General features: G+C 42.1%; 2 protein-coding genes across 2 annotated transcripts in view; both read left to right on the forward strand.

The window, feature by feature from the left end:
* Nucleotides 1–12,536: 12,536 nt before the first annotated feature.
* On the forward strand, nt 12,537–54,901 carry gria1b (glutamate receptor, ionotropic, AMPA 1b; the record flags this gene model as incomplete). Its single annotated transcript, XM_080851510.1, has 16 exons — nt 12,537–12,618; nt 12,808–12,942; nt 19,168–19,407; nt 23,934–24,118; nt 24,845–24,898; nt 30,900–31,058; nt 31,312–31,479; nt 31,775–31,879; nt 32,589–32,687; nt 34,615–34,821; nt 36,067–36,515; nt 44,907–45,105; nt 47,988–48,235; nt 51,398–51,512; nt 53,596–53,730; nt 54,734–54,901. 16 exons carry the CDS (start codon nt 12,537–12,539, stop codon nt 54,899–54,901), a joined length of 2,748 nt encoding a protein of 915 aa, XP_080707636.1.
* A 14,943-nt stretch (nt 54,902–69,844) lies between these two features.
* nipal4 (NIPA like domain containing 4) overlaps nt 69,845–72,089 on the forward strand; it is a gene marked incomplete at both ends in the record, with an annotated part of 3,526 nt that continues 1,281 nt past the window's right edge. The window contains 4 exons of the mRNA XM_080851937.1: nt 69,845–69,887; nt 70,785–71,036; nt 71,504–71,560; nt 71,986–72,076. Of these exons, the coding sequence (XP_080708063.1) occupies nt 69,845–69,887; nt 70,785–71,036; nt 71,504–71,560; nt 71,986–72,076 (443 nt within the window). The remainder of the gene's footprint in view (nt 69,888–70,784; nt 71,037–71,503; nt 71,561–71,985; nt 72,077–72,089) is intronic.

The raw sequence follows: 72,089 nt of genomic DNA on the forward strand, positions 1-72,089 counted from the left end.
CATGGAAACCATACAGAGTGAACAAGAGGAGAACAACATAAACTCCATGGAAACCATACAGAGTGAACAAGAGGAGAACAACACAAACTTTATGGAAAAAAAAAACTCCCCTACTAGCTGAAACATAGGAGGAATGCCCAGCCACCTCCGCTGGAGTGACTCGAAGCTATGACAACTAGGACACTGCTCGAGTGACACATAGCCAAACTCCCTAAGATCTCAGCAGTCAAATGGAGATTGTGAGTACAGGCGTCATTTATGCTCGAGACATGTCCCCAAAACTTTTTTAATTGCCCAATTTCGTCCCTACCGCTTCTGATAACTGAAAATAAAAAATCTCACTACAATGTATAGAAAGCTTTTTAAACAAAGCGCTTCATCACCAGTGGGTGGTCTTGTGTGGAACGTTAGTCTAATGGTAGGTATTCTTTGTAGTCAGATTCCCTCACATTTGTTACATTACATTTGCATTTCTTGATGCGTTAATGTTACTACAGTTCACTACAGAAATGTGAATTACTATTGTACAACAGCAGAGTCCATTGTTAGCTTCACAAATCCAGCTGCCACAGGCCTCTGTCTAGCTAGCTCCTGTTCATGACGGCTCCTCCTCAATGTGGGAGTTTCCCTGCAGTTATAGCCAGGAATGACCAGCTCTCAGCCCACCACCTGCTGTGCGCGACTACAGAATATAGCAATCACTTTTCAATAATGTCTGGTCAAACGACTAGTTAGTGAAATCAAAGTCCTATGTTGCAAAACAGAATGGCCCACCGATATCAATTGATTTGAAGAAACATAATGGCTGACAATAATAATTTATTTTACGAATAATAACGAGCAACCTAAGATTAAAGAAATTTCTGTTTCCATGGCGTTATTTGTGCTTTCTCAAATAACTAGGTCGGATTTGGGTACATTCCTAATTTCAAGTCGCATTTAGATAATCAAGAAAACAATTATTCTTATTAAGTCAATGCACTACTTGATACCTTCAGCCTATCACAGCATGCACAGGGCTCTGGACTTCGTCATCACAAAGGGTCTCATTGGCTCTACAACTGTTAGAAAAATCTGCGTCCACACAGAGACGCGGTAGCAGAGTGGTTGAAGCCGATGTAAAGACATCAAAGAGCATGCGCATAAGACAGAGGTCGAGAGGTCGAGATCCAGCTAGCTATCTTCCATTTGCTGAACGAGTTCTCTACCACCTGAAATCACTGTTACCACAGCATTCAAACAGGACTACTTAGAATCATGCACGTCGCAATCCCTTGTTTGTTATAAGTTACCGGTTTGAAACATCTGTCGATAATACAAATCTTTTTACGTCAGATTTGCTCATATAGGCTACTGCTGACACAAAAGTTTTTGAACAATAGTCTGATGCAAATAGATTAAACAGTGATAGATTAAAGTGTGGCTTGTTAAAGTTATCCGTGTCCTAACCAACTTCTTATCAACATCGATTTAGTTTATGTTGTTGCTGTTATGAAGTGAAGCAACAGGGTTAATAAGGGTTCAGGCTGAGGTTGAATGCGATCTCAGTTTTAACAACTATGTCAAAGCAATAACTAAATCAGCAGGATTTACTACTGCAACAGTTTTTCACTGGCCATCCTAAAGATACCATCAAACAGCTTCAGCTTGTAAAAAATGCAGCTGCTAGAGTTCTTATAAAAATAAAAAGAACTGACCACAATACTCCAATACTTAAGTCCCTACACTGGCTTCCAGTAAGCCACAGAAGCAAGCACTGCTGCTTGTTTCTAAAGCACTAAATGCCTAAAGGTTAGAGATGCAAGCTTGAGCCTGAAAGGTCGCTAGTTCGATCCCCTGGACACGCATGGAAAAACGGGGGCGGGGGGAGTGAATGAACATTCACTCAACATCCATGGCAGAAGTGCCCTTGAGCACCTAACCTCAACTCCTGCTCCTGGGTACCGCAGCTGAAGCTGCTGCCCACTGGTCCGTGTGTGTGCTCACTGCACACAGAAACAGATGGGTTAAATGCAGAGCCCTAATTTCCCTTAGAGGATCAATTGATAAGTTATCTAATATTAAAAATTAAAAATTACCTCAGGTATATTTCAGTAGTACACACCTCCTAGACCTCTCAGATCACTGCAGAGAAATCTGTGGGGAGTACTTTATGTCAGAACTAAACATGGTGAAGCCGCTGTGCTGATATGCAATTTCCCAATGACATCAAAGGTGCTCTAACTGCAGCCAGTTTCAATTTTAGACTGTAAACCCAACTTTAATCCATTTTCCTATATTCTTTTATCTGCTCATTTGTAAAGCACTTTCATTGAGCAATGTGTATGAATTGTTCTCCATAAATACACTTGCCTTACCTCTGCTGTGTAGGAGCCATTGAAGATTTACATATTTCTGTTGGACAGAAAGGTTTGTTTTATTGTTTTCTTCATGTAGATCATAGCAGTTCGTGAAAGAAAAGTGACTGCAACTTACTGCAACTATGATTATAGTCTAATGCATCACAGCTGGCATTCAGGTCCTTCTGATGATGGAAGATCTCAGCAATTTAGCTTCTGAGCCCTATATCGAAGGCCACATTTCACGCATGTATCAGTTCATACACCCAGTCAGTCTGGCAAGTGGTACACCTCTGTTGTTATTAGATCAAAAGCCTGTATACATTCCCCTGTGGGAATTTTAGGTTGCAGTCCTTCTTTGATCCCCTACTTCAGTCTACAGTATCAGCTGCCTTCCTCTCTTACACGGAAGCTTAGCTGCACTGAGACAAATACATTGTGAATAGCCATGGAAAAGAGGATAGAATCAAGCTGCTGTGAAATTGTCTAGAGAAAGCAGCCATCTCTGAAAGAGAATGTATTGATATGCCCCTCTGAGCATTCAAAAGCAAACAGCCTGGCACGTAACACATACGGGTCTTAACTTCATGTTTAGGTTTGACTCTGAGACTCCATTTATCTGTTTCATTATTTTCTCTGTGAATAGGAAACTTTTAGTTTTCAAAGATTCTGTGGGCTTGTGTTGCTATCATATATCTATGTCGTCATGAAAAAACATAACATAACATCATCACCACAGATCATCATGACACAATGAACGGTCGTATTGCTGTATAAAAGCTAAGTACCATTATAATTTGAATATTTATGGCTGGTAATGTGCACATTCAGATAAAAAAGACTGCAAGGAATGTATCTGTGGCACATTCAATGGTTTTATAATCTCCTCTTTGAACTTGAAAAAATACAGCAATACCACAAGGGTTGATATTGATTGTAATACATAGACCCCTGAAAGTCAGTTCAATAGAGAAACTATTAGGCATTTTTGTAAGAGACTTTCCACACAAACACAAACCTTCCAGCAATGACTCTGGGTGAAATCTGAAGGACAAATCTATTTTATAGCACTTTCTCTATTTACTTTTTTTTTTTTTGCTCTGTGTTCAAGCCCAGCACAGGTGATATCAGGGAGCAGGTGATAATGGCCTGGATTGCTGGCATTTTAACTTGATTGTCTGAAAAGATGAGTGAACGCTTCCTCTCCCTCCAGTGCGCCGCCTTATTACCCAGACCAGGGTGAGCTCATGCGAGCGGTTATTCCAACCGGTCTCATGGGGCCTTTTGCGGGGCAGCCGTTTCCAACGGCACAGACTGCAGTTGAGAGAGCAGATCCTGTCTGCCATATGCGGGCCGTGCAAGCTCAGCAGACTGGAAAAAGAGAAGGTTTCTGGCAGAGAAAACAGTCGTGCTCTCCAGCTCCGTATAAACATTGCAATTAGTTACCTTTCGAGTTCCATGTCACCGTTGCGAGGGGCGGTGAAAAAAGAAGAAAAACAGCACTGTTTTATCCCAAGGAAGATCAAACAGCTGCATTTTTTTTCTCCTCCTACCTCTCGATCACGTTCAGGGTTGTTTTGCTGTGAAATCAGACATTTACAAGTGACAGATGTGATATGTGATCCAATTGGGTTCTGATGGGGCGTTAATGTCAGTCTTTTGTAAGGCAGGGGAGTCTCTTCGAGTGCCTGGTTCTCCCCTAACAGGTGACTCAGTATTCCTCTGAGAAACTGTCCTCCTGTGATTTGTGATCGGATGTTTTGTGCAAGATCTGTTGGGCGAGTTTGTTATCATTTCTTATTCAGCATTGTCACTGATGCCTGATGTGCTATGATTTAAGTATTCAAATTAAGCCATGGCTCCTGAATACTTTCTCTTAATAGGGAAAAGTATGACTATTTTTTTTGTAAGCTCAGGTCTCAAATCATGACTAAAATGGCAGAATAAAAAGAAAAAATCAGCCGCTCAAGCAGAACCGCTCCCAAATCCGTACAGGAGGAAAATCAGACAATGGATAAGTGAAGGAAGAAGGCTGATTTTCAGGACATTTTGAATTAGGTGCTCAGCAAACGTTCTTTATCATATCCTTTTCATTGGTTACAAATGTCCTGTAATTAAGTTATTATCACTAATGCATCTCACCGTAAGTTCTGCCTGCCTCGTAATTACAGTGTTCAATAGTGCAAAGGTTTCGAAAGGATATGATATTTTGCTGAATTATTCAGCAGTCGGAGGAGTAGGTTTGAAAAGAAATATCCATTCAGTCCTTCATTCATGCCAAAGCTTTTGATCTTACAACCTTAGCTGATGCAAAGTGATAGTGTCAGTCTCAGATTGAAATAACTATCACCTGTGGTTTTTGGCACTTCCACCACCAGGATGAAAAGACGGTGTCTGAGTTATTAATCTGGTACCAAGTAATTGGAGACAGTGTGTTCTGTAGTGCATTAGGCAATCGAATGAAATCCATCCCTAAAGCAAACCACAACTGTAATGTTGTCAATCCATCATTTCCATTTAGAGATAAAACCATAAATCAACCTGAGATATTGTGACAAGACTTATTCTCAGAAAAAAAACAGGAAATAAGCTTGTTAAAAAACTTATGTTTTACATTATATATGGCTACAAAATGACATTTATAATGCATCACCTGATTCCTAAAACCCATTTAAATAGGATGGAGGGTAGCTTGTGTGTGCAGCTAAAATATTTCCTTAGAAGAGCTTATTTGTCAACATAGCACTTTCACAACATATACAAAATTTGTCTTCAAACCCAAAGAACGTTTATTTGCAATGGCCAAAAGCTCAGCATGAGCAAAGAACTGAGGAAAACAACTTTTCATACGTTTCCTTTCTTCTCTGCCTTTGTCCTCTACCTTCCAGCACTTTCAGGACATCTGCCATTTGTCAGTACGGAAAACAGCAAACAATTTTGGAGCAATTTAAAACAATCTTGTGTCCTCTTTCTCTCAAAAATGTATCTATGTTATAAAACCCTATTTAAATTCCAGTTTACATTTACAACAGTGTTCTCTGACGTCCCCTCTTAAGAGGGTTTGCTCTCTAAATGCTCACGTGATTCTGTTAAATGTTAATGAATGGTCCGTCGGTAGAGTCCACTTGCAAGTCCCCGTTCAAGGTCTTACCTGAAACATTAATGCCCCTTGGCTGTAATGTGGAACGGCACACAAACAAAGAACACACTTTAAATATTCATCTAACAATCTAGTTTAACGCCCGTGCTGACCACTCAAGCCACCAGCCCTAATGGAGCGTCCATAAATACGTTTTGAATTAATGTGCAAGAGCTCGTTTTAAATAGATGACGCTAGGAAGCCCAAACCAGTCTGAGCTACGATGTGAACAAAATGATCATGCTTCTGAGTACATACGCCAAGATAAGACATGAATAACATGTTTTTTATGATTTAGAAAACATATTAATGTTGATGTACGTATGTGTTTTACGTATGTATTTTTTCTGTTATCGTCAGTTTCACTTTTTGCAGTGAGCTTGGCTTGCCCCAAACAGCGACATTGTGTATGTCATACTACCTTCTACCTATTTACCAAGCAAATGGAAACCCATTGAAATATCCTGCCCGTGTTGCCGTTTTTAGACTCTAGGTAGGTTAGGAGGAACATCCTAGGCTGCAGCCATTAACAGGCCCCCAACCCTCTCTCTCTCTCACTGGTATTTGACAGTTGTTTGCCTGTAGTTTCCCTCCACCTATAAAACTTTCTCGCTGATTTAATGTTATTTTATTTTATTTTGTGTCAAGGTATGCTTTTTAAGCTGCTGAATGAAACACCATTAAAAAAACATCTGCGTAACACAGCGTTCTTCCCTCCGGTTTCAGCAGGGAACCACCAACACATTACTAATTGTCATATTACAAATAATTCATTGCATTATTTCATGAATTATGCATCAGTGTGCAACCACAGCAGAAGCCTACGGTGTGAGGGGAGAATGTGGCAGCATCTGTGGGTCTGTCTCTCCAATACGGCCAGATTTCTGACAGCTCAAGCAAAGACCAGTCCTCCATTTGTCTTTTTTGGATATGGAAAATGGTCATAAACAACTCATAAACAACTCAGATTCATCCACTATGACTACACCCTCTCCTCATTCTGCTTATCTTGATATATTCGTGTAAGTTGATGATAACTTTCTGAAACTGCAGCCCTAAGCAACATTTTTTCCTAAGGATTTATAACACACTCAATGACTTGTGGGAGGGGATCAAAGTGATGATGCCTTGTCATTTTTTCGAAGACTTTTCACCATCTTTTGCAAGAAACATTGTTTAGGGACGTCTTCTTTTGGTTAATTAGGTAAACTGACAAGATGGCTTGTGTAGAAAAGTGCTGACTTGATTATTGCATTAATTGGACACTAGTGTGCTGTGGACAACACTCGTTTGGCTCTGTTCAGGTTGCCAGATTTGCTTTTTGCTGGTTTTGCTGGTTTCTCCTACTGTCAAAGCACACAATTTCCCTAACAGCGCTTTGCAGAGCTCTGCCGTACCGTACAAAGCTTTAAAAACATTCCAAAACTGTGCGTCTCCATCCTTTCATCGCCATGGTAAATGAGTCCTCCCACAAGGTGTCTATCAGACACTCTGTCTAATTTTCATCTCTCTTTCATTCCTTTTGTTTACCCCCTCCTGCACTTCCACGCGCCGCAGCTCTTTGTGGTGTCTCCGTGCCCTAGGTGTGTGGTGTTTTCGGTCTGATGCAGCACAGTCTGTTTGAGGAGCTCTAAAGCTGAGAGTCATTACCCCCCTGGAGAAACCATAAAATGGCTTCAAAGAGTTCCACAGTTGCTATGACAACTGAAATAAAAGCAATTAAGCATGATTTAAGGGGGTAGGGTAGTGGGGGGGAGCTGATGAGCCATAATTTTCATCTGGCCTGATAGAGTCCTCAGAAAACCAGCAGCTATGCTTTCCTCCCCTTATCTGTCTGCATATTGTTTTGAAGAAGTTAACATGCTGGCAAATTGAGCGTACGTTGTCGTCTATCCAGCCGATAAGGCGGGAAAGCAGGTCGACTCAGAATAATGTCATCTTGTCAAACTCACAGTTTCGACTGCACTGCATCAGCAGAAAACTTGGAAGAGAGGAAATCTGTTCAGATGACACCGTGCTGAACCAATACTGTAATGATACGTCCAAACCGTCTGAGAGGAAAGCATGAGTAAAAAAAGAAAATAAAAAAAAATAATCAGCAGGCAAGCCGATGGCACCCTGTCAGTCACTGCAGCGATTCAGCTACATTTGCTTGGCCTGTGCAAAATGTCCTGTGGACATACGTGTCTGTGCATGTGAGCCAGACTCCACCTTCGGAGCAGATTCACTGTTGTCTGCACTCATGATGACTGGTGTGCTCATTTCCAATCTCCCCTGTAATGCTGACGTCGCCGCGTGAGTCGGCCTCAATCGAACGGATGGCTTGACATCCTCACTGTGACACTGTAGACACACACACTCATCCTTTGCAGTCTGTCACACGGGGGCGAGGGTCTGTGTGCGCAGTGAGATGTCTGTCTCTCTCTCTATCTGTGTGTGTGTGTGTGTGTGTGTGTGTGTGTGTGTGTGGTATTTGCTCAATGATAGAGATGCACCTTTGACGTTGGTTCCATCATGTCATTTTCATGAGGCCGAGAGCTAACATTCACAGAGTCTTTGATGCCATTCCGTTGACCTTTAGAGCCCCACCGTTAGGTTTTGAAGGTGATTTGATGTGTGTGAGTAAATCATGCCCCCCCCCCCCAAAAAATTTTTTTAAATAAAATAAAAATAAAACAAGCCCTTTAATCTTCATGCACGTGCACAGGGCAACACGTGATATAGTGATAAAGTATTTAAAAAAAAGAATAGTGTCTTAGCTTAAGCTGGCCGCACACTGATATAGCATAATATAGCCTGTGAACACTTTAACCTCAACTATCTAAGTATCTAAGTGTGTGTAGTGTAGTGTAAAACAAAGATGTCTTGCTATGCAGAGAAATACAATATGTTCATATCTGTTGAAAACAAATATGAAATGAACATTGACTCACATATGGAACATCTGCGTCAAATAACTTGAATGTTTATGTCACTGAATCAGTACTTGGGCAGAACGCTTTCCTCCATTTCAGTGTTGCGTCTATACATCCTGACTATCAAGCCCATGCACAATCTCTCAGAAAGCGTTACAAGATTAGCCCAGCCAGCCGTTTTCCATCCATAGATTAGTTTTGTAAATTAGAATTACAATAATTGCCTCTTTACACATTACTCTCTGTCACAACGAAGGATAAGGAAGCTGATGCACACAGTCGTTTACAGTCCAATTTGACAGTCTGATTCTTAACCTTATCATCCCTGTCTCAGCCAGAGAGGAGAGAAAACCTGCTTGCTTCATTTTGAAACAAACACTTGCCTCTCCTCTTGCCTCCAGCAATAACAAGATATGACAGTTGAGATGCAGTGGCAAAATTAATATGAAAGGAGGGTGAAGTTTTTTTTAATCACATGCTGGCCTGTGTAATAATGATGGTAATGGCCCTCCCTCTTCCAGAAACTGTTCAGACCTCCTGTCTCAATGTCTGCCAGTCAAAAGGTAGAAAGCTTTTACAAATCTTTGTAGGTGAAAGTGGTACCTTGAAAAGGCAATGAATCAGCCGTGCGCCATTACCCTTCACCAAAAACCCCAAAAGACAGCATTGTTTTGGTTAAAGGAAGGAAGGGAGAAATCACGTCCTCTGTGACTGCATTTCATAACAACAAAAAACAAATAATCTCCGCTTCAGTACCAGCACTTATAAAATAATGGATGTCGGCCAGTTGGGGGGGGCGGTGGGAGAAAATTCCATTATTTATCTTTTTAATATTTAATCTATCAGCCTTTTTACATAAATGTGAGTGGCATGAAACATGTCGCTCCCCAGCATTTGACAAATGACTGCACATGATGTACCAGGTGGGAGCGCATACCCGGGACTATCTGTCCTTGTAGCTGGCACCTTGATTCTGTCCTCTTTGCAGATGTGATCAATTGGGTCCCAGGAAATGATGAATTTCTCCGGAGAGTTTATAAGGATATTCTCAGCAGAGATTTAAGCTTACTACTGTGTCAAGTCACAAAAAAAAAGGAATTGCGGCTTGATGATGTCCATAATCAATCTTGACTCTGTGGCAAACAATCACCTTGCATTATTTCATTTGTAAATAGTGATGTTTTTTTTTTTTTTAGTTCCTTTGACCTATAAACATTTTTGGATAATAGGAGTCCAAGCTGGAGATGAAGATTAAACACAGGTCATATGTCTTAGTCATTTTCCCACCCAATCACAGTATATCATCCTCAATCTACGCCTTTTATTCCCTTTTGTCATCCTGTCACAGCCTTGCTTTGTTCCTTTTGTGTGTGTGAGTGTGTGTGTGTGTGTGTGTGTGTGTGTGTGTGTGTGTGTGTGTGTGTGTGTGTGTGTGTGTGTCTCTGTGTGTGAGTGTGTCTGTGTGTGCGAGGGTGTGTGTGTACGTGCGGTGCGTGAGTGTGTGTGTGCGCGCGAGCGTGTGTGTGTGTGTTTGTGTGTGCTTTATTACTGTTCTGGTGCACTGACATCCATTTAAAAATCTCCCTCTATTATCAGGCCGTCCTCAGTCTCAGTCCTGTGCTTCCACATGGGCGAAGGCTCTTCATCGCTCACCCTTAGTCCTGTGGCATAGGCTCTTCATCGCTCAGTCTCAGTCCTGTGCTTCCACCTGGGCTTAGGCTCTTCATCTCCCAGTCCTGTGCTTCCACCTGGGCGTAGGCTCTTCATCGCTCAGTCCTGTGCTTCCACCTGGGTGTAGGCTCTTCATCGCTCAGTCCTGGGCTTCCACCTGGGCGTAGGCTCTTCATCTCCCACGATGTACTCACAGTGCTTTGGCTATTTCACCAAAGGCTGGGGTACTATGGGCTTTGCTGTTGTGTTGGAATAAATTAGTTAAAGTAAAAAAAATATTTTTGGCCTTTTTTTTGCAGAACTACTTAACACACAAATGTAAAAACATAGGTCTTTTAGTGCAGTTAAAGGTGTTGCAGCATAATAAATGGTATTTCAGGAACAGGTCTTACGCCCTGCTGAGTTCTCAGTCCAGTCCCCTTAAATGAATAGCAATATGAATTCAGAGACCACCATACACACAAGTACAATTGGATTGCTTACCCTGAGGCGAAGCTCAATTATTTAATTTAGAGTATTAATGATTTATTTATGGCCGTTTCATAATTCATTCATTTTGTGTTTCAACTAACTTGCAGCAACTCCTGAAGTCACGTCGCATAAGGCTTAATCTTGGCACTTGTAAGTGTAACCTATATACCAAGAGAGAATTGGTGTATTCTGTCCTAAACATCGCAATGCAGGCAAGATTCTGAAGCTAGCACAGGCTTATCTCCCATATGAGGTGTGCATTCATCTCATCGTGTGGCAACACACTCAAGAGTGCAACCTGATAAGGCTTCATTTATGACCAACCAAACACAGCAACAACAAAGCAAGAATTTCCCTTACACTTGGCAAAACCCCAGTGGACGAAGCTCGCGCACAGCCTATCTTAATTGCTTTTAGCAATGGAGTGTTTATCATTTGATCCATTGAATTAACATGAAAGCCAGTTGTTTGCATTCCAGGAACTTTCTTCAGGAAAATTACAAGATAGCATAAATGGCTGAGAGTACTTTTATGGATAGGCATTCACCAGCACCTCGCCTGTTTCATCGCTATTTGAGACCCAAATATGAGGACATTGATGAAAACATTTCCCCTGGGTGGTGTTCTGCTGACTGTGCTCATGCTAACCTCTTGGCACTTTGAAAATGGTGGAGTCAGATGTGTTCTACATTAAATATGCATGTGTTCTATAGGTGCACCATGAGGTACTCATATATTACAGTGATCTGAAAAAGTAAAAAAAAAAAAAAAAAGACATTTTACTGTAAAGTAAAGTCAAAGTTACAGTAAAGCGTTTATTGTCGCATGCACCTAATTGCTTCAGCGCAGCAAAATTCTTAAGACTTGGCAGCTAAAGCTAGTAGACGGCACACAGATAACAAAATAACATTTACCAAAAATAACACTATAACATATAGCATTTACTGTAACATATAACAAGTAACAACAGTTTGAAATACTATGTGTAATACTGTGTGTGTGTTTGTGTGTATGTGTGTGTGTGTGTGTGTGTGTATGTGTGTGTGTGTGTGTGTGTGTGTGTGTGTGTGTGTGTGTAGTGTGTAGTGTGAACATGGCATAACAGTATGACATTAGATGTATTCTGTATTTTACATTATAGCCTTAACTATAATTTCCAGACACAACTTGAGTCTGCCTCCAAAATGATTCTGTCTGCCCTTCCATGTGTCATCTAAATCCATTTAGATATCTGTAATGAACCCATTATCATGCTCATCAGGCTATCATGACCCACATGGAGCACATTCATTGCCAGTGCTCAGTTAAAACTAAGAGCTCTTGTTCGGAGTTAGTCTGACTGGGATCAACATATTTATGAGAAGCAAAGCAAAATGTTAAACAGAGGCCAAAAGAATAAACACCTCTTTACTTCAGCACCTTTTTCAGTGTTAAATTCTTCAATAGAGCCTATATCTAAATCAGCTGCTCATCATCATGTCCACTGCAGTATTAGTGTGAAATTATTATTATTATAGTTGTTGTTATTATTATTATGGTTGTTGTTGTTATTGCTATTATGTTTGCTGTTTTTCTTTTCAAAGTGAAGTAGAACATCGCCTCGTCATCAAATCGTAGGCTAAGGATAAAAGTCTAAATGGTACAGTCTGCGGAGGGGCTTACATATTTGGAACCACATCCAACTGTAGACTTCCACGCTTCTGAGTGTGAAAAGAGGACAACGAACATGCGCTGACTGTGTAAAGAAAGCAATCGTGACCCCTTCGCTGACACTATTGAGTCGTTTCATTTGTAGGTAGGGCGCGCGGAATCACAGTTCCTCAGTTGCCACGGTTATTACCTCAAGCGCAGCGCTTGCAGCGTGGAGAAAAGAGACTTGAGTAGAGCTCTGCGAATTCAGTTTGTCTGTACTATGGGCACATTGTGTGTAAACTGACGGATGCGCGTCAGAATATCTTGTTGGATTTTGGCTTTCTTTGCGTCGCCAATGCGAAAGGAAATATGCAGCGAAGCTTCGCCTTTCTCCTCAGCAGTGTTGTAGGCTTTTGTTTAGGTTCAAGTTTTCCAAGTAACATTAATATAGGTAAGTATTTTTTTTGACGAACTGTAAACCTACTCAGGCTTTTCTTCATTTGAATTAAGATTGACATGAACTTCCTAAATTCACATCCAGTTGGAATAGAGAATGACTGTATATTCACAATCGTCGTGTTTTAAAGGTTGTGGTGATATCAACATTATTTGTTTCTAATGATTTTGGTTTTGCTGACAGGAGGATTATTCCCCACCGGCTCCCACGAATATGAGGTTTTTCGATTTGCGCTTTCTCGACATCAGGATATACCTAAACTGGTACCACAAGTGGATATGGTCGATACAGGGAGCAGCTTTGCCATGACATACGCATGTAAGTTGCTCCTGTTTTTTTTTTTTTTTTTTTTTTACTGTGGAAGGTGCCACAAAGAAACCGTAACCACCATATCGTGTCAACGTTGATTCTAAGCGTTTGAGAAACCATAACAGAAGAGTTGACATCAATCTGTTGCTTAAACCCCTAAAACTACTATATTACTCGATGAATGCATCAGAAGTCAACAAGTGAAACAGACATTCGAATGTCTTTGATTCACATCAATTGTTGCGGTAGAAAAGAAAAGCATTAGGCTACCCCATACGGTCGCTAGTACAGACTCTCTTTTTGTAGTTTCAGACATTCAAGTAAGAGAAACGATTTAGCTGGTTTGTGTCGGGCAGATTTTGTGGTAGGCTATCTACAATGGAACAAAAAAAGCATTGCTTATTTTGGTGTTTAAATACTCGAAGTTTGATTTGGGATGCATCGTATGCGTCAGCAAGATCTTTGAACTTTTTGTCTATTGACGTTTTGAAGCGTTGAGGTGAAGGCACTGCGCAGAGAAAGCCAGTAAGACAGCTAGAGATGAGTTATTCATTGAAGCTGGCAAGCGGGCAGGAACGAAAGAGAGAGACATTTTTACAGACAGGCCGAAAGAGAGAGAGAAAAAAAGAGATACATTTGTGCTTTTGAATGACTGGAAACATGTAACTGTGCTTCAGATGATATTTCAAAAAATTAAGACAGCACAGCACAGACAACATCTTCATGAGAAGGTGTCTAGCTGAACAGTTTGTAATTACTGCTGGCTAATAGGCTAATAGGCTGCATTGGAGGCCCTTGAGATGTCATTTTGTCATTTTCCTTCTCACATGCATGCAGTTCTTTTCTTCAGTCTAGATATGAGGGATGCCACTGTTGATTTACACACACACACACACACACACACACACACACACACACTCACACACACACACACGCACACACACACACACACACACACACACACACACACCACACACACACAGCAAGACTTAAATAGTGTGTTTGTGTGTGCTACAGAGAGAGAGGGAGAGGGAGAGAGAGAGCGAGAGATCCTCATGTTCTGAATCATAGTGGTACTACCACAGACCTTACTTCATTCAGAAGGTTTATCCTCAGTATTCTGCTCTCTCTGTCTCTATCTTATTCTGTCTCATCACCTAAAATGTCTTTCAAAGCTCTTGCTCTTCCACAAAGCATGACAGAAATGCACAACAAGTGCAGTTGCCCTGCCCAGCAGAAGACATATATTTGCGTAGACCAAAGTAAGAGTTACAACCAGAGATCTGTTTCTTCAAACCCACCTGGATCTGTACTTTTTTCTTCTTCTTATAACATGCACCTCACAGCTCCACCATTAAGTGTGAATAGCTCCAGGAAACATTCTTCTAATCGAGGCCAAGGTGTAAATTAGTTTCTGGTTTGCACTGACCACATCAGCAGAATTTTAAAATGCTCACACCGTCACTCAGCTAAACTCCTCTCTGGCACAAACACGGATAAGTTAGTGTACCATGTATCATTAGCCCAGGAGAGGGCAGCACCAAGGCCAAGTTACAACGGTGGCATTAGCTGCTTGTTACGTGTAGATCTGGTAATTTTCATTGCACCTCAGCTAAAAGAAGTTTCATTTGACTAAAATATCAAAATTCGATCAAACACAAATTGAAACATGTTAAGCTGGTGGTTGTTCTCTAAAGAGGTACCAGGTGGTCAATGAGTACATGATAGGTCTTGCCGTTTCAGTGGATTTTTTTTATTGCCATATAATGGAAGGTCATCACCGTGCATGGCCCTTGGATGAATAATATTGTGTCATTTAAACAAACACAAAATACACATTTTCATTTATACTTATTCCACTTATGCAAGCATCCAAGTCATTACCAAACAAAATACATCCATTTTAAATAACAGTGTTATTTGGAGCGCAAAGGGAGAGTGTGTCTTGAATATTCATCTTTTGTTATTAGGAGTCATTGCATTGCATCTACTTTTGCTTGTTTATTCATAGTTGCTCCATTTTGGTCATTAGTTGCTGTCCTTTCACAACTCGATTCCCCGCCATGGATTAAGTTGTAAATACAAATGCCATTATGCAAATAGGGTGTTAGTCACATTGCCCTCCAGTGAAAATGCATTATAGTAAGCTGGTCTTGAGGACGGTTAAAATAACGCAACCCAACTTCCCTTTCTTTACATACGAAGGACTTCATTTATGCATCTAATGTGGTTTTCAGCAACTTGAAATTCAACTCTATTCACATGTCCATTCTGAGGAGCAGCTTATCAGTAAATTACTTACTGGAAAGACGCATGGAGAGAAAATTGGTTGAACATTATCTCAGTGTACATCCCCCCTACCCCCCCCCCCCCCCCCCCCCCCAACGCATTAGAATATGCACGTTGTCACATTGTGTCAGGGCATCCGAGCAGTGGTGGAGTTTTATAACGAGATATGTTCACTTCCTTATTTTGTTGTTGTTTCAGTCCTAATGATGTGGCTGCAAGGCCCCTTGCATTTTTTTTCTCTCTTCTCAAATTTCAGGACACTCCTCATTCATCACTACTAAAAAGTTATGCAACCTACAGACATTTTTTTTTTCTTTTTCTTCCACTTGTGTGTGTTTACTGTATGTGTGTGACCATGTATAACTATGGTTGTGTGAAGCCCCAAACTGTTTAAAAATGGCACAGAGATGTCTTTTGGCCATGCTTGGTCCATTAGGAGCTGCAAATGGTCACCTAAGTGGCTCTTTTGTCTCTTTGCATCCCTAGCAGGGAGCTGCCACCGCAAGCCCATTTAATCTATTATTCATTGCATCATTGCTAAACTGATTACTTTCTGGAGTTCAGTTTTGAGAATTACTCTATCAGTTCAGAGAGCACCATGTTATGGCTCAATGAAGAGTAGAGGAGAGTGCTAAAGCTTGAAAAATCCATTTAAGTAAGAGGGGGGGATTGACAATATTTAGCTGGATTGAGACAGGTGCTCTCAAGGGGGGAGTCAGTGATTGGAATTACCATTTCAAGGGAGGCTTAGAGTTTTCAGATGACAGCAAACCTTGATAGGTTGTGGCAAGATGTTGTCTGTTTGAACGTGCGATAACAATGTAAAACGATGCTGATCCAGACACACAGCAGATCCGCTCGGTCATTAGAAAGTGCCTGGGCATGAAGCACTCCACTACTTGGAACTTTTTCAGGGATGCCTGAACTCTGACCCCCTTTCATGCTTGCATCCTTCCTTGGAAACCACGCTTGTGAAAGCAAAGCTCTAAAGAACCGAACCGACTGTTATGGACACACAGCTATAGTCATTTGCCAGTAGAGGGAATAGAACCAATTTGAAAGAAAATAGAAACTGAATTATGTCAAGAGAGGAGCATACTACTGCAGATACAGTATCTCAGTGTGTTACTGTATGTCTCCAGATAGCTTTGCTGACCTTAGCCAGTACATGGATGGCATGGCAGACGTGTCACAACACCTTCGCAGCCCTTTCCCGACATGACAGCCTGTCTAGTGCATTTGATTTATTAGTCAGAGACTGCTCGTGGTCCCCTTCCCGACGAATATCAGTCCTGCGATCACAGTGACACACAGCCAGACATGCCGCACAGCATGCCAATCAGCTCAGGTCCAAAGGGCCCCATTGAGGCGCTTTAGATGAGAGTAATGGGGTTTAAGACAAACCCGGCTTTATGTGTCCCTCTCCAGTGGGCTGCTGCTCAGATTCCTGCATGTCCCTGAACAGATCCCCCAAACTGCAGCTCTGAATCTAAACTCGACCGTCCACACCAGTCGACTGATATAGGGAACAAGACCCCTCCCCTTGGTTACAGCCCTAGCTGCAGTGCATTCCATCCTGGAGAGTCAGTGCCCTCTGTTGACGCTTATACATCTCTCTGGCGAGATCAGCTGTGAAGGACCAGCTGTGGTATAGAGCAGCAGAGGCAGCTCTGGGCAACAAGAAAAAAAAAACTGTTTAAAAATAAAGCAGTGTCAGACATGCGGGTGTGTCATAGGATCCCTACATGATGATATAGGTCAGTTAAGGGGGGCTTCAGTGTTGATTGTTGTTGACAGGTATCTCATTAGCCTGATATGAAATGCCACCAGGACCAGTGCTGAGGGCACGGGGAAGCAAGTAGGGCAGCAGGGGCTCATGGAGTGTCAGAGATCAGATATGTTTATCTAATGCCTCATGGGTGTGTGTGTAGCGGTGAGGGGGGTGAACCTTGACCTTTTCCCTCATGTCTGTGTAGTAGAGGATGAGAGCGACCCATGGATGAGAGGAATAAAGACCCAGGGCCTCTAATGCACATTGACTGTGACTTGTCTTAGGCGCTGTGGAGGGAAACTCTGAGAAGCTGCCGGTGATTTAGAGGCAAATATAACATGACCACTGATATCTTGGAGTGTCTGATGATATTGTAGCTTGTCCTCGTAGAAGAACCATAAAAACACTGAAGGGGTTTCAGATTACAAACCTATGTTACGTCGATGTTCTGTCAAGTGCCCTTTTAGAGATCGTCAGATCAGTTTACCCTAGCACCAGCATCCTAACTGAGAGAGTTTACTATAGCTAGCTAGATAATATATCACTTATGCTTGCATTACATTTGATTTCTTTCTGTTACATGGACTCAAAGTGCCTCTCCATGTTTACCATACATGCCCTGAATTCACAGTCAGGCACTTGTCAGGCACTATTCAGGCTGTTATACAACAGGAATGGAGACCGCAGTCAGGCAATGGAAGAAAAAAGTTTTTTTTCCTCAACAACACCAAGGGATAAGGATTCACCAGGTTCTCTGACTAAAACAGAGAAAGTCTCAGCTTAAGTATCCTAGGTTTGACAGGAGAGGGGGGTGTTGATCACAGATCTCAGATTACATGGGCCATCCTGGGTCCAGATCTAGCATGTGATATATAGCAGATACCACCTGATGCAGGATGTGCACTTAGGCATCAGAACGACCCTATGGCCTTCGAGACATAAACAAAACACCCCAATCCTTATCACTGAGAAACACAGAGGCACACAGATAGAAATTGCACATTCAGGAACACACAGATATCTGCTCAACTCTACTTCTAATTCTAAGAGACATTTGAGTAGAATAATAACATAAAAAAATCATAAGACTTAAGTTCTGACTGGAGTCTCTCTCAAGGCCTATGACAAGTTTGTTCCTGTTTTGATAAACAGCATAGCTTCAGTGAAGTCCCTGTAGGTCCTTTATAAAGACACCTGGCTTGAGAGTAAGCCCAGCGAAGGGCACTTGGGTCATTATTAATTATCACCACTGCGATGGCCATAATACATCACTCCAAAGAGGCTCCAGCCAGGCAGACAGGCAGTCTTAAGCATCTGGAGCCCGGGGAGGCCGCGGACCTCTACTATGGATCTCTGCAGCGGGGGCTCCTCAGATCTGCGCCGGGGTTCAGGGATGATCGCTCACCTCAGGGTCCTGCTGCGACCAGCGGCAACGGCCTCGCAGCCAAAAAGCCCAGAGGCAGAGAAACCGCCCTCCCCAACGCAGCATCATAGCTGACCTTATGTTCTAATTTAAACCTCATTGAGATTCATTTGCGACATATGAAGAAAAACAACAGCCCGAAGTGTTAATGTATAAAACAGCGGCTGACTTCTGTGGTGGATTCTTTCTCTCCCTCTCTCTCTGCACCTATGCAAGCATGCAGGGACATGTAATATCAGCATTATAGAATGGCAAAAGTTCATTTAGCAAAAACAAGGAATGAAAACAGCACTTAAAAAGATCCTCATCACTGCCTGGTCTTAGTACTGGCTGCGCCTGGAGCCCTCGCTCTGGTATCAGTTTCTAAAAAGCCGCACTCTGTTTGCACCGTGTTAATTGTTTGTTATTGATGCATGAGCCATATTAATGCTCATTATTTCTTTATGTTAATTAACATGGAGTCCTAGACCACTTATTCTGGGAAGCTGACAGAGTGTGACACCCTCTATCAATTAAAAATCCTTAATTTAAGGGACTAAAAATATTACCAGTTTTGGTGTGCCTGAAGGAAGAGGGTCTGACACCAGCATTCAGTATTAACAAGGCTTGAAAGCACGTCTTTTTGGAGACTCACCTCCCCCTGGCTGGTCTGCTACAGCAGTTCAATTTTGAAATGATCAAAACAGTCAAGTTGAGCTTCACACCTCAAAAACAATGATCTCGCCCTAACTCTCCTCTTTTCCCTCCTCAGTCTGCTCGCAGTTCTCCAAAGGAGTCTACGCCATCATTGGACTATATGACAAGAAGACCATGAACATGCTCATGTCCTTCTGTGGAGCGCTTCACGTCTGCTTCGTCACTCCGAGTTTCCCCATCGACACCAACAATCAGTTTGTCATCCAGCTTCGGCCTGAGCTGCAAGATGCCTTGATAGGTCTCGTGGAGCACTACAAGTGGAACAAGTTTGTCTACATGTACAGCTCTGAATCAGGTAGGTCTTCCTTCTCGTCTCGACATTAAAAGGATATGACAGCTTTGAATGTCAAAGTCACTTCTTACACAGGCTCATTTAAAAGAAAGTACTTCTGTAGTGTCAAATTAGCATGCATTATTAAGTGCATTATTGGAATACAGGAATGCAGGTCTTTATATACTCAGTTCAACTTGAAATGCTTCTGAGGATGTTGGAAATTTAATTCTTTATGTGTCTTTGTGGACTTGTGAGGACACCGGTAAGAAATGCTATTGTGAGAGCGGTTCTGAGTCCATTCGTTTTAGGGACACTTCCAGTTTCCTAGTTTATCTCTGGGGATGCAAGAGTACTCATGATCTGCTTGAAACACTGGAAAACATTTTCCATGATCTCATATATCTGGTGCTCTACCACCGATTTCCAACAAATAATCATGATACTCCATCAGTGTGTACCACCATAAACTGGGGCATCAAGTGTAGCTTCAGAACTGTACTGCATCTTTCAGAGAGAACAACAGCACATGGAGTTGTGAACACAAGGTCACAGTTGAACAGTTGAGCAGTTATATAATTCAGTACATAATGTTACCACTGTAGTTTCTCTGTTGTCATACATGCTGTCATCTTTGAAGATGGGTTTTCAGATTTGGCAAATTGATTTATTTTGGATGGAATGTTCTTACAGTGAGATGAGCACGCCATTGATTTGTTTGTCTTACTCATGCTGGCCACCATTGAGCTGGGAACTCAAGGTCATTGACTCTTCCATGGCGTTCTAATACCACTGGAATCCCCGTTGCTCTTCTCCTGTTGCCTGGATACCGTATTGCACACACACGATTATTTTAAACCCTTTAAGAAACTATGTGTGTTTATGTGTACGTGTGTGTGTGTGTGTGTGTGTGTGTGTGTGTGTGTGTGTGTGTGTGTGTGTGTGTGTGTGTTCTGAAATTAATGAATACCTTCCTCATTATTGGAAATTGTAATCCAATCGAGTGTTACTGATTAGTACATTTAATCTCACAGCAGTGGGGGTAGGGGGTTGTTGGATTAATTCAAGGTATACATTCAGTGCTTTTAGTTCTCTATGAATTTTGAAAATTAAGTAACTTTAGAGGACAATCACCTTTGTGATTCACTATAAATGTGATCAGAATAATCTATTCCAGTAAAATTTTCCCACCAATTTATGCATGTGCAACTCTTAAGTTAGTCTGTTTTACAGTGTATTTGTCCAATTTGCAAGTACTGCATAAATGCTGGCATGAAAATCATTCTTAATGAGCCAGCTTTGCCGATGAATGTTAAGAAGAAGGTAAATTAGACTCAAATGGAGATGGCTGGAAATTCAGTCAGTTTTTGTGCGACATTTGGAGAAATGTGTGACGGGCAGGTGAGTGAAAGCATTAGAGAGAGCGGAAGAGGAGTTGACTGGGGCCAAGCTTGTTTCTCCGTCCCAGTCCCAAACGCTCATCTCTTCCGTCTCACATCCTTATCTGCACTGGTGCAGTAGTGTGAGGCAACAGTAATACGATAGGACCCTCGCTCTCTGTCTCTCTCCCTCTCTCTCTCTCTTCCCCTTTCTGTCTTTCTCTTCCTTGTGCTCTCTCACTGCCCAGTTTATCTCCAGGTTAGTGCTGCTCAGTGGGCGATAAAGCTGGTTTGCTCTCCAGTGCGAGACAATTTCACAGCTGCCGAGACAAGCTCAAACGCGCCCGCACACACACAGACTACAGGAGAGCATCAGTGCTGCAAAAGGCTGGAGAGGCATTTCAAAATTCGATCCGACACAGTCTTTTAATGAACACAAAATACGCTGGCCGCCTCACCGCTATTTCACTGACAAACCTAGTTTTGGCATCTGTTGCATAACCCAAGTATCCACTATAATTAGCAAATCTCCATTTAATCTGTTACTATATGTAGCTCGGAGAATGCAAAGGGATTTGTAATGTAGTCAGTGTCTTTGTGCGCTGCAAGAATCTCACTCCTACCTTAAATGGAGGTGAACTGAAAAGAGGATTGTGAAAGTAAAGCCTTACCTCGAAGAGATTGAAAATTCAACTGCACATAATAGTATTGAGTATTAAGTCATTCTAGTTAATGTTGTTATATCTGCTCAAATTTGACTATAAAACCACATGAGCAAATCATGCCTTTCTCCACGTTTCCTTTGTAGATGTCTGAATGTTTATCTCTGGTAATTCTATTCGCTGTAAACTGTGAAACCGGTAGATTCAAGTTTGTGTTTATGGTTTTTATTTCATCCATCAAAGCTGAGCCTTTGTCCCACTGAAGGTAATTATAGTAATGGTGTCATGATCTAAGAGTACCCCATTGTTCATTAAGGGATAAATAGCACATAAAGCATAGTGAAAAAAATACTCTAGTCACAACAGAAAAGTTCATCATGTTGAATCCAAATTTCAGTCTCATCTGACATCCTCATCTGTGAACTGCTTATCAGTTTTATTTACAAGGACTTAGTCATTTAACCCAAAATCTGGCTGACAAATATGCACAAGTCTTGTGTAGTTGCCAAAGAAAGTTTAGGTTTCAGTCGCTCTTTGCTCTTTATTCCAACCATTCTCCTGTTTTGACCGTTCTGACTGATTACAGATGCTGCTCTGCTAGTACTGTAGGTGTTTGGAGTTGATCAAAATGTGCTTTGAAGCCGGTTGCTTTCTGCCCGAGGTTGAGTTTACAATTTAGTGTCTTTGAAGTTGAAATTATGCGTAGATCCATATGCATGTCCTTCATGTTGACCACCAAGCTTATCATTGAAAAACACTTGTCAGCGATCAGAGAGGTGCCAAGGTTTAATAAAAAAAATTAAAATAAACCTTGCAGCATACCTCACCAGGAGACCAGAACAACTACATGAAAACTGTGTCAGTGAGATCAAAAAAGCAATGCCAGTCTAAGCCCATTCACACTACAAGTTTGTAAAACTGGACATGTTGTGCATGAAACTGTATTGCCTTTGATATTACAAGCATACCTCCAAAATAAAAGCATGAGAGTTTAGGTGTCACACATTCCATTTGCCTTTTGTTTATCCTGTGCCAATTTATTCTTTTCATATTCAAAACAAGGCCCCTCAACCTTCAATTTTTGTAAACATATCTTTCATACTCTAGGGTTAGTTGAAATTTGAAAACTGGAGAAAAGACAACGACCCTCTAACAAATCATCTGTGTGTATTTTCGGCCTTGGTGTGCACTCACAATCTAATTTGATATGCTCTTGCCCAAGAGAGTCTCCACCAAATGGCAACCCCCCACTAGGCCAGTGTAACAGAGATATGCGCCATTATAAACCCAATTACATCCGTTTGCTTCTGATACTGATGACGGACTGTCAGGATGAGTTGAGCAGTAACGTGTTCTAATGAGTGATGACTAATGGCCACGGTATGTATCCTGTATCCTGCTCAGCTTAAAGACTCATCCAGGGGAGCTTTACATGTCTCAGAGCAATAAGGAGCAAACACCAACCGACAATCAGGAGCAGGGGGCTTCATTTTCGCTGCACTCTGACAAACCAGCATGACAGAAAACAGGAGTTGCATGTTGTTGTATCACTTACGAGGAACACAACAGGGAGTGGCTGAGAGACACCGGCTTGTTTTTTTTGTTGTAGATGGCTCCTTTATAAGTGACTCACAATCCTGATGTTATCCATCTAGGTTTGCATTGTATCCGCTCCCATTGTGTGGACACAGGTTCTGCAGGAGACAGGGTTGAGAGTTGTGCAGTTGCATGAGTGAAGTACAAGGTTCGAGGCTACAAATGGTATGAAAATAAAAAAGCATCAGGGCATAAAATGTGTTTCTTTTGAAAGGCAGTATGGTACCCAGTGTGAGAGTCTGCGAGGAGTAGAAAACATAGGGATGGGAACTTGTGCTGTGCTTGGAGATGGTTCTTTGTTGTGATGATGCTGTTCAGCTGGGCTCATCCCATCTTGTAAGTAGTACTCTTCAAGGGTTTGCGGAGGCATGAATGGATGATGGGAAGGCTGAAGGGCAGCGTGGTTGGGGGGATTGAGAAACTTTTCCTCACTTCACAGAAAGCCCTTGCTGTGATCAATCCAGACTCTGCATAATGTGTTCGGACTTACTGGCTTCAAACACATGCCTCCACATTCTTATCATGCAAAGCGCTATTTTTTTCTCTCCCCCCCTTTTTTTGACGGAACTGAGGGAACATTTTAAATTTTGCATTCTGAATACAGAACTCAAGGACAATGACACACATCTGCTGTATGCTTTTTTGGATAATCAGACGTGCGGCAGTCATGCTTACTGTTTGTTAATTTGATGTGAAGCTGAGGCCATGGTACAGACACTGAAACTTTTCTGCACACTTTTGGACCAGTCCAAGCTCTTGGGAGGTTGCATGGCTAGAGCCTACTTGAATGGTATTAGCAAACAAAGCGTGAGGTTCAAAGGTTTAGAGTATTGGATATGAAATTAAAATGCTGACATCAAAAGCTAGCCGCTAACAGTCTGTGGCATACCAATGTTGTCTTTTCCTCTGATAGGTCTGACAGTTCTGCAGAAGATCCTAGACACAGCTGCTGAAAAGACGTGGAAGGTGACCTCAGTAAACCTGGACAGCCTGACAGAGACGGCCTTTCTGAAGGTCATTCAGGACCTGGAAATTAAAAAAGACCACCGCGTCATTCTAGACTGTGAGCTGGAGAGGCTCAACTCCATCCTCAACCTGGTAATTATGTCAAGACTGACATCACTGCGTCAATACATCAATAGCAGTCTGTAATTGCAGACCTGAGACTACAAGCGGCAGCGGATCTCTAGATTGGTCGAGTGAATGTCTAGCCGAAACTCATTTCATCTTAATGTTCAACAGGCGTGAATCTGAAGAGAGAAACACAATAGTGTGGTCATTATTTGTACAATAATTTAAACTTTTAATTCCACTTGTAACCACAGTTAAGCTTTGAAAGGTCGAATATTTTCTATTCTTAATCTTTTTTACATTATTTAAATTTCTATTGTTGTTTTTCTTTAAGTGATATTATTGTGGCATTTGGCCTGGCTGCTATCTAACGTTTGCCACACTTTTAACCCAGGAGAGTTTGCCAGGATGTGCAGATCGCAGGTGTATGGCCAATTATAATGCAGGGGGTGCAAATGTAGTCAATAAGCCTGTAATTGGCCCTCCCACAGTGCCAGATGCCAAATCCTCCCTCCACCCCTCTCATGTTGCTGCAGCTGCCCCTTCTCCCCCGATAACAGACATTCCTCACACGGAGAGAGCCGGGGAGGTGTGCAATTAGAAAGATGGGCTCCTGATTAGCTTCTATTTGGATAATCAGGATCCAGGCCCAGGCTTTAATCTCCATCGCTGATAAACCAGTCTGGAATTCAGTCAAGAAAATGGATGTGTGTTTTTTGAAACTGTGTTTTAAATGTGTATTTATCTTTCCAGATCGCAGCACAAAAGAAAAATCTCAAAACGTACCACTTCATCCTGGCAAACCTGGTGAGTACCGGTAAAGATTTTACCTCTCTTGCCCAGCTGAATCTCATGCTCAAGGCAAATAGCTCATGTGTCAGTCGTCCACTAGCCTTTTGTCTGAGGCCTAAAGTTGAACAAAATCAATAGTGCCATTGTTCCATGTAGTGGTGCTTATTCATCCTCTTTGTATCGGACTGAAACATCTCAGCTTTTAAATGCAGAGCACAATGCAGACAGATTGCTGATTACCCGCTGAGCAAGGGAATTATCATTTCTGCTCCTTAAAGGCATCACAGCCTGTCCCCCTCTCCTTTCATGTGAGGGAGTGTGTATGTATGTGTGTGTGAGTGAGTCTGGATTTGCAAGTGTGTCTATCTGTATGTGCCTGCACATATGACTCAGTTTCTCAGTGTGTGTGTGCGTGTGCGTGTGCGTGTGCGTGTGCGTGTGCGTGTGCGTGTGCGTGTGCGTGTGCGTGTGGGTGTGGGTGTGGGTGTGGGTGTGCGTGTGCGTGTGCATGTGCGTGTGTGTGTGTCTGCCTCATATATCTATTATGGATGTATGTAAACAAATATAGGGTATTATATCTACACTAAAGCTTTTCTCCATATTTATGGGCATTTAAAAAACTGTACATAAGCTCAATTTACAGAGAACTGGCAGGAGTGAAATAAATGTCAAAAATGATTTCTGTGCTCCTCCACATTATTGATAATTAGGTTGTTGTAATTAGTTGTACGAATGGTTGTTGAGCTGAGCATTGTTAGGTTCCTAATGGGACCCTTTAACATCAAATTGTAATATAAGAAGTACGCTCTGGCACATAATTGGATTGTGTCATAATAAAACAAAATGTCAAGTCATAAATAATGAGACAATAAAGGCTGCGAGGATGCCACACTTTTGGCAAGTGAGGCCCCATAGGGTCCAAATCTATGTGAGCAACCGTTTAATATGAAGACTCCCAAATACACATACACACACACACACACACACACACATTCTCTCATATATACAGTGCCCTCCGCAATTATTGGCACCCTTAGAGAATGTGACCAAAACAGGCTATGAAAAAGTATATCTTTGCTGTTTATCATCTTGGTCTTTCCCTCAAAATATTCACCAAAATCTAACCTTTTCATCGAAGTAAAATTCTTGAAAGAATTAATTTGTTATAAAATACAAAAAAACATAAAATATTTTTCTACAAAACATGGGTGCCACAATTATTGGCACCCCTAGAAAATCCTATAATTAAAATCTAACTAAAGTATATTACCAGTCATGTTTTATATTTTTGAGTTCATTAGGAACTCTTAAGTGGTCAACCATGGCTTCCTGCTTCACAGAGGTATAAATATGAGGTGACACAGGCCAAATACCCTTAGTCACTTATCAAGATGGGAAAGACAAAAGAACTCAGAGTCAAAGTGCGACAAAAAGTTGTTGAGCTGCTGAAATCCGGATTTAGGGAAATAAGAAAATATCTAAACAGTTGGAAATACCCACTTCCACAATCATGGCAATAGTTAAGAAGTTTAATGCGACAGGAGATATAAGGAATCAGCCTGGAAGAGGACCTATCTGTAAATTGACCCCACGCACTGTGAGGAGGATGGTTCGACTGGTAAAAGAATCTCCAAGGATCACAGCTGTATAATTGCAGAGGTTAGTTAAGTCCTGGGGTCAGAAAGTCTCCAGAACTACCATCAGACTGCACCTACATCACCACAAGTTGTTTTTGAGGGTTATCAGAAAAAAGCCTCTGCTGTCAATCAACAACAAACTAAAGTGCCTACAGTTTGCCAAATGTAAGTCAGACTTTTATATTAGGGTTATATGGTCAGATGAGACCAAAATAAGGCTTCTTGGCAACCAACATCAAAGGTGGGTTTGGCGTAGACAGAAAGATAGCCATACAGAAGAGCACCCCATACCCACTTTGAAGTAGTACTCTCAACGTACTATACAACAGTCTCTGTAGATTTGTACTTAGGTGTCCTTATAGGACACATCACTGTGTAATGTATGAAACTTTGAACTGGCCGGCACCCAAGACCAGAAGACAGTTCCACTGGTCAATTCTTATTTTTAAATGTATTCATTTTCAGTCCCCTCCTTACCTGAACGAGATATTAACCCCTTTAAGCTCACACTACAGCCTACGGAACATTGATTATTTGTTTTAAGTTACACCCAGAATTTGTAAAGAAATTGGTCGCCGTGCATTTAAATTTAAAGCACCATCAGTCTGGAACAGTCTTCCCTCATCACTTAGGTCCATCACCTCCCTTCATATTTTTAGATCATCATTAATCACTTACTTTGAAACATCCTGCTCTTGCTTCTGAACGGCCTTAGTTGTTGGGTTTTGTTTTTGTTTGTTTGTTTTTGTTGTTTCCAGTTTTTCAAGACTTGGTCTGTTTTTTTTTTTTCCTTTCTTATCTTTTGGGTTTTTTGTTGTCTTGTTGTAAATGCTGGGTGGTAGGTGGTGGGGTAGTTTGGAGAGCAATGTCGGCGAGTGAGTGAGTGAGTGTGTATGTGTGTGTGTCTACGGTTTGTACTCAATTTCTGTTTTTTATTTTCTGTTACTGTACTATACTGCATTAGGACCCCCTCGAAAACGAGATGGCGCATCTCAAGGGGCTATCCTTGTAATAAATAAATAAATAAATAAATAAAAAGTATGGTGGCGGATCTCTGATGTTGTGGGGCTGTTTTTCTTCCAAAGGCCCTGGACATTTTGTAAGGATACATGGTATCATGTACTCCAACAAATACCAGCAGATATTAAATAAAAACCTAACAGCCCCCCTCTAGGAAGCTTAAAATGGGCCGTGGTTGGACCTCCCAGCAGGACAATGATCCGAAGCACACCTCAAAATCAACACAAAAATGGTTCACCGACAGCAGAATAAAGATTTTGCCATGACCATCACGTCCCCCAGACCTTAACCCCATAGAAAATCTGTAGGAAGAGCTGAAGCTGAATCTGCAAATGTGTTGACCTCAGAATCTGAAGGATCTGCAGAGATACTGTATGTAGGAATGGTCTCAGGTCTGTGCCATGTATTCACCAACCTCATCACGCATTATAGGAGAAGACTTGGAGCTGTTATCTTGGCAAAGGGAGGCTGCTCAAAACATTTAATTAAGGGGTGCCAATAATTGTGGCACACCTGTTTAGGAGAATAGTATTTATTTAATGGAAAAAAAAAATGTTTTCTTTCGATAATTTATTTCAATGAAAAGGTAAGATTTTTGTGAATATTTTGAGTGAAAGACCAAGAGGATAAACAGCAAACAAATATTTTTTCATAGCCTGTTTTGGTCACATTCACTAAGGGCCTGATTTACTAACAGGATTGCGCCCATTTCAGGCAAAAAATAGCGGTCGTAAACATAAAACGGTATTTACTAAGGAGGCGCATTTGAGTAGAGGCGCATATTAACGCCTGTGGGTGTGAACAGGGAGGGCACGGAAACGTGGGTGGAAACCTGGGCGTGAATCGCAAATATATGGGAGGAGAGAAGATAAGTGCGCCTAATGATGTATTGCGTGGTATTTACTAAAACTGCCTGGCGTGCGCGCGTCTCTTATTTGCGGGCAAATTCTCTGCCTCATAAAAGCACGTCTTAACCAGGAAGAGCATTTCCATTGTGTCTGAAAACGTTGATATGGTAGCAGTTATAAGAGCAAGGCGAAGAAAGAAGACAGAGACAGCGCACAGAAAGAATTTTTCCAAATCGTATAACACTTTTTCAGTTAAGCGAACCACAAATCATTAGACGGTACAGGTTAACCAGCCACGCAATACTTCAATTACTGGACCAGATCAGAGACGACATCGAACCCTCCACCTGGCGATCACATTCCATTCCATCAGTTGTTAAACTCCTGGCAACATTTGCAAATATTGGCCTCCGGATAATTTCAAACAGTTATAGCATCTGAAGTTGTTGTCTCAGCCTTCACTAGGCCAAATATTCACCCAGGTACTGGGTCAATATACATTTCCCCACTACGATAGCTGAAATTAAACTTTCCGAACGTAATTGGAGCCATTGATTGCACCCACATGCAAACAGTCCCACCTTCAATCCACAAACACATTTACCGAAACAGAAAGCACACATATTCAATGAATGTCCAGGTCATATGTGATACCAACATGACCATTACTTACGTGGTAGCCAAATACCCTGGATCTGTCCATGACAGTTTTATCTTCCGGAATAGTGCCATCTATCCAAGATTGAGCAACGGTGATTTTGGAGAGGCCTGGCTACTTGGTAAATGTATTTGTTTCAGTGGGGATATATTGTAGTGAACCCATTCTTCCTCGAATCTCCATGGTGGCAGTAACTTGCAGGCGATTTCTCCCGTCTTTTAACGGTGCGCTAAATAATGATTGCCCAGCGCGGATCTGGTTTGATAAATATCATGGAAAATGCGGGGAAACACTGTGCGTTAATGTGTGCCTGGCAAAGGCGCAGATTAAGCGGTGGTCGCAATGTTAGTCAATCAGGCCCTTTAAAGGGCGGAGTAAGCACAGAGTGCCCAGCGCGGATCTGGTTTGATAAATACCACAGAAAATGCGCAAAAACACTGTGCGTTAATGTGCGACCGCAGATTGCTACGGTGGCAATGTTAGTAAATCAGGCCCTAAGGGTGCCAATAATTGCGGAGGGCACTGTACGTTCTTACATAAGCACGCATTTTACACACATACACACACACTGAGAGAGAAACTCAGAATCTCAGAAGGAAACTGAGAGAGGAAGAAGGATGCCATCAAGTGCTGATTGTTGTAATATACTATGAACTAAACCAAAACACTTTTCACAAGCATTTACTCAATAACACTCAATCTCAAAGATAAAATCTTAATATTAATTAAGATGTTGAACGGTTAATCTCTACAATATACTTTGTGATTCTGCAGCCTGATTGTCCTAGCCTGACGATGTCATACTCATAATTCTAGTCAGAATATGAGTCTGATACTGCTCCATTGAGCTGTGATTATGGGGCGTGTTTCAACGAACCAGGAAAGAAAATGCCTCTTCGCTCAATTGGATACAATTGGATCGTTTTGCTGATAACTGATAATTTCTCCCCAATGGAGCAGCGCCAGAACGAACTTCCCAGAACCAAAAATTTTTTGAGCGGGGTTCGGGCTGGTATCCAGGCTATGATTGTCCTGTTTAACTCCTCTGAATCTCCTGATGTTAAACAGTGTATAGCTGTAAATGTTCTTTCCTTGTTGTTCTGACTTTTACATACTAACAGCAGCATATTGCATTGCAATGGTAGGAATGCTCTCGTTTTGGGCTTTACATGATCTTGACATTTAAAGGGCAATCCATACATTGATGTTGTGACGAAAATAGGTCTAGTTCTTTTTAGAAATAAAAAACAAACAAACAAAGAAGCTTAATGCATGATTATTTGTAAAAATAGTTAGTTGATGCAGACATGTTTCTTTACCTTCTAAGGAGGGATTGCATGAGATTTAGCACTTTATATGCTTTATTTTCAAGTGACAATAAGCAGCCTGGAAAGAGATATTCAGTCCCTCAGTTACCCATTAGAGGGCTTTGATGTGCATTGAAATTGCCATAGTTTGGAACAGGCACAGTTGAACACTATCAAATCTAATTAGATCGTATTGTCACCAAAACAAGACTTCAGGACCAACATCCTAGCATTTGCGGTATTGTACAATACAATTGTTCTGTGTCAATCTGTATAATACAATTCATTAGGACTGCTGCATCTGGAAATGACAGTAGTGTGCACTCTAAATTAGACCAAATTACAAATTGTCGGGGGGGAAGGGTGCAGACGACCCTGACCCCAGGCCCAGGGAGAGTTGTCTATGCGAGGGGGACATTTAGAGATCATCTTGTACCTGGGCCTGAGCAAGCACACTGTGGGCTTGACAGACATCCAGGTGTGGTCATTATCTCGGTTGGAGTGTGTTTGAGTTGCCAGCAATGTTCATGACCTTTTTCTTCTCAGGGCTTCATGGATCTGAATCTGACGGAGTTCAAGAAGGGAGGTGCTAATGTGACAGGCTTTCAGCTGGTGAACTACACAGACCCCCTTGTCAGCAGTACCATACAGGACTGGTTGGAGTTTGACAGCAAGGATCTAAAAATTCCCAAAAGAAGACTGAAGGTACAAGCAAAGACACAGGATTTATGTGGATCTGTTGAATTGAGAAAGGATATCATAAAAGATCGTATCAAATTATGGTCTATTTAAGCAATATAGCACGAGTGGGAGTGAGGTAGGTAAGGGATAATCCCACAGGTGGTGTTTGGCCGTGGTTCCTTTGCTTTCCAAAACTACATCTGTGGATTGCACACATCTTCTTTACTGCAATCAGGTGTAGATGCTGTAACTGTTCCACATTCATCCCTATCCGCAGTACACTGGAGCGCTCACCTACGACGGGGTGACTGTGATGGCCACCGCCTTCCAGAACCTCAGAAAGCAGCGCATTGACATTTCGCGGCGAGGGAACGCTGGGGAGTGCCTGGCCAATCCCCCGGCTCCCTGGGGCCAGGGCATCGACATCCAGAGAGCCCTGCAGCAGGTAGGCTAAGCCCACCAAGCAACCTCCATGCTTGGGAGCCAGTGGCTTGGACACCCCAGGGGTCAGGGTTCAACCTAATGCATTGGAAAAGGGCACCCGCACAAATTTGTATTCGTTCCCATAGTGATTTTATGCTCTTCTTCAGGGACCCATGTAGTGTCGATTTGAATAATATCAAGCGTTTATTACATTTTGTTTTATATTTTACCACTTCAAAGGATTATGCGACATAGCCTTTTTGCGACATAGCTGTGATCAATTTCAGCAAGTCTTATTTTGGGGTATCTCTCTGTAGGTCCAATTTGAGGGAATAACAGGTCATGTCCAGTTCAATGACAAAGGCCATCGGACCAACTTCACTGTCGACGTGATAGAGCTTCAACCAAGTGGACCCAAAAAGGTAAAGAGAACAGTCCATCTCACTATTTAAATATGGATTCATTTCTTTGTGAATATAGGATAAAATATTGTTATTTTGATGAGACCCTAGAGCAAATTGTCATTACCTTGTTTGCATATAGATAGATAATTAAATTACGAGTTTATGTGTCAGATTATGTGTAATAATGTAACAACCGCCAGTGGCAGACGTTGTTTAAGCAAAGAAATAAGAGAAAAATTAGATTTGATTGTTGAAAAGTGCAGGGTTGTAGTTAATATATCATATTTCAAAATGTAGTGAGAAGATGTGTCAGTATGTTGCTCAGTATAGTATAGTACAGTATAGACTCAGTGCACATAGTCTTCCTCTATATATCACCTATTATACGTTTCAAGTCAAGCGAATGGAGGCAGAATTTACATGATTCTTGGTTCAGCTTGGACAAAATACAGCAAAGCCTTACAACCGGAGTCAGTATTTCAGCATCAGTTGAGTAAAACTGTCATTGTGGAAGGCAGGACCTGTAAGTCCTGATATGGAGTCTTTATCAGCCTTGAGAGCGGCAGGACTGGAGTGTTAGGCGCACAAGTGAAAGGGGTTGTGCCTGCATTTCAAGTGATTGCGCTCCTTCTTAAGCCTTGCATATGAATATTTATTAAACTATAAATAGCGGAACTGAAAAATGCCTGTGCACTCCATGCCGATGCTTCCCCTATTCTGGCTGCAGGTGGGCTACTGGAACGAAAAATATGTCAACACGGCGACGTACTCCCCTTTCAACGAGACGCAACTTCTGAACAGGTCGTACGTAGTCACCACCATACTCGTAAGTCCTGCCACGTGAGAAACGCATTTAAAAATTGTGCTAAAACCCGTCATGCATATGGATGCGTTTGAAATGAATACCCAAACAGAGAAGCCCAGGGCATAGCAACGTTTATCATACCTCTGCCTCCGCAATTAGCGAGGAGGACACAAGGCGAAGGCCGTTTGTTTTTTTCCCTCCAGTTCTGCTGGCAGCTGGCAGAGTCACCCTAGCATCAGCTTAGCAGACAGACAACGGCTTATAGCTGAAGAGCAGCGCTACAAATGAATTCATGCTCTTATTTGACAGAGCAGCTCTGGCAGCAGGGAGCTCTTCCAAAGGTTCTTTTGCCTGGCCTGCCTATGAAGTCCCCATCAGAGAGAAAGATGAATTAAAATGTGATTTTCTCTCTGCCTCGCTCTCTATCCCTGTCACTCCTCTCCCCCATTTCTCTCTTGCTCCCTCCTCTCCCACCATCTCACTCTCCCTCCCTCCTCCCCCACCATCTCTCTTTCTCTCTCTCTCTCTCTCTCTATCTCTTTCTCTCTCCCCTGATACTGTAAAAAACTAAGTCTATTGTAGTGTTGCCAGTTCAACACATCACAGCAGTTTCAGTCAGGTCTGATCTGTTATTGATAAGGTCTGTCTCTGAGGTCATTTTCTACCAGTGGTGCCTTTGGCTATGGGCTCAGGGCAGTGAGACAGGTGCCTTTGGCTATGGGCTCAGGGTAGTGAGACAGGTGCCTTTGGCTATGGGCTCAGGGAAGTGAGACAGGTGCGATGTTTTGGGTGGGATAAATGGCTTTTTGGGTGGGATTCACCGTACGCAAACACAGGTGGCCATATTCCCCCAGGCCCTTTCCACGTCTAGAGAGATGCCTGTCTTGCTTTTGCTTTCCCAGATGATGGAAAATAACAAGCAAGCTTATTTTGGAGTCAACCTGAAAAACAATGAATCCAATGCATGTTATACTGAGCAAGATGGGGGAAATGTGTTGTTTTTTTGGCAAATTGAAATAAATCTTTTTCAATTACATTATGTTTACCAACAGTAGTGCTGCTTTGTGAACCTTTATGATATAGAGAATTGCTTAGATTGGGCCAGTTCATTATAAAGTCACTGTGGCCTCACTCTGTTTTTGTGCGTGTAGGTATGTTTGTGTGTGTATGTATGTGTGTGTTTGTGTGTGTGTGTAAGTATGTATGTATGTATGTGTGTGTTTGTGTGTGTGTGATATGTTTTTGTGGGTTTGTGTGTGTTTTTGTGTGTATGTATGTATGTTTGTATGTATGTATGTATGTATGTATGTATGAATGTGTGTGTTTGTGTGTATATGTATATGTCTATGCTATTCTCTCCTTGTTTGTGTCTGTGTATGTATGTCTGTGTGCTTTTCTCTCTCTGTGTTTGTCCTTGTGTGTAACTTTGTGTGTGTATATAAGTATTTGTGTGTGTGTCCGTGTGTGTGCCTTTTTCTCTGTTTGTCTGCATGTGTACGTTTGTGTGTGTGTGTGTGTGTGTGTGTGTGTGTGTGTGTGTGTGTGTGTGTGTGTGTATTTGTGTGCATTTGTGTGCATTTGTGTGTGTGTGCAGTGTGTGCGTGTGTGTTCTCCACTCTCTGACTCACCCTCACGCAGGAGTCAGAGGCAGAGGCTCTTTAGTTGCTGCCACAGGCGCTTGCTGGAGCTTCCTGTTGTAAATAACACAGATGAAAAGCCTGGAGCTGACACAGACAAATGATCCATGTCTGTTCATAGCCCATTATTTGTGTTTTCCCATTATTGCTTACTTATTAACAACTCATAATAACTCTCTAAAAATGTTACGCATTGAGAAATAGCACTCAGCCTTTTACCCAGCTAGAACATCATGCCTCAAAATGGCTGACAACCAGCATTGCCTAACCTTCCAATATGCAAATAAGATTCAATCGTATTTCCGACACAGGAGTCTCCCTACGTTATGCTGAAGAAGAACCATGAGAACTTTGAGGGAAATGACAAGTATGAGGGCTACTGTGTAGAGCTGGCAGCAGAAATCGCCAGACATGCAGGGTACAACTACACGCTGGAGATTGTGGGAGACGGGAAGTATGGAGCCAAAGATGCCGAAACCAAGATGTGGAATGGTATGGTGGGAGAGCTGGTCTATGGCGTAAGTAAAGTTTATTCAGACAGCAGTTTCTGCTTATATGAATTTGTTTGGTTTCTATGTTTAACAGATTGCACTGAATGTATCATCTTTTTACAGCTGTGTTTTGTGTGCTCAAGTGAAGGATCATTATGTAAATACCAATTTCATATCTCCATATATTTGAAAAGAAGTACACACACGCATGAATCATACTCATAGTCTCCATTTCTGCATTTAACAAATAATTTTTTTCATGTGCTTTTATCACAAATACCTTATGAGCAGAATACAAATGTACTGGCAGTGGCAGAGTCCAGTACATCTTAACCCTGCACAGAGTACGCCCTGTCCAAACCTTACAGCGACGAGTTTGACAAAGGCTTATGCTCTTCCTATTTATATGTCCAGTCGCTTCGCCTCTGTCACCACACATTAGGGAAGAATGGATTTATCTCCATTTGCTGCCAATTCCAGAGCAGTGAAGCCATAAACAGAGGCAAAAAAACACACATCGGGGCTCGAGACAAAAAGGACAATTAGTAGAATTAGAATCGCACCGGGGTACTAAAATGTCCCAATACGCGTCGTCATCGGTTAGGATGTGCTCAGTTTCTTAGACCAGTTTGCCCCCAGGATATTCAAACGGCAGAGTTAATGGCATAAGAGAATGGCAGAGAAGTCTACATTATCCTCCTCCACTGGGCCACGTGCAGCTTTTTTCCTGCTCTAACCCAATCAAGTGTGGCTTTGTGGATTTGTGTCTCTTCTTTTCTCCCAAGAAGTAATCTTAAAATTACTTGAAAGCATCTTATTATTATTCAGCCCTAGAAAGCAGAATTATACGAAGCATTCTCTAGAGAGGAATTCTCCACTTGAGTTCTTTAGGGAAGGGATTTTAGGAAAACTCGCATACATAAAAATCTATCTGAATCTGAAGGTTATTTACATTTGTGACTACAGCTCCTCAAGGAAAAGGGATTGTTTTGGTGGGCCACATTTTATTGATTGGTTATTCATTTACGGGAAGTAAGCACTAAAAGCAGTGGCTTACGTTAATTTGTTTTGCTGAAGCTCTTCTTGTACAATTTCAAAACCTTTTAAGCCAATCCACTTACTCATTTGATTGTGTGTGTGTCCAAGGGAATGTGCGATGGATATTCTCTTCTAAGATAAAAGCCGATACTCTCCTGCCATGTGAGCGTCTGTAATCGTGTTATGTCATCAGTGTTGTTCATTTTGAAAAACATGTTTTTTTTTCCCCTCTAGAAAGCTGATGTTGCTGTGGCCCCTCTCACTATAACTCTGGTGAGGGAGGAGGTCATTGACTTCACCAAGCCCTTTATGAGCTTGGGCATCTCCATCATGATCAAGAAGCCGACCAAGTCCAAGCCGGGGGTCTTCTCCTTCCTGGACCCACTGGCCTACGAGATCTGGATGTGCATCGTGTTCGCCTACATCGGCGTGAGTGTGGTGCTGTTCCTGGTGAGCCGCTTCAGCCCCTACGAGTGGCAAGGGGACGATGCGGAGGACGGGGACGAGATGCAGGGACACGGCCAGCACCAGTCGTCCTCTCCGCAGGCCGGCCAGTCCCAGGGCCAGCAGCAGCAGCAGCAGCAGCAGCAGCAGCCGGAGCACACCAACGAATTTGGGATTTTTAACAGCCTGTGGTTCTCCCTCGGAGCCTTCATGCAGCAGGGCTGTGACATCTCACCAAGGTGAGTGACGGACATTCATCCCTACAGTACTCCTATCCAGTACACAGTCTCCTAGTGTGCAATGTTCTGCCTTCACTTCTTTGGTAGTGTCCATCATCACTATCATCGCATTAAAGCCATTATACTATATCACCATGTTGTCATCCCTGCCAGCCATAACACCACACTGTTGCCCTTCATGTCGTCATTCATAGGTAATTCACAGGTAATTTCTGTTTTGAGCCGAAAAGTATGAAGGCTACCCAGTACCAGCATATGCTGCCCCCCGCAGACAACAGGCAAATTGTCCTCCTGTAACGGTGCAGCATGGACAAGGCGGATAGCGCTCTAACCACCTCACAGAGCTCCAGCAATCCGTGGCCTCAACTGTGCTCGTGGTGCACCTTGCGGGTGGCAGAGCCTGAAGAGGAAGGGAGACAGCCCTACAGCGGCATTGTCCCTCTGCGCAATAAAAAAAACACTTTGGGGACTGGCCAAGCACCCCTCGTTCCACCTGGGCACACTCGAGTTACCAGAACCTTTTCCACACCAGCTTTCCGTTGCTCTGCTCCTTTAGGCATGGCACGAACTATAGTCACAAAAACACACCGCCCGTCAGCCTCCTCCGCTGTCGATCATGACACTGGATGGCTCTTTGCCACAATAATGCTCTGCTTCAATGATGAGAAAGATAACCTTTTGTGAACCCACTCTCATTTCCTCTTGCCCAGACCAAAGTATCTTTCAGAGAGGATGAACTATGGATCAGGAGCTACTGCAGGGAGCACAGGTGAACGGTGGCTGCAACCGCAAGTAGTAAAGATGATATGGCATTGTTTCAGACAGGCTTAAGTAAAACTTTTCACCACAAGAGAATTGACACGATGTCCTCTGTGGTGCTAGATACGGGACGGGGATGCCCCTTTGAGTGTGGACACGCTGCCATGCCAGAAGCGGAAACTGAAACTGTGCATTTTTTTCCAACCTTTTCGCCAAATCCAGGCAGTGCTGGACAGAGTCAGATCCAAATGGCTAACTAGTGGCCAGGTGAGAGAAGCATTTGTGGTTTGCAGACCTCCAACTCCCGATACCATTTGTGGTTACCTAGGGATTTATTATCTCAGCGGATGGGGGTCCGTCCTGCCACTGCCACAAGTTGTGGGCTTGGCCCCTGAAAGGGAATATACACAGTGTATATACAGTATATATGCTGAATGCTATATGCTATATATATGCTGAATGCAGCTTTGTTTCCTACTGTTGTCTCTACCATTCAGAGTGCCTGTGCGGCGTCCACTCTGTCTCTGTATAATTCTAAATGGCATGAGTTTGAACGCTGGTGCACTAGGTAAGGTGTGCCTCCAGATAACTGCTGAGTTGGGGTAGTGGTTGAATTTTGTGTGCTTGTTTGCTAAAGGTTTATCCTGCTCTACTTTAAAGGTGTATGTTGCCGTAATTCAGCCTGCCACATTCCACTGGAGCAGACGTCTGTTGGCACGTGCTTGGTGGCCAGATTTATGAAAGCAGTACAGAGGTTTGCGCTGGCCTCCTGAGGGCTCATTCAACTCAGGGCATGGCCACATCCTAGGCTTTCACGCGTGGCTTGTCATTGGAGCAAATTGGAGTGCTAGCTGGGGTTCCATTTGTGCAGTTCTATAATATGGATCTTTCTAAAGCGCCACTCTCTCGTAATGTGCATAGTGTCGCTGTTAATTCAGTCTTAGAAGATGGGCTATGAATTGGCTGTTGAGGATGACGTACATGTCTTAGACCAATTAATTGGCCCTTGGTGCTATACAGCTTAAGCAGTCACCCTGGAGAGGGCTGATTCCCATAGTGTCTCCGACGCAGCGTCTCAATTGGGGAGCTGTGGTTACAACGTAACCTAGACGTTATCATCAATGTTATCTTTCTGTATTGACCTATTGTGGTTGAAAGGGCTGTCAGCTGTGGACAGGTTTAATTTCCCCGGGGTCATGTACGTGTATGGGGCCAACAGCATCTGTGCAGTGTAAAGACAGGGCTTCGACAGAAATCAACTTCACACCTCACTCTTCCATTCAGTTCTCAAAGGTGTATTTGAATGTGGTTTCAATTTGTGATGAATGTTGAATTGAGGGTGTTTGTGAGAGGGTGGAGTGAATCAAGTGAACCAGATCGCAAATGATGAACTGTTTGCTCCCCCACACATGAGAGTGCAGTCTCAGAGGAATGTGACTAGAATTGTAAGGTATTCATTGCTATTCAAATGCCGTGACACCAGACTAACACTGCTATGGCACAGCCTGACCCAAATGAGACCGATTCTCACACTTTAGTGTCAAAAGAATTTCAGATTGGACTCGTAGGGCATCAGCTGAGGTTGAACAACACAGTGGAACAGAGGGGACAACTGAAATGTTTGGTTGTGCTGTTTGTTTTTGTTCGATTTGTTTGTTTTTATGCTCCAACTGGCTATAAGAAGCCAGTGGTACTTCAAGTCAATTTTAAGTCCAAGCAGTTTGCATGTCAAGTATTTCGCTTGAATTGAACAAACTAGACTGACACTTGCTGTATCGCGTCTGTGCATACTGGTCTCAGACTTTCAGGAATACATTCTAAAGACTATAATTTTTCTAGTATGCTTTGTGGTGTGTTAACATGCCATATAACATGTGGTCATGTAGTATGTTTTATTATTGTTTGTTTTATAATTATGACGTTCACTGTGGGAGTGTTTGACTGGGGATTTTGTTTTTATGTATTATGATGGCCTTGGCATGAGTCTTGGTGACCTGGATGTAAGAGATGTTATCTGTCCTGATCTGCCCCTGTTGTGTGATACAGAGGCCATCATCAGTGTGACAAATCACCCCGGTGCTTCCCCTCTGTGCTTTATGCTTTCTGTGCGCCTTCCCCCCCCCCGGAGCTCCCAAATCTCCTGACCTTCCCCGGCCCACTTCCCGCCTTTGCCCGCTACTCATTATTTATTTAATATCTGCTCGAGCTCTCTCCCGTCTTTTGACATAGGGGGACGGAGCGATGACTGATCCTCCCCTCATTAAGCAGACACCTCGGAGCCAGGGCAGGGCCTGTCTGCCGCAGCTGGTGACTGATGTGTAGGTGGAGGATGCATATGCCGGGCCGGTGGGGAGCCTCCTCTCGCTCCCCAATTAAACCATTGTCTCCGGGTGAGCGTGCCTTGGCAAGTGCTGTTTTGTGTGTCAGGGGCCGCATCTGTTGTTTTAGGCAAATGGAGATGTCACAAGGCCGCCTTGCATTGTGGGGGAGAGAACATTGCATTGAGGCGGGGTGCCTGTGGATTCTTTTGTGTTCCGTGTGCCTTGCACTCTCGTTAATTGGCAACAATGGATGTGATGAACTTTAGATGAGTGATTACTTTTAATGGAATCATTATGAGCCGCTTTGCTCCACTCTTTATCGTGATTTATACAATGAAGCTTGTTTTCTTTTTTACTCTCAGCTGACCCCAGTGAGTGTCTGACTCTAAGAACTGTTTTTAGATTATCATGGGAAAGGAAGAAAGGGTTGCTTGTTCTCGCTCTCTCTCTCTCTCTCTCTCTCTCTCTCTCTCTCTCTCTCTCTCTCGCTTTCTCTCTTTCTGTCTGTCTTATTCTACTCCCCCTCTTTCTCTTGTTGAGTTGGACCAAAACAATTGTGACTCACACGTTGCCACCCCTGGACACAGTGATATGAGAACCTAAGATGACATGAACCTTTGCTGACATTTTAGAGTCAAAGTAATGATTCATTTTGCTCTCAAAATTGGTTTCATTTTGGGAATGAATTGCAAGGATGGCGTTATGTTTTTTTAATGTTATTTTATCGACGCTTGTGGTCTTCTGTTCTTTTTACACACCTACTGCTTTCATTCCAAAAACATGCATCTCAGGAATAACCTCCTACTGTCTTCCTTTGCAGAAATAATGTCTTCTGTTATGATATTCCCAGATACATTGTTGTTTACCAGGGATGCAGCTTATTCTAAGTATAGACTCGATCATTTCCACTTTTCTTAAGTGTGGATTTCCACATAGGGCACATTCACAAGGGGGGGGGGGGGGGGTCATTTTTATTCCAGTGTAGAGGTGTGTACTATAGATTTACTGAGCGGGCATTAATGTGTGGGGGTTAGGGGGGAGAGTATTTTGAGAAACACCAGGTGATAAAGAAAAGTGTTTGTCCCTGATAAATGTCACAGCCGTCAATCAGAGCTGCTTCGTCACATTGCAATTCAGCCCTGTGCTTGTCTACGCCCACTGTGGTGTCGGAGGAAATCTCTCCGTCGTCCACCTCTCTCTTGCAGTGCTCGGATTTCTCCCGCCAGCACTGGAATCTGCCAGAACAAGCGCGTACAGGAATGCCCCTGGTCTGAGCGCAGACGCAGGCGAGACCTGGACTGGCCAGAGCTTTGGAGAGACCCTCTTTCTGATAGCTGTGTCGCCCTGAGCTCCAGAACAGAAGCCATAATCTCCCGTCTGTTGGGTTCTCTGTGCCTTCCCTCCCCTCATCTCCCCTCCCCTCCTCTCCTCTCCTCTCCTCTCCTCTCCTCTCCTCTCCTCTCCTCTCCTCTCCTCTCCTCTCCTCTCCCCTCTCCCCATCCCATCCCCTCCTCTCCCCTCTTCTCCCCTCCTTTCCCCTCCTCTTCTCTGCTCCCCTGCTGCACTGAGGCCTATAATATGGAATAATGAAGGGAGGAAGGAGCGGCGTGGTGCAGCGCGGTTGACTGCAGATATATGCGCTCCGTGCGCGCCCGCGCCGCAGACTGACACGCCGCTGATAGCGCCTGACTCTCCTCGCTCGCTCATTTCTGGAGGATGACAGCCCATTCCCCCACCTGAGGGGGATCTCCCCCCCACCCCCTCTCTCCCTCTCTCTTTCCCCCAATCCTTCTCTCTCTTCTTCTTGTTCTCTCTCGGTCTTTCTCTTGAGTGCACACACAGCTCATCTGCTCGGCCCCGTTTAAGCATGCATGCTGTCGTCTGCACTTCTTGAGTTTTTGTGTGGGGCCGTATCAGATGCCTGCATGAAACACACACACAGACACACACACTCACACATACACACACACAGACCTGCGTGAAACACGGGACTGGGGGTAGAGCTGTTCCAGATAAGGGCTTACCGTTGAGCAGAAGAAGCTGGGGTCATAGACAGTCTCCAAAAAAGAAACACCGCCTCTGTAGTCAATGATGGAGAATAGACACAGAGCTTTCTGGGTATCAGAGGGTAAGTAGAGTTGGTATGCAGAAGACTTAGCACTTTTTACACCATAGGGGCCAAATTCCAACCATATCAGCTACTGCAAAAATTATATAAACTAACTACTTTACATTTTGATGAAAAATGTCATCCTCATATCAGCCATGGCAGTTACAGCCTTATTATACATTTCATTTTATTATATATTATATTTTGCAATATTATATTTACCAAAATTAAAAATTTTGGAAGACACAAGTAATTCTTCATTCATCACCATTTAGAAACAGTGGTCCGTTATTTATTCAAGGCAGTTGGCTGCTACTGCAAGTTCCAAGTTTTACATAACATTTAGTTTGCACATTTTCAGGAACCTTCTATTTTATTTGAATTTCAATATACTTCCTTTTTGTTGATTCTACATTAATTCTGTGATTTTACATTTAAATTTCCATTATGAGAAGCTCCAGTCTTAAGAAGAAAAATGTGGTTAATCACCATTATTCACAGCAAATTGTGCAATGAATTTCTGAAATTCTAACTCTGACCTATTACGACTAGAAAATGTATACCTTGTAATGAGTGGTTAACAAAATATTGGAAACAAACATACATACAGAAATATATTTTCAAATATGTGTGTGTTCTATGTGTAAGGGTGTTAGTGTCTGTGGGTGTGTGTAGCAAAAGTATATATAAATATGAATTGAAAGTGTAGGGTAAGTCATGAGACACCTGTTTAAAGCTCTTCTGTGGTGTGATGTTTATGGTGTCTGTGTGTGCCTGAGCTGAGCTGTGGAGGGCCAGTGAGAGAGGATGAGGGAGTGAAAGGGAGGTGAGGGTGTTTCCCTCGGGAGGTGCTTGACGGTGTCTGTGTGCGTATGGGGACGCAGAGATGGAGAGTATGGGTCAAACAGTCAGGTCCCCGGGGCACGTGTGACCATTCTGGTCAGGCGCCTCAGCGGCCACCCTGTGCCTCGGGGGCCTGGCCTGTCACTTCCATTTTGGTGCCCTGTGGCGCTGTTCCTGAAACACATACACTTATGCGCATACATGCACACACAATGAGTTCACACATACACACACACACACACACACACATACACACACTAGCACACTCTATTTAGCTCTTGCTCTCTTTCCCCTCTCTCACACACACAGTGCATGCTTGTGTGTGTACGTGCCATTGATATAAGAGGTCTTCTGTGTCACAGATGTAATATAATTGTTTTTACACTTGTCTTTATTTTATACATGCATCTGTGGGAAAAAATGGAACAGGTCTCACATTTATAATTAAAGGTTAAACTGCATCCATTGCATTATAACTGCATCCATTATTGAATAAATGCATGTTGTACATAGGTTCTGACCCAGTAGGCCCTGCAGCCATCTCTCAGTCTAGAGGTGACCCTGCCACCACGGAGTTGCGGTGACGTGCTCAACAGCATTTAACACTTTAACATGCCTGTCGCATGGCGAAATAGTCACAGCATCCAAGCTATTTAACCAAAACCATCAAACTGTCTGGAGCCGAGAGATCACACCTTTTGATAATATTAGAAGTGGCAGGGCCGGCGAGGCCCCGTGTCACTGTCAATGGGCAAAGCAGCAGTGGGAGGGAGGTATTCACCTTATGGCTGCAAGGGCCAGTGCACCATCTGTGTGTGTGTGCAGGAGTGTCTACCAAAGGCCTGTCATAACACTGAAACATAGAGGAGGACGAAGTAACGCGTGTTTTACAGACCAAAACTCATTACAGGCCTCATAGAAATGCACAGGGGCTGTAATGGCATTTTGTATTTTGATTCACCGCCATTTTTGTGCAAGGTAAAATTGTCGTGGAATATCTTTCTGTGATGTCATAGTTGAGATAACAAAAGATGCCATATGTAGTCATTTTGTGTGTACATGCATTATGCTTTACTGCAACTGTGCTTAAGCCCGTAGAGCATAACCAAATCACCCCATTGAAGGATGTCGTATAGTCAACATCGAGATCAGAAGAAGTCTTTTAGATACACAAGTCTGGTTGGAACTGGATGTGTTATTGATTCATCCATGTTGTTGTTAATGCCTGATGCCTGGGCCCGGACACAGGAAGCTTATGCGTGGTTGACAGCCTGGTGCACGGCCAGTCATTTAAATGGAAGGGAAATGGCACTCTCACCCCATTAGCTGAAATTAGGAAAGAGGGAAAAAATAGGAGGCCTGGTAGCTGTCACAAGCTGAAGTAGAAAGTGTGAAGATATACTAGCCTCTCTCTCTCTCTCTCTCTCTCTCTCTCTCTCGTCTCTCTTTGCTGGCTCTGTAAGTTTAGCCTTGGCATGGTACCTCCTCAAAATGGTCGCCCACCCTCTCCCTCTGGGGCTCTGCCTCCTCTGGCTGTAACAGAGATTCTCTCATGAGCCCGTTTGGCGCATTGTGCAGAGAGGATTCTGGTTGATAAAAGGGGGGGGGGGGGGGGTTTCTCAGCTGTGCTTTCCAGAGGAATGATTGCCATGGTGTCTAGATTTGGAAACAGGTCTGTGGGTGAGGGATGTTCTTCTTGGTGAATTTCGACTTTTTTGTGTGTGTTTGTTTGGGCGGGGGGGGGGGGGGGGGGGGGGGGGGGGCGCGCTTGGGTAACTGGGGCCAGCTTATCTGCTGCTTAGTACAAAAACAACAGTTTGCTATTTTTATTTGTGGGATTTGTCTCCTCTTGTTTCTCTCCCTCTGTTCCGGAGAAGCGAGCACTGCCTCTGAAATACCTGCGTTTGAGTTATTGGTTTTTAGCACCATTTGCCACGGCTGCATCAATATTTCATCAGTCTCTCTTCAGCTCTCACTGCCCTCTCATAATTTCCTCTATCTTCATCTTGACTTGCGAAATCCTACATGGCCTTTATTGAAATTCTAATTTGACAAAGCAACCTTACTTGGCAAAAGAAAGGCTTTTCCCATTAAGCCTCTTTTTGCACATGGATGCTTTTTTTCTTTTGTTAAATCAGCCCCTCACTCTCTCTCAGTGGAAGCAGATTTATGTGGTAGAATGCATCTGGATTTAGCCCATTCCATAAGTCTAAATTATTTAGAGAACTTTGACATTTCAATTAATTGCTACATTTAAAAACCTGTGCTCATGGTGTTTATTCTAGAACCACAAAGTTTTTTTTTGTGTTGTTTTTGAGGCTAAATAACTCCTCTGTTTTGTCTTCTTGTCCCCTGCAGATCTCTCTCAGGCCGTATTGTTGGGGGTGTGTGGTGGTTCTTCACCCTCATCATCATCTCGTCCTACACTGCCAACCTGGCAGCCTTCCTCACCGTGGAGAGGATGGTCTCCCCCATTGAGAGTGCCGAGGACCTGGCCAAGCAGACAGAGATTGCCTATGGTACATTGGATGCTGGCTCCACCAAAGAATTCTTCAGGGTGAATACTTACTATTACATTCTGCTGCCAGCCAAACGGTACATAACGGGATTTATGATGCAGACTGTAGGATGAGTTGGGATGCCGCTAGCATTCAAATGGATTGCCTCAGTTTGACTTATGTAATGTGTTGTCTCCTGTCTCTGGAAACCTTATGATTGCATTAGAATGAAGTCAGAGACAAGGGGCAAACTCTGCAATGAGTGAATCTCACTTTTCTCATTGGATTGGTAATATACAGTTGTCCTCGACTGTTAACCTAAGGTAAACAAAGACAATGGCAGGGAAAAGTGCATCTTTGTAACCCATTTATTATCATGACCTCTGCATGAAGGCATTCCATATAGTGCTTGTCGAAGTTTTCTTTTCTTCTTCTTCCACTTTCTTTCACCAATTTGTGGATGATGATTTCATATACTTACACTTTACCAAGCTATATAAAACTTGGGCCGAATCTTGATTCTTCTCCTTGCCCCTTTTGCTTAGTCTTGTCTTAGTCTTAACCCTAGCACTTGCAAGTGTAAGGGCCAAGGGCTGAGATCTTTCCCCTATGAAATGAGACGCCACTTGGTTTCGGGTACGTCATGCGTGACTGTATGAGCTGTGAAACTAGCGATTTAAAAAAAGTCTAATGAAGAACATGGTTGCAAATATATATGTATACAACTGTGTAGAGCACGAAACAAGACTGTCGTCATTTTTAAATTAATTATAAGCCAAAAATACTTACATGTAGTGTATGTAGCATGATAGCTGGCAAGCTACCATATAAGCCAATGGAGTGGTGGTATACGCGCTAATTGTATCCTAAAACTACCGTTTGAAAGCTTCAGTTACAGTAATAAAAAGTTGTGTAGATAGCTTTATTCATGTAAAATATTCCTCGCTTCAAGCAGCCATGTTTTTTTGAAAATTCCCGAGCTGGTTTCGCGGTGTGCTCTGGGATAGCCCTTGGAGGAGCAAGGTAGCTCTCCGATCATCTAAAAAACGAGGGCCATACACCCCTTAATCTTCCCCCTTCCCCCTTGATCAAGTTGGGTATTGAGACACCACTAGCTCTCACATGAACGCGCAATTTCAAGGGTAAGGGGTAAGATAAGGGGTAAGGGGAAGTATTGAGATTGGGCCTTGGTGTGGTTGTAGCCCCACATGTTTGATCCGGAATATCAAGGTTTGTGTCTCTAGGTGTGTGTTGCCCTTGGTGCTAGCGGCCCCTCAAAGCACTTTTTGGGTAATACCTCGAAAACTGTTGTGAAAAAAAAAATTACATTTTTTAGGGCAAGCTCACCTTTAGCGGATTACACAAGCTCATTACAATTAATTTGTGGACTCACACCACTTATTGTATTCGGTCAAACCAAAAATCTACACAAATGGACACAATATCTACCCAAAATGCAGCATCTGCATCACCACTATATTCTTTGGACACACACCAGATTTCATGACATTGTGTCTATAAGGGACGCTGCAACTTACATATTTCAATATCTCAAGATCTGCTTAAGCTTAAAATTTAGCTTAAAAAAAGTTTGGTATGCTTATACTTGGCTACATTTGTTCTCTGCTCAAAAAGTTCCATTCAGCTCACTCAACAAAATGGACACCAACGGCCAAGTAAAGATTCAGCCGCCAATACATGCCTGTGTGATTGGCCAATCGTGAAGATTATTTTCATAATCTCATATAGAAAATGTTTTCCTCTGTTCCTCTGACATGGGTTGGTCTATCTTGAAAATTCTATTTGTCACCTTGCCTTACTTAACATTTTCAAAATGTAAGTCGTCCTCTTTCAGCTGTTAAAACAGTCAAATCATTCAACCTTTGACTACTTTTTACAGTTTGCACATTCAGCTTGGATCCCAATGATCGCTGCTTGCCGCTATATTTCAACTTATTCTTATTAGTAGTAGTAGTAATATACGTATGATTTCAATGAAAGTCCCCTGTCCTGTTATAAATGATATATGTAGCATTTACTCTATATTTCCTATGGTATTCAAAAATATTCTAATCTAATCCCACATTTGATGTATACTTTTATGTCAGGCCATCAGTTAGCGTTTGCTGTGTGTCCCGCATAGTTGGCACTAGCCAGGCCCCTGTCAGGGGAAGAGATCAGTCTGATTTGCAGTTCAACATGCACAATGAAGAAATATTGGAGAAATATCGTATTATATCCCTCAAATTTGATGTTTGTAATAATTTTGTTCATAATTTACATCGTTTAATGTCCTTGTTACAAAGTACACTATACAAGAACATGACTGGTTAGTAAGGAAATGCTCTGTCTGTGTCACACTCCACTCTAGCCAAGGAGTAATCTGCCTTTGCACTGAAACACAGCTGTAAATGAATATTGTAGAATGTACATGCCAGTTGGCCCTTGGTCTTTGTGGTGTGTTCCAAGTGCTACTTTTTTGGCCCAAACACAGGTGATTTGTGGCGATACAACAGTCAGCCTTCATCGCCACTAGTTCTTTGATATCGCTTTGGTCTTTCTCTGGCTTTAATTGCGATGGTGTCATGCAGCAGTTCAAAGAAATTAAATTAATGTTAGATTTGAATCTGCTGTACACCCACAATAATGAGCAATGTGTGGAATGTAACTATGACAATGTGGTAATACGAATATGAAGGATGTGAATGTAAAAAGAGTGTCAGTGAACATACACAATGTGTCTCCATAATTAAGTCACACTGAAAAAAGTATGTTTCACTGTGTTTACTTGTATTTCAGTTAAAGTATGATATCTTCCTTCCCATTTTTTGAAGCGCTTTCTCCAAACATTATCAAAGCATGTGCATTCTAATGGTTGATTGCACCTTTTACTGTTTTTAAATGTATTAATGTATTTTTGCTTGTATTTTTGTTTCTGTAGAGATCAAAGATAGCCGTGTTTGAGAAGATGTGGTCGTATATGAAGTCCGCAGACCCCTCAGTGGGTGTGAAAACTACCGACGAGGGAGTCGCCAGAGTGAGGAAGTCTAAGGGGAAGTATGCTTACTTGTTGGAGTCTACCATGAATGAGTACATCGAGCAGCGCAAGCCCTGCGACACCATGAAGGTGGGGGGCAACCTGGACTCCAAGGGCTATGGAGTGGCCACCCCTAAAGGATCACCTTTAAGGTAATGTGCTTTCACATAACAATCACACAGTGGCAGTCCTTTTGTTAATGGCTTATCTAATTGTGAATGCAAAGGCTAACCTGAGGCAGGAGAGGTTATTTCACAACAATGTGTTTACCTCATCTTGAGGGGAATAGTAATTATTAGCTCTAGTCAACTTAAATAGTCCAGAACTTGTCAATACTTGAATAAAAAAAACATCATGTTAGATCTTTTCATTTGTATGTTAGTGTCACAGCCTAGATCATCCTCCTCTAGTTGTTTCATGTTAATTGTAATGAAAACATGGACCTCTCTTGCCTCACAGCTCCCTGGAATGTTTGTGATGTTCCTTCTTCTTGTCCTGTTCATACCTTGCTGCTGTCTCTACTCACCCATCTCAATGCTGTTCTTTTCCTGTTTGAATCTCATCATCATGCACTACTTTTCACTCGTCCTAATATATCACAGGATATATTACAACATTAACTGTCATTTTTTGCTATTTCATATGCCTTTGCAAAGCACTCAGAAACAAGGTGATATTACAGCTAGGAGACCTTTAAAGTCAGTTGGAGGGCTAACTTAATTACTTTTAAGGGACTTACTTATAATCTGTAGTGCACCCTAGGTGTTATGAGCCAAGGGCACTCTGCCTATAAAGACATATTCCTTATTTCTCGTAACATAGGATGTTGTGGTACCACACTTTAAGACAGTGAAAGAAAACCATTCAAAATATGTGGTGTAATCTCCCGCTTCTACATATATTAATATAAGGCATTGAGTGAGATGTAAAAGTGTATAACACAGATCTGTTAGAACTGTATGCAAGCTGTCATGGCTGATCCCAACTGCCTTTAACTGCTTCGTACATGAGTAATATCCTCCTGAGTGTTTTCCAAAAGCTTCTCCTAAGACATTGATGTGTGACTTCATTTGCATGAGATTGATTGGGTGGATTTTAAAAGAGAATACATCATGAACTTATTTACCTAATGGGCTCTATTTTTGTGGGTGTGCAAGGAAGTAGAACAGGCGCTACTGCCTTTTTAAAAATAGAATTTCTGTACATTTTTGCATAGTTACAAATGTTCTAGTTTTTGTTTCTTGCCATTTACATTTACCTTGGTTGGTGGAATTATTTAGTTCGGAATATTGGACCATGTGTGATGTGTCAGTTGCGGAATGATCAACTGGCAATTTCATTTATTTTTTTGATATTAACTAGTTTAACAACATTTGCTAGGCAAAGTCTCCTAATATAGGTTTTCAAATGTAGATTTTCTCATACTAAACATGCTAATTTGACAGAGCTTTGAAAAGGCAGCTGCCCTGAATGAAGTGTATGGTAAACACAATAACCATCGCTTTTAAGTATCCTACTAAGTCCCCTAAGTAGCGTATTTAAAGGACAAACGCAGTGTTGATATTATTCTAAATCTGCTGCATTGATTGCAAAGTCATTCAGTACAAAGTCGTTACATTTTGATTTAAGAACATAGAGACACGTCAACATTTTGTCTGTGTTAGCAGATCAATTGCAATGGCCCAAAACTAATAACACTGCCTCACCTACCATGTGAATGACAGTGGGCTTCGGGTGCCTTGATAACTAAGGGCGACTTGGATAACGTTGTGTTATCTCCTTCACCCCTGAGGTGTGTTGTCGATGGTGCTATTGACTATTTCTACCGTGTCGTTGTCAGCTTGTTGTGCAGAAGTGCACAGATGTGCCTAAAGATTAAATTAATGAGATTGATATAGAAACTAGAAGTGTATTTTTAGGATGAAAACATGGAAATATTTTCTGTGCAGTATAATATGGCTACGCAGTAATTGTTGTAGTGGGAAAACACCCTTGTAAACGCGTTCCAACGCGAAAAAAATAATTATTTATCTTCACCCTCTCCATTATGTTTGCATATCGAAACACTTGGGTGTCTGTTAGGTCTCACACAGCACAGAAAATCCATTTGGTTCCATCTTGCACTTAGACCTTGTGTTTGCGCCCTGCACCCTGCACAACTAAAATGTAAGCCTCAACATTTGTCAGGACTCATTTTAAAATGTCCTGAAGTTTTGATAAAGCTCTCTTTTCGTGGATTTTCTTTTTCATATTTAGTATTTTTTGGATACCACATGCTTATGAGTCAAATTGTCTCAGAAATTGTGAGTTAGGGCCATCAAGGTAACATTATTCTATTGCTTCTGTATCTCTTCTGCTGTACATTATTTGCATACACTGATAATATCCATTGTCATCGAGTGTTAATGCTACAACATACAACGAATGTGAATTGCATCAAGTGTAGCACCTCAAACCATTTGCTTGCTTGTTTACTCTCTCACATCTTGGCACTCATTTCACTTTTGTGTTGGGTTAATCACGTCCTCAGTGAAATAGCCTTTTCTTGTGATGAATCATGCAAGATGCATTTTTATCTGTCCACCATTCATTAGCACACTGAGCTCTTTCTGTCCTGTGCATACGGGACTTGAAGGAACTCAGGGGTTTTACTGAGAAAGACACACAGTACTATGCCAGAGGGCTAGACCCTCAGTAGGTATGTTTCCATTGCTGCTTGGCACATCTCCCTGCAATGCAGATAAAGGGGTTATCCATCCATAATGTACCAGCGAAGATACCAACAACGATAAAGACCTGGACTGGGGTCTGTGAGGTGTTACGAATGCTTTGGATTGTGTGTGTGGGGGGGGGGGGATAAACAAATGGGACAGCAGCAATTAGATAGTCGTGGTTTTGCACATCGGCCTCCCAAGATTTAACCTCAATGTAACACCAGTGAAATAGTAGGGTCATTTCAATATTAGCATGATAATGAGTTGACTAAGCTCTATGCTATTTTGAGGGAGTGAGGAGGGTGTGGGGGGATGTAGTCCAAGTTCAAATCCAGAGCATTGGTAATCCTTATATTTCTCCTAACCAAGAGTTCTTGTCTTGCTTGGTAAAATCTGCCACAGTTTGGTCACACAGCATTATTACACATAAAAAAAGGAAACAGTACAGTTGCTTTCTGTCGCCAAAAACATAATCAGATTTATCACTCTTTCTTCTTCTACTTCTCCTTTCGAAATTTAAGTTTTACTAATAACACCTCTGCCTCGCCGTATCATATCTCCATTAATGCTGACCAAGAATTATTTTATTATCATTTCAAGAAATGCAGTAAACCTGGCAGTACTAAAACTGAACGAGCAGGGCCTGTTGGACAAATTGAAAAACAAATGGTGGTACGACAAGGGAGAGTGCGGCAGCGGGGGCGGGGACTCCAAGGTCAGACCCAGTATGAGTGAACCAGCGGGTAACCACCACCAACAGGGGGTAACCGGCAACTAGTGTTAGCAAACACGTCGGCTGCACCCCCAAACTTCTCAGCCTTCTCCCTAGGAGAAACATCTTCTCACAATGTTAATGGTCTCATTTGAATGTTCCCTTTTGTCTTTGCAAATCGGGCAAACAGATGCATATGAAAGACCATAGGAATTTCATGTTGGCACATGTTGTGTTTGCCAAAATTGGTACATAGATTTCGAAAAAAGGTGCAAAGCTGAGTGTTTTCAGATCTTGCCGGTTACCCAAAGTGATATTGTAATACACATCTTGCAGTAGGGAGAAAGAAAGCCAAGCTAGATGGAGTATTAATGCATATCACTTTGGCATTGACAGTTTCAAAATGTGATTGTGATTTTGTTTCTATCTATAGCCATGTAGAACACATGAATACATAATTCTGGGTGACTGTTTGCTATGTGCTGAATAACATAAGATAACATGCTTAATGTTATTTATGTTATTTCCCCGGTTGAAGAATCCCCGTAAACCTAGCGGTGTTGAAGCTTAATGAGCAAGCCATCTTAGACAAAATGAAAAACAAATGGTGGTACGATAAAGGGCAATGTGGAAGCAAGGACTCCGGAAGAAAGGTCAGTCCATATGTTGGTCCTATACTTAACACCGAGATCCGGCATTAATGCCTCGTCAAAGGTCTCTTTCTTTCCCTGGCACTCAGCTCTTTAAGCACTTGGTCTCCAATCTGCCATTTGCCCTCTTTGCTCTGGCGTCTGCTGACATCCTGTGAGGATCCTTTAGAAAGTGCCTCTCAATCCATCTGGAAAGTCCACTCAGGGCCCTGTACAGTAGCGTGGACTAGGCTGCTCGGCGTCGATGCTTAGGCCAAAAAAATAATTTGTTGGTCCATCGAAATGAGTCAGTTTTATTCATTACGGAACATTAAAAGCAGACCAAGAGCTGAATATAATGCCTCTCATAATGATGTTTTTGAGAGATCCATATTCTCAATTAAATATTTAAACTAAGTAAATACCTCAGGGAAAATGCCCTAATGTGCATACAGCAAAGATCACTTCAAAGGCCCTGTACAGAAATCGACTGTATGCTCTTCAAACATTTTGCCTCTTCAATCACCGTTTGGCAAAAAATCTGTTCATCACACTTGTGGTGTATTTCACGCTGTAGTTAGGCCCCCTTCCCAGTTAAGCCTGTGTTCCTTTTTTTTGCTCTGAAAGGCTTGCTGGCGTAAACCCGGCCCTTTCTCAGAGGCCAGAGCAAATGGCAGTTTGGAGATGAAGGCAGATGAAATTCCCTCCCACCCCCCACCTCATAACTGGTTTGCTTCCCCAAGAGTCCCCCTCCACTGGTCTTCTTCTCCTCTGTATCTGTCCCAAGACAATGTGCATGCTGTTGGATGAGACCTCAAAGGCGGTCACCAAGCTGATGCATGACACTGATGCCCACAGCCCTTCACGCGATGCCTAACCATCAGGGTTAGCTACAGGATTAGCATCTCCCAGTGGCCTCCCCTGTATACTGTATATGTTCTCCAGCTCTAAATAATTTAGCATAAATCCATTATGACAGAAGCCCAACCCTGTTCATCCGCCCTGCATGGCCCCCAATATGTGAAAATGTAAAATATCTTAAATACCTTAAATGTAAAATATATAACTTTTAATGTAAGATTACTTTAGTGGTATCGGGGAGTTCAATCATTAGAGTAGGTCCTTTTTCTCTTATCATTGTTATATATGTATTTCATTAATTATGCATATCTGTTCTGTACATATAGTGTAGCATTAGTGAGTCAGATGGATGTTTATCCAAGTATATGTGAACAGTGCATGGAACCTGCATGTTTTTGTGAATTTTGTCTTAATTACCATTTCTGTTTAGTATTAAAAGTAAATTGTGCATTTTGTAAGTATAAGTAACTTTCTTTGATTTAAGTCATAACATAGAGGCTGAATGTATTTGAATATTTTTGAATTGCTTTATTTTGTGTAATTTGTGTCCACATCAGTTACATGAAATGTTAAACTTGGATGTGTGTGTCCTTTAGGATAAGACCAGTGCTCTGAGCCTCAGTAATGTGGCCGGAGTCTTCTACATCCTGATTGGAGGCCTGGGGCTCGCCATGCTTGTGGCCTTGGTCGAGTTCTGTTACAAGTCCAGAATCGAGTCTCAGAGAATGAAGGTGTTTGTTTAAATACATACATGCACTAAGACAGAGAGAGAGAGAGAGAGAGAGAGAGAGAGAGAGAGATCCCTCTCTACTCTGGCACAAAAACACAAACATGCACAGATATACATGGGGGTGCCATACATAACACTTCCTTAACTCTGTTCCACTAGACCAGCTTAAGAATAACAACATATGGCAGTGTCCTGTTACGTTATGAATGAAGTAATATTGTCAAAGGCTGCTCAACCTTGTAGAAGCTCCTTTGAAACCCAAATGGCGGTGCGCTTGAAAAAGTGTTTACAAGACTCATTGGGCTGACATCACAATCATGTAACGGCCAAATTTAAAGTATCAGAGCCACAAATCGCTGCCCTGAACAGACCAATTAGTCTGCATCAGCCCAAGAAGATAATCTTCTGGATCTATTGAAGTGCACTGGATTTATATCATTTATTCAGCAAGGATGTTCAAGCCAACATCCAGATCATTAGCTACAGTTTCAAGCCTACAGGGTTTCATTATGTTAAACTAATGTGAAAGAGAGTGGGCTCCAAACAAGCACACCACTGCTTTCATTATTGTTATGGTGGAGCACTATTAGTTTTCCATTGCAGGAGTATTGCTTAAAGCTCACTGTCAGGGTGAGAGACGAGAAATCTTCAGATGTAGCAACACTATTTTTCCGTTAATGCTAATTCCCTTTGGATGAAAAGTGGCTGTGTTCCTGTGAGACACTATCAATTATCTGCTAGTAACAAGCTGTTGTTCTTGTTTATGATATATACTTTAAAGTGCTCATAATTGACTAGGGGTTCCAAGATGCATTTAAAGTAAGACCCTTCCCCTTTGATTGCACAGTTTGAATTAGCGGTTAACCACAACCCCAGAGGCTAGTTAGTAAAGGCTGAAAAGGCCCAAACACAGTACAACCTTCACTTTTTGGAATCTGGAATGAACCACCTCGGAGTGATCGTCTTGTCTAAGCTAACTGTCCAGGTGTTTTTCTTCCTCACAGCAAATCATTGACGCAGCCATGCTGAGCTCCACGCTAAGCCGAATCAGCGGTACAGGGAGCGGGGGTGAGAACGGACGCGTCGTCACCCACGACTTCCCCAAAGCCTCACAGACTCTCCCCTGCATGAGCCAAGCAGCTGGCATGGGCCTGAGCACCACGGGCATGTGATGGCCACCGTGGCCAACGCACATCAGGCGACTCTAAGAGGCAGAAACGGAGAGAGTGGGAGAGAGAGAGAGAAAGAGAGAGGGAGAGAGAGAGAGCGTGTGTGTGAGATAAAGAGAAAGAAGAAAAAAAAAAAAAGAAAAACGTTGCACTGCGGTATTCCGCTCACCCACCACTGAACTACTGCCAAATGGATTCACTGACTGCTCTCTCTGGATTCCTACAGGAAAGATGAAGGGAAGATCTCATTTTCTAAAAAAAAACACACAAAAAAAAAATGAAGTTTGGTCATTTTTTGAAACTCATCTGCTGCAATAAAGAAGCTGTTTGGAAGTTTTTTAAAAGGCATACTTTTGTGGGAAATGGAAAAAAAAGGGAAGCTTGCCCCAAAATAGTGACTCTTGCACTCTGCCAGATCTGTTTCTCTTCTCTCCTTTGGTATTTGAAATACAGTCATGTGCAAATACTCGGCATTGTCTGCCTTACCTTTTTGTCTGTTAATGCCCAACCTCTTGGGCTGACAGTCCCGTGTCCCAAATGGTTTAGCTTTTCTGCCATGTCAAGCCCAATTGTTTTGGAGGGCCACGTGCAATGGAAAGGTATTGTATAATGTGTTATTTCAATTCTGATCCAATTTTGGGAGCAGATGGTGTAGGCTAGTTTGGGCTAGTTCCATTGCACATGATCAATGTCATAATGTCTTCCATCTTAATATGATTTCTTGTGCTACGTTGCATCCCTTCACAGGAAAAAATATCTCATGGAAAATGTGCAGCCTTGTTGTTCCTTAAGCTTTGATTCTGCTTTTCTAATAACCTGATGAGTTTTTTTTTTTTATTATGAAGGAAGTCATTATTAAGAAGGAATAGGAAGCTATTCTATTCTTCATTATTTTATGTCACACATTGATAGATGCATCCCCTCTGACAGTATTTGAAGTGAATCAGTTGTGACTTTAAGGATGCTTGCCAAACGGCCAACTGTCTGGCTTTTGTGTGTGTTACACTGCAGCCATGGTGTACAAAGGGAGGCCGAGAGCACAACAGAGACAGCATGTTACAAAAGACAAACAGAGCAGATTTAGAGCCAGAGCCATATTATTTATTTACAATTGTCTTCACAAAATTGTTTTACAATGCTTATGATCTGTTCTTTCAGTCTGTCTATTTAGATGTTTGGCAGTGGAATTATGTTTATTTTATATTGACCATTTTCAGTGTATGTGGAAACAAAAAAGCACGCATTTTGGGTCTTGAACATGGCCAACATTAATTTGATGATTTGTTAGGATAGGATGGAAACACATGATAGTGGCATTAAATCAGTTTGTTTAGACTCAATAGTGTTTGTTTACCCCTATACAATACGTCAAATTGTTAGCCAACCAAATTACGGGCCTATTTAAATATTTACAGTGAATCAGCGATGACAAGATGTTCACCCTCAGTTATTCAGCATCTCACAGGAGCTTCGTCGGCAAATACGTCAAACCACCATTAATCACTTCCCTTCTCATTCCACACTTCCGCCCCCACCCTTCAACAACCATTCCAGTGTAGTTGAAGCTGCATCTGAGGCAGCAAGGGAACGCTTCTGACTGCTGACATGACTGTGACAAGGTCCACAATGGTAAACAGTCCCTCTTCAGTGCTAATCAGCCTAACTTGCTCCATATTTGAAACTATGAGTTATGAGCACAAAGACTACAGTTCTAAACACGACACGTTATTTTGCCATGCCAGGTTCTATTTTGCCATTACGAGCAAATGTGTTGAAATGGTTCAAAAAGTGGTTTCTTTCTGTATCTTTTCCTCCTTGAAGTAATTGAGCATAGCACAATTGTAGAGAGAGTGTCACAAACACAAAGGGTTTTTTCATACTTGAATGGATTTGTATTAACAATAATAATTACTGAAAATAAATTATATAAATAATGAATACCTGTATGATATATTTGTGCAGATAAACTAATTATTTTGTTGAAGTGGTTTTGAGTCAGCTCTGTTATGAGTTTTTGGTTTTAGTCCTGTATTTGTAGTGAAATTCTTTTTGGTTTGATGCTCTCTTTTCCTTTCATGTTGAAATACGAGTCCTTAATTTTGTGTTCGCATCAGACTCACTAAAATACCTTTTAGAAAAATGACAGCAAGATGTGCGTTGCATTGTGATGGGGAAATGTTGATGAGGAGTGATCAAAAAATAAAATATGAACTCTTTTCTAAACACACCTCTGAATGATGGTCTGAAGATCGTTTTTTGTTTGTGGCAAAAAGATGAGAGCCATATGGAGTGTGATTGCTATGGGTGTGTTCAGGCATGCGAGTGCTTGAGAGGGAAATTGTTTTACAATTGACTCCTGAAATCCCCATAAAAGTCTGGGCTGAGAGTGGAAAGTCAGGGGTTATCCAGCGCTCACAATCTCATTTGCTCACCTTAGAGATAAGAAGTGAGTTCTTTTTTTACTCCCCTCTTTTATATTCAGTAAACCAAATGGAAGAAGATATTAATGTATCCCCTTCGGTGACTGAAGATCTTATATGCCTATTCACACGAACCACCATTGTGCTCTGGCTGCAGGCCTTAAAGGATGGTATTGATCTCAATAAATGCCAAATCTGCTCTCACCTTCCTTCCTCCATAGGTCTGGCCTTCTACAGACAATCCTTGTGAAAAACATCTCTCTCTCTCTCTCTCTCTCTCTCTCTCTCTCTCTCTCTCTCTCTCTCTCTCTTTCTCTCTCTCTCTCTCTCTCTCTTTCTCTAGCAGCAGCACAGAGAGGTGCCAGAGGCTATTACATGTATAGCAAGAAGAAACTGTGCAGAAATGTCCTCCCCAGCCCTAACTAACATCTGCTTGCAAGCAAACTCGTGCCCTAATCTAATAGTGACTTTGATGTGCATTGGTTATACCAGCAGACTGTCCTCTGCTGTCATCAGATCAGACTGCTCAATCAAGCCTGACTGTATCTACAGAACTCATTTGTTTCATTTCACCGTTATCTCTGTCTAGCACTAATTAATTGTGTGTGTGCGCATGAGTGCATGCACGTGTGAGTGTATTTGTGTGTATCTGTGTGTGTGTGCGTATGTGGAACACGTTTTCCTCCTGAGCAGTTAAAGTTGACAGAGACACATGCTTTGAACTGAGCTTTAGTGGAGGCTTTACAGACAGGCCAGTAGGCTATCACCTTGAATTTAAAATTGCAAATATGCCCCCCCCACACACACACACACATTTGGATTTGCATTTGCATTTGCATGAACACTGGGTTGGCACAACAGATGATGACGAAACATAAAGCACATCTCTGGGAGTCTCTGAACAGGTATTCACGCTTCACTTCACCCTTTCCGTAGCAGTATCGTTATTGTATATGTACAGCAAAGTGCTGTGTGCTGGAAGAGCCACTATCTAGGCATAGAACTTTGAGCTGCAGCCTCCAGGAACTGAGTCCAGATCAGATAAGAGTAACACACTTTATGATATAGTGAGACAAGCTAAACAGAGGCCGGTGCTGTACTGATAGGACGATGATGGCTGTATCTTATCATTAAACACAGCTGTCTTATCGCTTCCTGAGATGTGCTGTTCATGTCCGTGGGTTTCGACCCAGGCCATTCCTACCGTGGGATTTTGCAGTGAACAGGTTGTGCTAAGCGAAGGACACTGCACATCACTATTTTGGCCAATTTCTTAACCAACAGCTTTGAGGTGTGCGCAGCAAGCATATTTTTTCATATCATGTGTTGTAACCTATATTCCATATGATACATCTTTGTTCTTGTTGGTAAAGGCTTGCTTCACAGCCCTCAAGTCAAAACCAGAGCAGAAACATTCCTTTCTCTTGTCAAAGCAGACAAAATCTTACATTTGATTCCTACTCAGATAGTGAAGAGTGAGCATATAAGACTCATTAATCTTTGCCTTGACATCATTCTTCCCCTGATGACACAGAAATTAGACTGTTTTCAGAGAACCCTCTGGGTTCTTTTGAGTGCAACTAAATGTTTTCAAATGTATTGTGGCCAGGGTTGGGAGTAACTAACAACATGTAACATTTCATTAAATAACAAAATTAATGTAATTGCAATCCGTTGCACTTGCTGAGAAAAAATATATAATTGAATTAAAGTTACTAATCAAAATGTTTACAAAATTACATACAAATTAAAATTACAAAGGGGTTACTAAATACTATTCATTTCTATAAAATGCTTTAAAGCCTGTATGTATAAAATAACATTCATTCTGTTGCTTTGCATCTTTTCACAGTCTAGACAGGCTATGTTCGTCTAGCAGTATGAGCTCAAATTTGATTGGTTCTCTGGTTTGAATTTGCACTGCTTTTTGTGTGCCAATCAAAAAGAGATCAAAATGAATCAAAGGTAATACATTTTAATTTAGTTTTTAACAGGTCATCTGTAGCCTTTAACATTTATATTACTTAACATATCATTACATTACCTTCCTATCCCTGATTGTAGTTGTATAGAAAAATGAGTGAAACATCAAGTACAAATCTGACGCAAATGGTACATTCTACGTTATAAAACAGAGACATTTTTCCACAAGACCTCTCTATATCCTGAGTTGGTATGCACATTCTTAAACTATGAGGCCTGATCAGTATTCCGGTATCGTTCATTCCAAACAAAGAAAAGACGCATTGGTGAGACATGAGTTTGAGAGCCTATAAATTTCCTTCATAGGGTCCATCCCTATACACAGACAAAAAAAGCCATCAGCACCACTGCACTACAGCAGGGGAGCCTGAAATCCTTTTTTATGGCTTTTATCGGAATGTTTTCAATTGACATCAATGAGCAGGAGGGAAGGGCCTGAAATGAGACCAGAAGGAACCTCTGTAGCCTACAGCCACGTCTTTGACACGGTGTTGGTGTTTCGCTCAGGCAGCAGTACCCTCAGTGATTCACACGCCAATCATTTTCCCTTTGAAACTGAGTGAACATTGTGTCTTTGTTATTTAGTGCATTTCTCTATCTCACAAATTAATCGCCATAACTTGTATTATTGCAGTTCACAAGAAGACACAGTGGACTGCTAATAACCTTAAGACCGGCCTTGTCACTGAAGCCTCAAAGAACTTCAAAACGGCTTTGATATTTCTTTTGAGATTGAGCCAGCTGACCACCACAAAATAAAAGTTTTCTCAATCCACTGAACTGTTTCGGGGAGGTGTATTATTGATTCTCTTATCATTGCAATCCAGCTTTCCACCTGAAAGACTTAAGCCCATCAGGGTCTGCTGACCCTGCAAACTAAAGAAACATAAGCTAGGATGAAAACAACCAAGTGAGTACCATTTACAGGCATCTAGTATGGTGTGCCCTACCACCCTGATTTCCACTGGCAGATGTTTGTGTGCAATTTCACCTTTTATTTGAACTCCTATTACTTGCTTACTCTATTTTGTAAGAAAACCATTTACTGATAAAATGAGGTCAACACATGTATTAGTTTAAACATTATTCGCTCATGAATTTTCTTTTCTATCCGTATATGAATTTCTCTTTACAGCTCACATATACACAGAGGGATCTCTGAGCGCTTAGAGCTTTGAAGTACAGCAGCATCTTTTATCATTTCCTCTCCTCTTGCTCACCCCCACGCCTTTGCTGTTCAATTGTTTAACCCTTTAGACCTAATTGCATGTCCTCTCCCTGCAGACTTGATGCACATCTTACATCAGTATGGCCAGGGTGAACACTGTTAGCTTTTCAAAAGCCTGAAAGTAGACTAGGAATGTACAGCGCGTGATAGAATGTCGAGCCCTTGGCCAAGTGGCCCAGTGCAGCTTTGGGAGGTCTCAGAGGACCGAGGTCCTTAGGGGCTCTGCAGTATGTCAACTGTTCGCTGCAAACCTCATCGTTCACAGGGTAAACATCCGTGCCACTCGATTTTGCAGTTCTCAAATCCGTTACCATGCCAACCTTACAATTCCACTGCCTAGTGTCTAGCTTTAGAGTGTACCTTTCTGCAGCAAAACCCTGCAGCATGTCACATAATTTTTTCTACATTAGTTTTCCAGATTCTTTATTAAAAGTAATATATTATACAGTGACAATGAAAAGAGCAAAAACAAAATGATAGCAACAGCATCCAGGTTCTGCGTACCGAAGTTTAAATCTTTTTGAATGTTTAGATTGTATTAATTCTTTTCGCATAACCTAACAATGTCTGTCACCTGCCTAAAATTGTCTCTTAACTCTTCGAGAAATTGAACTTTAAGATTAATGAACACTCTTTCTCTCACACAGAGACGCACACAAACACACAGACACACGAACACACAGACACAAACACACATACACACACACACACACACACACACACACACACACAGACACACATACTCAGAGGCTCAGTGGGTCGTCTGCTCTCGTAACACTAATGACAGGCGAATATGGGCGAAAGCACCATTATGGCAGCATAGCAACAGCTGCAAGAGTGGAAAGCTAGCAGGGAGCCCCTCCTCCCACTGTAACAGCACATGGATGTGTAGTGTTCTGTGAAGTAAGCCCAGTGTGGACTCGCACTTGCTTGTGTGGGCCTGGAGATCCCAGCCACCAAATAAACAACAGAGAGAACAGCAGGCCACACTTTCAGCAGGAGAGGATATAACAGAGGATAAACAGTGGCTGTTTACAGCAGCCTTGGGACAGAGTTCAAGAGCATTTTGGCCACCACAATAGCTAATGGGACATTAGCGGTGCGCATAAACTAAAGGGGGCGGACTTCAGCGGAGGGATCAAAAGCAATCTGTTGTGTTGCTGTTGCAAGTGGCAGGGATACTTTTAAAAATCTGCCTGGAGTGCCATTAACAACTGACATCACAAACAGAAAACTTTAAAATGTTTCATTGTATCACAATGTGTTTGTCTAATGGTTTGCAGTATTCCTTTCCTACCCAGACCTTCCTTTTGCTAGTGGCTAGGCAGAGGGATTGAACTTTCACCGCCATTAAACTCTTAGCAGCCATCTTAGGGATGGATGTAATCCCTTCCACCATCAAAAGCATCTTCGTGTCACTTCAAGAGCATCTCCAGACAGTGTCACTAACTTAGCCAGATGGAGATGGAAGTTCAGCCAGATGCACAACTCCATGCCTTCATCCGTGATGGTCGGGCTTCAGTGACACACTCCTTTCTGAGACCCTTTCAGTAATAGACATGAGATACTTAAGAACATCTGGGGCTATTGAGGTAGAGAGGCTAAAAGACTGTAAGGGAAATCTGTGGGGCGTGAAAGTATGCCAGAGTATATCATAGAGTTTCAGGTAGGACAGACAGAGAAAAGATTGAAACTGTGAATTGGTGTAGCGTGGTTGTGGGCTTTGGAATACAGAAACACATGATGCCGTGAGAGAGGTAAATACACATCAATAAAAGGCAAATTACGTGTTCACTGATATTACATTTCATTGGTTTACCTTCAAGTTGGCTTTGATTACTTTGTTTTGCTGAGTGTGTGTGCGTGGTTGTGCTTGCGTGCGCACGTTGGTGTGTGTCTTTGAGTGTGTGTGTGTGTGTGTGTGTGTGTGTGTGTGTGTGTAAAAATTATACAACAAACATTTTGCAGAAACCACCCATTTCGTATTAGGGGTTGCGTAGTGCAAGCATATCAGAGGAAGAGTGTTGTGAGTCTAAACTATTATTAATATGTTATTGATAATGACCCAAATGGGAACACTGGTATCAGGTCAACATTATGAATCTCAGCTATATGTACCGTGGGCCTACAGCCTATATTGCACTGTGATCTGTTAAAGGATCTTGGCAGATTTAGGTGAGGTTCTTAGATACAGTTGAACCAGGGCGGGTGGCAGACTGACGGTAGTCCTTGGTACCTCTTTGTCATTATTATAGTTCTGTCTCTGGTTATTTGGCCACTAGGGGATGCTATAATGTGCTAGAAGGTTTATGTAAATGGGCTGTAGCTCTTCAACAAATTTGTCCTATCAGTAAGATTTTCTGATGAGCGGATGTACTCACACACTGTGTTATATTGTGTCATGACCTTATGTGCCATCTACTTCCCTGGCCAATTTGAGTCATTGTGCTGTGCCAGTCACACAAACATCATTCATTTGAAAGAGTAATCAAAAGGGAATCTGTGCTTTGAAAAAGAGTAATTGACAAGGCCAGCAAACCTTGCAAACCTTGCACGGTGCACAAACATATTTTATGGCAAAATATGCTCCCGAAACATGGTGCACTCCATGATTGTAATCCAGTACTCTTTTTGTCAAATTCAGCAAATTGCCCCCCTATTGTCCCCTCATGCTGTTTTTGCACTCAAACAGTACTCCTATGTTCACACACAGTCCTAGCTAAGTGGCTCAGACCAAGCCATACACTGTTCCAGAGAATTATCACATTGCACAGAAGGGAGGGGTGTAAATTAATTGGCTGTTGAGCTCAAATATCAACAACCTTTCACCAGAATCACAGACTGTATCTGCAACCCCTCCAACAGCCCTAATGTTAGAAGCATTAGGAGAACAGGCCCCTGGTTATGACTCAATATATTTGCGGCCATTTTATGATGTCAACTCAAGATACTTTACATCCACCCAGAGGCCATTATAAACCTTGACACCCACTTCAGTTTCATAATGTCACAGGTTGAGCTTAAAGACGTGCTCTGAGGTTCAACATTATTACGACTACAACTCATATCACTACTGCTAATAAGGCTGCTGCTGCTGCTGCTGCTGCCACTCTTAACACTGCTGTCCAAACCAAGACCACACACAAAAACTATCCCAAAAGCTGTCAGCACCAATGTGCCTTTTCACCAAGTGCACTGCCAACTGGAATTAAAGGTCTAGAGCAGGACTTGAGTTTGAGTGATCATGGCAATTAATTTAACACATGCAATGAACAAAAATAGAAAAATGAGCAATGCATTTGCTGTATGAAGCCTTCTTATCTCTTTCGGTGACACTCTCGGCTAATAGCATGTTTCTCTCATTCCGTAGCGCAATGGGGGTGGAGAGGGTTGGCTAGGAGGAGGACAATCAGATGCACTGCAGTGAGAGCGAGGCTCTTGAAATGCAAACCAGCTTCACATAACATGACTATGGAGGCCCACACTTTGGAGAAGATATGTCAGTAAATGGCAAGATGTGTCTCTGATTGACAGCCCCTATAATGAGGATTTTTATTCATTCACTCACGCCCAAAAATAAAAAATAAAATGATTGCAGCCCTTTCAAAATTTTACTTGGTGTTTATGCAAACCAAGTGGAGCCAGGACCACTGTGCTGGAGACTGCTGAGTCATCATTTGTGTAATCCATCACTTCAGTAGGACATGCCAATAGGCAAAGGGGCAGAAAAAAAACAATAGTCAAAGGGCAGAGCTGAATGAGAAATGTCTCTGCTATCAATGCCATGGCAGCAGAAGGTAGGTCAAAGTCAAAGGCCGGTCCCATAAATGGTGTACCAGACACTAGCGCTTACTCAAGACTAGAAAGACAAAATGCATAGATTTGCATTGTTTATTTGATCAGCTGTTCTGAAGTTACTATAAGGTACTAAGTGAATTTTGGCTTAAGACTGGGGTGGATTTTCCCAGAGCAAAAGAACACAGAGAACTGGCGAGCCCCTCAAATAATTATGGCACATCGGACAAATGGGAGAAATGGGTTAAGTTCCTCTGATTATTATTATTTTTTTTGCAAATGAAAAACACTGTTCTGTTGAATACCCAGTATGAATTTGAGGCCAGACTCCAACCGATGTGCTTTGGTTTGATCCGACAGAACCTTCAGCAGAGGCGAGGGCATCCCTTTGAAGATGCCTTAATGTCATCTGATCATGTGCCTCTTATAGCATGTTAATGCACTATATAAGTGCACATCGAAATGCACAAAAACACAGAGAAGACCAACCAGAAACTTTATCATGTATACAAAGGCAAGAAAACGATTCACCCCAATTCTTCCATGAGGCCTTTTGGATGCTCTGTCTGGAGTGTATGCCAAATGCCTCCCTCAGTAATTCAATCACTCTGTATCTGTGGAGGATGGGGCTTCCAGATGCAGTCTTCCAGTGCTTTAGGAGCTTCATTTCAATGCAGCCCCAGATTATCACCATTATGCCCGAGGTTTTATGCTTGGTGAAGTTGTCTGAAGCGAGATGGAGAGGATTTGAGCTTTGAAGCAAATGTGTCTGGTCCAGGAAACAATAGCAACACCGTGCCCATGCTAAGACACCACTGAAAGACCCAGGAGCAAACAGAAGTGCCTGTTTTGTGAGCCTGGCGCACAATGTCACCTGTCCCTGTTTCTCCCATGCATTTATTTCTCACTCGGCTACCTCACAGATCAGTCTCAATCTGCCCCCAACTTCCTCAAAGTCTGTAAAAGTAGCCACGGCCTCCGCATTATCCGTGAACTACCCTTCCTCTCTACCCTTCTGCCATTATCTTTTCACACAAAGGCCCAGTTGGCAAAGACTAGGTCAAGGTTGTGGATCGGACGAGCCCAGGGCTCAGCAAGGGCTGTGGTGTTGATCTGCCCTCAAAAGGCCCTCAGCAACTTGGCCGGGTTTCCATCGGACGCCGCTGTTGGTGGGTCGGAGTCGATACCCACCTTAAAGCCTGCTGGGCACCAGTCCACTCACTGGCTGGGGCTCCTTGCTTTGATGCTGGCACCAGAGGTGTTGACTTTGGGCACCATGTTGTCGCCGCGCCACAGGCCATGTACTTTATGTAGGAGAACCTGTGCAAAATAAGGGGAGCTGAGAGGCATGGCTCAAACTTATTGAAACTATAGGATTCCCATGGCAGAAATGTTTTCATTGGTGTTCAATCTTGTTTTCTAAAACTGTCTTGTGTAAGGCGTGGGAATAAAATACTATTTTTTTTACGGATGAGTACAGGAAAACCTGATTAAGAGTCTTGATTGCCTTCAGCGCTTGTGTTTGATTTCTTCTCACATTCGTGAGGATCTCCCCTGCAGGCATATGGATTTATGCCAATATTCCGTAAAAATGTTATCCCAGGTAGACACATGAAAGAAAGAATGCATTTGTGCAAGCATCAAAGCTCATGGGGGTCTGATGATGGAGATCAAGACTGTTGCTGGAGACTGAGGCTTGATCTTCTTCATCTTCCTCTTCCTCAACGCTTTTAAAGGAGCCAGGATGGTGTGAATGGCATGAATCGTGAGAATGAACGACGGCGTGAAACAGAATACAATGATTTTAGGCGTCTAGTCGTTTCACATAAAAGGTGTGCTATGATTATGGAGTGAATGGTTTCATTTAACAATAATTTCAAGGTAAAGTCTGCGATTTTGGCGAATGGTTGATAATATTTTTTAAACTCAACTTTATATATACAGTACATCCACACATGAATACACACACACAGACACACACACACACACACACACACACACACACACACACACACACACACATATAATAATATATATACATACAGTATATATAATGTTTATGTCATTATGTTTATGTCATTATGTTTATGTCATTTTAATGTAATTTTGTGATAACATATTATAACATGTTATGAGAGTGGAAGTGAGCACTTTCGAAAGGAGACACAACGATCTTTTACCTCTCCATACCTACAGCTTTGTAATGGTGGCTATAAAGTTTGGGTATAAGACGGTTGGGATAACACTTTCAGCAGATACCTCTGAAGACAACACAAAATGAAGGGGGTCAGACTGCTCTACTGTGTTTCTGATCAATAATAGCACAGCAGGATCCCCAGTCTGGGTCCTTTGTTCAATATAGTTGTCCTTCAGCTTCAGTCGAGCTTCTCCACAGTGCACATTAGGAGATTTATCAGAATAGGGGCCAGGAAGAAAGCCTCTTTTACAGTGAATAGGGCTATAACAGAGGCTTCCAGACAGTGCTGGTGCCCTTCCAGACTACTTTAAATGTCACAGCTGTGAACAAAACATATGACCCACTGTGACTTTATGAGGATTATTGAAAAGACTAAGAGTAAAAATCCCTCAAAATGACAGACTGTACATTTTGAAAGTTAAAGAGATTATATTACATGAAAACTTAGAATCAATGTGCAGGGTTGTTGAAGGCGCAGTGATGTCTGCAAAATTAAGATCTTGTCTAAATAATTGTGTTACTTCCAAGCTTGCTTTGTGAGAACAAAGTGTCTGTGTTGTGCAGAGCCCCACCCCACCTAGGCGAGATTTAACCCCCCCCCCCCCCCCCAAAAAAAAGAGAATTTAAGAATCATGGTGACATTATGTAACTCACATACAATACAATGGTCAATCCTCACCAAATTAAACCCATCCACAATTATCTGTTAACTGGGTAATATTGCATACCTCCTCATTGATTTGGCAGAAACTTGAAGCCACATGGAGTTTTCTAGCACACAATTGTGGTCTCACAACGTGTGATAGTAGCCTACTTGTTTCTGTAGGTGTGAGCCATGACACACCTCTTCCCCTCCAGACCAATCCCCACAAAGATATAATTCGTTAGACATCATGTTACTTGCTCGACTAATGTCAGCGAACCCTTCAAAATGTCTTCAGAAGGGGTAGTGTGCACACGTAGCAGAGAGGCTGTGCATACCAATGGGCTATAGCTCAGCACTGAGTAGTCTATAGACATCATGGGAGGGCGCAAACTCTTCTGCATACCCCTCTGAAATAAGTGACTGCCTATGTCACCTATTCCATGGGCAGCCCCTGGTGATGTGTGATAAAAAAAAGCTAAGAAGCTATACAAGTCCTCTGCATGCCATGAATGGGTGTTTAGTATTTTAGTGACTTAAGGAGCTAAATGTGATTTGAATATATTTATAAATATGACCAAAAATTAGTATTCATATTTAGTATTTGAGGACTTTGTTGTCAATAGATGTCAATACTTAAGATTTTCTAAAGACAATATAATTATATATATTGTTAACTACAGCCTTGTGTCTTTTACAAGAACTATAGCATGTCCATGTTGCAACATTGAGTTTCTTGTTGTATGTCTACATCTGCTGGACATAAAGGGAAACTGCATGATGTTTCCCCAGAGCTCTATGCACCATTGTCCTGTTATGCCCCTGACACCCTTTTGCTCTGACCCATATGGCCATCAGTGAAGTATTCCTAACCAGTCCATATGTTTAAGTATTTAACTCAAACACAACTCAAGGTGTAGCTGTTGTAATGACGAAATTAGATTATGAACATTAACGAAAACACAAAATGGATGATTGCTTTCCCACAAAGGGGAAGGGGACACCATTTATCTCAAATTGCATAAAAACCTCATGAGGTTTGTGGTCTCTAATGTGAGGATTTATGGCACAGTGATCCATTCACTTGCTTTCTTAAAGGTGCGGCTCTCCCTTCCTCCTCTATAAGTCATTCCCCCCTTCAACCCCCCACCCCACCCCTGTTTACACGTTCTTATCTTTATCGATATACTTTTTCACTCCTACCTCAAAACACAATACACAAGACACACTTATTAGTTCCAAAGAAATACTTTGTATGTGTAAACATCCTTGTATGGGATGATTGCAAGATGAATGGTAAATAAAAGTCACTGTCTTAGTCACCTGGCTACAGATCTCACAGTCCTCCCTGTGTATCCCTATGTTTGTTTTTCTCTTTTTCCTGGTGTAGAGCTGGCCCCAAACCAAACCAAACCAGTCACCTGACACCTCACAGTTGAAACAGACGTCAAGCCCCTGAAAAGCAGGATAACCAGTCTGGCTCATAATACTGCTTTATGAAACCAAATGCCAAAGTGAATTATTGCTCTTTTCTTTCTCTTGTGATTGATACCCACATTCTGTTTATATTCACCAGCCTTTCCCTTTCAGATCATTCAGAGTGACAAATGAACAAAGTGGTGTAGTTTGATTTCATGTCCATGGTATACACGTGTCTGAAGTATAGACATACACATTTGCACACAAATCGAATGTGCCATGCCAGTGTTGACATAGAGAGAACTGTTATCTATGGACTTCTATTTTATGATATACATTTGAATGGAGTAAACTCAACTTCCCCTCCCCCCTCCTCCCCTCAGGTGACCCACCTATTATACAGTGTGTGAAGTTAGGATCAGAGCTGAGGGTGAGGGTTTACACTTTAATAACAGTTAAGGACTTTATCAAAATGTGAGAGCTAAAATATGGAAAACGTCCTCATTGATCAATATTGTTCATTAATCTAAATAAACTGCCTAGCTTTGCTGTAGGCTGAAGTTACCTATGTCAGTCACACATGGCACAACTAGCCTACTGAAAGATATTATGAAATAATCTGACATGGTGGTATAGAAAGCTAACGGGCTCTCATGCTTCAACCTGTATGAGCATGATAAATGAGTGCAGGTGGCTTTTGTTCGTACTTGAAAGGTTTTGGGTGTGTCGCATGCCACCCTCAACAAATTTGTGTTTTTAGTGTTAACTGCCACGCCCTCGGGAACACAACGGAGCACTCAGCGTTATGCTCGGCTGTTTGTGAAACTCAGCGTTAACCTCACCGAGTTTGTGAAACCACTTGTGTTGTGACCATTCTTTCCTGTTGGACATTTAGACATTTCTACGATTTGAAGCAACGTCAAAGATTCAGCTATACCACTCAGATATTTATAAGCAGTAGGGAGAACTCAGAGTAACATTATACGCTAAACCTATGAGGATTCGGCTGGGGCGGGGCAGACGGATGTACCTGAGCAGGTTGTTTGTCTGCTAACCGGATCCCAGAGAGTGCTCGAGGATAGCCTACGTGAGAGCAAACCGCTTAATTTCGCAAGATGAATCAAATAAAAAACGAACCGATTAAATATAACCCTAATGACTAACAGAAAACACACCTTGAACTCGAAATCAAGACTTGTATCCAGATTACCGAGACATGACCTTCGTGGACTTATAACAAACTTTCCGGACAACAATCGACATGATGCACAATGTACATCTATCTGATGATGTGTGCCAAAATGGTAAGTGTTAATAAAAATGTTATGACTGTAATTGTAGGTACGTTAGGCATTGTAGAGGTGGCATAAAAGCTAATTGAGAAATTACCTTTGAGATAAAATTAGAGTATTCTCATTATTGTACTGATTTCTGACTGGACTGTTATGCTCTAAAAAGGTAGAAGTAGGCAGGCCTGCCTACATCTCTCTTGAACTAGGTGAAGTAGCCCGGATTCATCTCAAAACTCAAAGTTTTATCCACAGTCACTGAAACAGATCTTGTGTATTTGTTGTAATAGTTTGTTCAAAGGGCATTTTCCCCAGGTCATGCACCTAATGTCCTGTTTCTATGTCCACAACGTGGCTGTGCCTACACTCATCCATGGACATGAGTGTTGGCTCAAACACTTTTATTTACATGGCAAACATTTGATCACGCCACCACTGACAAACGTAGCTTCCTGGTAAAAGCTGAAGGGGTAATTTTACATCCAATCCAATAACTGGTTCTTAAATGATCCCGAGATAGAAATAAGTAAAAATGTGCTAAATAATTATTTCTCTGTCACTTAATTTTCTCAAGATAGAAAGTGTTCAACAAATATAAAGTTTAATACTGTGCAGTAGTTAACTATCAAAATATATTCTGCTGTCTGTGATTGGATATCAAAGTTGTGGAGATTAAAAACAATATTTATGTTTTGGTGTAAATCTTGCATGCAAATACAAATACCTAATTAGGTGCATTTCTCATAATGGGGAACTGCTGATCCTGTTTTCCATCATGTATCAGTTGGCGGACCGATATTTGATACAGATTTAGTTTTTAACCCAGCTCAGTTCCTGCCAATCAACTTCTGCCACCATCAAGTTTCGCTCGACTTATATTTTCACCTTTTGTATTCTTTGTTCCTCTTGTAGTGACCGTTGTTAGGTTACTCTGTCCAGCTCGAAATTCCACCTGTCTAATAAACCCAGAGGCCTCGATCAACACCACTCTCCATGAAAGCAGCAACTCCACGGTAACAGCTCTGTCTGTTGATAAATGGAACAACTACAACTTCTGGATTGGCCTGGCCCTCGCCGTGCTCTCATCTTTCTTGATTGGAGGAAGTGTAATTCTGAAGAAGAAAGCTTTGCTGCGCCTTGCCAGCAATGGACAGACAAGAGCAGGTATGTTGCATCTCAGCATCGTTTTGTGTCTTACCAATTCAGATTCTGATGTTTGAACTGATTCATTTATATGACATTAAAAAAAATGCAATATGAATTGTCATTAAATAGAAAAAACATCCAATGATTGTACATTTGAACATTTTGTTTACATAAGGACAATTGAGAAATTCATAGATCAGAAGAGATAACATTGATATTACATTGTAATATAAATATTTGATCAGTGTGAGTGCTGAATACTGTATGTTACAGAGTCATGCAGCTTCTGGCTTTCAGATATAGAATATCAGTTGAAATCACAAAGGGGGTAAGAGGGGGGGGGGGGGGTCTGCTCTCTTACCACTGCAGCCCCAAGGGTTGGCTACCAAGGCAATTGCCTCTGTGTCATCATCTCCAAGAACCATCACTGGTAGCCTCACCACCCTAATAACCTAACTAACACCATAATATCTCACTTTGGATAGGTGAGGGGGGACATGGGTACCTGAAGGACTGGATTTGGTGGGGTGGACTCCTTACAAGTAAGTCTCAAATGATGATGGTTACAGTCTTTACAAATATTGACACAAACCACTGTAGCCCAGTGTTACATAGTGTGTCATAGCACAGTTCAGCATATAGGCAGTGTGTCATAGCATGGTGGGACATATAGAGTATAGTAATGTGTGTGTGTGTGTGTGTGTGTGTGTTTGTGTGTGTGTGTGTGCGTGTGTGTGTGTGTGTGTGTGTGTGTGTGTGTGTGTGTGTGTGTGTGTGTGTGTGTGTGTGTGTGTGTGTGTGTGTGTGTGTGTGTGTGTGTGTGTGTGTGTGTGTGTGTGTGTGTGTGTGTGTGTGTGTGTGTGTGTGTGTGTGTGTGTGTGTATGTATGTGTGTGTGTCTGTGTGTGTGTCTGTGTGTGTGCGTGTGTGTGTGTGTGTGTGTGTGTGTGTGTGTGTGTGTTTCTCAGTGGGAACAGGTGAAGTGGCTAACTTCGCTGCATACATGTTTGCCCCTGCCACTGTAGTCACTCCCTTAGGAGCTCTGAGTGTTCTTATCAGGTTGGTACCGCCC

This window comes from Sprattus sprattus (assembly GCF_963457725.1).
Source record: "Sprattus sprattus genome assembly, chromosome: 1".
In the NCBI taxonomy this organism is placed as follows: domain Eukaryota; kingdom Metazoa; phylum Chordata; class Actinopteri; order Clupeiformes; family Clupeidae; genus Sprattus; species Sprattus sprattus.